Source organism: Hippoglossus hippoglossus, chromosome 8 (assembly GCF_009819705.1).
Source record: "Hippoglossus hippoglossus isolate fHipHip1 chromosome 8, fHipHip1.pri, whole genome shotgun sequence".
Taxonomy (NCBI): domain Eukaryota; kingdom Metazoa; phylum Chordata; class Actinopteri; order Pleuronectiformes; family Pleuronectidae; genus Hippoglossus; species Hippoglossus hippoglossus.
This window is the reverse complement of record NC_047158.1, coordinates 82,427-154,515: the sequence shown is the minus strand read 5'-3', so window position 1 is coordinate 154,515 and position 72,089 is coordinate 82,427. Positions and strand designations below refer to the sequence as shown.

The 72,089-nt window shown below is 41.7% G+C and overlaps 2 protein-coding genes across 2 annotated transcripts; one reads left to right on the top strand and one right to left on the bottom strand.

The window, feature by feature from the left end:
• Positions 1-33,566: 33,566 nt before the first annotated feature.
• On the top strand, positions 33,567-40,060 carry LOC117767025 (acidic repeat-containing protein). Its single transcript, XM_034594552.1, has 6 exons — positions 33,567-34,592; positions 37,010-37,104; positions 37,384-37,452; positions 39,143-39,194; positions 39,533-39,569; positions 39,658-40,060. The coding sequence occupies exons 1-6, from the start codon at positions 34,046-34,048 to the stop codon at positions 39,692-39,694; spliced, it is 837 nt and encodes a 278-aa protein (XP_034450443.1). The 5' UTR covers positions 33,567-34,045; the 3' UTR covers positions 39,695-40,060.
• Positions 40,061-61,275: 21,215 nt separating this feature from the next.
• On the bottom strand, positions 61,276-71,413 carry LOC117767021 (carbonic anhydrase-like). The gene is made up of 7 exons (XM_034594549.1): positions 71,249-71,413; positions 69,304-69,501; positions 68,489-68,607; positions 67,795-67,887; positions 67,600-67,662; positions 67,290-67,445; positions 61,276-62,701 (listed from the first exon to the last, which is right to left on the bottom strand). Exons 1-7 carry the CDS (start codon positions 71,280-71,282, stop codon positions 62,582-62,584), a joined length of 783 nt encoding a protein of 260 aa, XP_034450440.1. The 5' UTR covers positions 71,283-71,413; the 3' UTR covers positions 61,276-62,581.
• Between the last annotated feature and the right edge of the window lie 676 nt (positions 71,414-72,089).

The following is a 72,089-nucleotide window of genomic DNA, read 5'->3' as shown; positions in this document are numbered from 1 at the left end:
CGCCGTCTGGCTGACGGTACCGCAGCATCCGGGCCCACACCACCAGGCTCAGAGACAGTTTCATCCCCCAGGCCATAAGACTTTTAAACTCCTCCAATCTGTCATAACTCTGCACCTTAGCATATTTGCACTATTGCATATTTGCACTATTGCACACACTTGCACTATTGTTTTTCTTTTTGTCTAAACAAAAATATATGTGTATATATATATTTTAGATATGTATATTTTATTTTAATTTTAAATTTTGATTGAGCATTGTTATAAGAGAGCCTGTGACCCAAGCATTTCATTGCAAGCGACTGCTTAATGTTATCGTTGTGCATATGACAATAAACTCTTGAATCTTGAATCTTGAATTACTGCTGGTTTCTTGCCTGCAGGCTAGCGGAGCTAAACTAACAAGCCAGGTACAGAGACACCGATACCTGCTCATCACTACTAACACATAAATAACATACTATACTTTACTTACCACAGAAACGGGAGCGCAGACGTCTTTAACTTCTCTGTCAGGAGAACAAGCCGAACATCAAACCGTAATATTCATCCGATATGTGAGTTAAACCTCTCCACAGACTCAGGTCCTGTTCAGTGAGGGGGGTTAGCCTGTTAGCTCAGGTGACGCCGAGCAGGCAACAGGCTAGGAGCTGGAGTCGCGAGCTAACGGTGACGTCACCTGTCCATCAAGTGATAATTATTCATAATATCAAACCTCTATATAATTTAAATGAGTGAGTTAGAAAAAAATTCACCTTCCTCAGAGTTGTCATGAAGGAAGAACTTAGTGATTGAGACTAAAACCGTTTTTTGAACCAGGCTGTAAACAGGTTTAATTCTGCTCTAAAGTCGGGCTTTTTAACATGGGAGTCAATGGGAATTGACTCCTTCTTGGAACCAGCCTCAAGTGGCCACCCAGTGAACTGCAGCTTTTTGCACTTCCGTATTGGCCTCATCGCTCAGCCCGGGATGTTGCCCCTTGGTGAAGACTCGTCGTATGAAGACTCAGAGGATAAAGACAAAGGAGTCTTTCTTTGGAGTCTTCGGGGAGGCTGAGTATAACACTGCTCTGTTTCCTTTTATTTGAATATGTGTATACTTTCCGTCCCTGTTCGCATATCTACTTGTAGATACTATAGGCCTTGCACTCGTTCACACCATTACCGTAACCTTTCCTCTCTTACCTATCCCACCCGTTCCACACATACCCAACACCTTGTCACAGGGGGCTTCTGGAACTGCCAGTCAGCTACCTGCAAGACGGACTTCATCTCTGGCTTTGCTACCAAGCAATCGCTTGACTTCCTTGCTCTCACTGAGACTTGGATCACACCGGCCAACACATCCACCCCAGCTGCTCTCTCCTCTGCCTTCTCTTTCACCCACACACCCAGACCCACTGGTAGGGGTGGTGGTACAGGTTTACTCATCTCCCCCAAATGGATTTTTTCTCTCTACCCGCTGCCACATTTACCCCACTGTCTTTTGAATTTCATGCTGTGACAGTTACTCATCGGGTACAATTAACCATTGTTGTTCTCTACCATCCACCAGGTACTTTGGGAGATTTCTTGGAAGAATTAGACGTCCTCCTATCAAACATCCCAGAAATGTTCCTTTGCTCTCTCACTCAGTCCTTCCCCTCCTACTCACAAAGCTGGTAACCACCTGGACTATATTTTCTACATCTAACATCACTGTAACCCCACTTCATGTCTCTGACCACTTCTTTATCGCTTACTCTCTCCCACTCTCTCAAACTGACAACCCTACCACATCAACAGACTCTGTACCTGTCCATAGCAACCGTCCTCTCTGGCCTCCTCTGTTTTATCAGCCCTCCCTTCAACTGACTCTTTCTCACTCATGCATCCTAACTCTGCCACAGACACTCTCCTTTCTACTCTGTCCTCCTCTCTTGATTCTCTCTGTCCTCTTACGTTACGACAGGTCCGCAAGTCCTCCCCAGCTCCATGGTTGTCTGACTCGGTGCGCGCCGACAGAGCCACAAAACACACTTATCAATCTCTTCTCTCCTCTTTCTCTGCCTCTATTTCTGCAGCCAAAAGCTCTTTTAACCAAACTATTTATTCTTCTTTACTATACTTCATCCCACTCCTCACAAAAGTTGCGGTATTTTCATATATAAAACAATCCTATTGTGGCTTCAACCATGTCTCTTGTATGCATATTATATGTGGTTTGTCTGACAATTTTGACAAAAATTCCACTGCAAAATAATTGATACCATTAAGAACCACCAACCTGTGCGTTAGAGTAAGAGATTCCTCCACTTAACTTTCCTTCCACAGCTTCCCAACTTAGTCCTTTGATTCCAAAGTATTTCTCAGCTGCCTTTACAATGATCTTGAGTTTTCTTATCTGTTTGCGATAAGCAATTTATCACCTCTACCATAAACAGGGCAAAGTAATTTTTGCCCATTTCACATCCCCCACAGGTGGCGTTGCTGTTCCTTGCCCCATCTGTTTTAGAGACATCTCTCTGTGTGGACACTTTCTTCAATGCTTCAGCATATGAAATCCCCAGCGATATTTTAACTCTCTGCTGCATCCTTGCTGACTTCGCACCCTCAATAGGCTGAACTGTGTTCTCCTTCACAGTTACAACATTTTGTCTTCGCTCCTCTCTGACATTGACTAAGTGCAATTCTATGTCCCATCTTATGCAGCATCACTTTTCACAATGCCACAATGCCATCAGAAGGCAAAACTGTTAATGTGATGGCTGTGACTGAATATTGTCTGTGAGTGCTTTGTAGTTCGACTCATAGCTACAGACAGCCAGTCTGAGGCAGTCTGTGAGGTGTCTGTCAGTAAGCCGGCTCCTGTACTTAGATTTGATTATTTTCATTTGTGAAAACGCCATTTCACACAGGTAGGTGGATCCAAAGTAGGCACTCACTCTTAGTGCACATGCAGTGAGGAGTGGAAACTTCTCTCTGCTGACAAGTCCCCAAAAGTCACTGTCCCTTGATCTGGCTTTCAGCTCTATGTCATTTTGCAAATCAACCATTTCCATGTCAACTCCACATGGCAAAGAAAATACTTGCTGGAATTTGGTTGCTACTTGTTCTATTTCAAAGGACTGAAATGGATTTGACACAAATGCAGCAATATCTTCCATGACGTCTAACTCACCAAAACGCCGTCTGAACTCTGTTGCCACTTTGTCCAGGTGCGCACAGTACAGTCCAGGTTGAAAAGCATCCTCGTCTACGATGGCCTGTGACATTTTTGCTGTCATGCAGATGCTAAATTAAGTTTAGAAATTTATTTAGCTTAGAAATTTACACATTAGTGTCGCGCTGTACAAAATACGTACCGCTCTCGGCCAGCTCCAGTGCATTCTGGCGAGAGCCGGGAAAATAAACAATGTCCGCCCACGACCAATAGAGGGCGCCAAACCCATGTAAAACACCCAATACAATAAACAGCAATAATTAACAAAAACTGAGGGATTTTTGGTGGAATGCAATATTAGTTTTAATACCTGCTACACATAGTTATTTTTATTTTATTTGATAGGGACAATGCACAGCTCCTTAGAAGTACCAGAGTTAGCTATAAGCTAATTTTCATTTGTAGTCCCTGGGTATTATATATTATTATATATATTATATATACTCAATGAACCAAATGTCAGATTTACAATCATATAAGGATACTTATACTTATATACTTCAAAACATTTGAAGTATATGCACAGGAATTTGATTTTCTACAATATTGCACCTAAATACAATATTATTAATTTGCAGCCATTACTGCCTAATGTAGCGAAAACGCGACAAACCGAAGTCTGCTAATTACATCATCAATTTTCGTCACATGTAGTCTATTCCGATATATATTAGCATTAGAAGCAACCAATAAGCTGGTATGTATTTTTTATCTTAGCACAACTTACCTCAAATTTGGACGATTTACCGAATTTAGCAGCCAAAATCCATGCGGTCTGCCGAGCCGCACTTCCAGGTCCATCAACCGGGTGTATTTTCCACTCCGACCACTAGATGACGGCAAAGTGCTTCCAATACGATCCTTGGTATGTGTAAACTATGCATCAACAGGTATTAGTGGGATACATACGCCACCTCGGCGGCATTAAGACTGGAAGTGGTTTGAAGCGAATTCGTGACAATCGTCTACAAGGGGTTTGATTTTCTCATCCTCCCAATTATCAATACTTGTTTATTTATTTATTTAATTATCATTAAAAATACAATAAATTCAGAACAGGATTAGAATTCTATTCTATTTGAAATATGACAAAAAAAAATTTCAACAACCGTAATATTTACAACAGCCCAATCACAATAAACACTATCTCACTGGGAAGAAATCTGAGTTTCAGTAAAATAAATAATATTCCTGATTAGGTGCAAAAGTAGACGATTATGGTTAATAAAAGTATGGTGCAATGGTAAATTGTGCCTTGTTCCCAGATGGACAGCAAGTGGAAAGTGATGCGACATTGTGCCACAGCCCAGATCAAGAGTGCAGGGATAGGGGTGGCGTATAGCTCACCTGGTAGAGCTGCCGCCCCAATGAGGTTAGGCCTCACCCGTAGCTGCCCGGGTTCCAGTCTGACCTGCGGCCCTGTGCTGCATGTCTTCCCCCACTCTCTGTCTGCCTCCCTTCACAGCTTACTTTCTGTCCTCTCCAAATAAAAAACAGTGTTTTAAAAAAGAGTGCAGGGATAACTTGTTTAATTAGCTAATATCTCTCCCATGTTTTATTTTTTTGTTTGTCTCTGATTAATACAGCCCTCCAGCAGCAACAACAGTGACAGCAGCAACCTCTCCAGCAACCCCCATTATATGGAGGGTTTTCTGGGCCAAAACTATACTTATAAATACATAAATAAAATTATAAATACATAAATAAAATTATAAATAAATACATAATTATATAATTAAATGCCTTAATAAATTACTAAATGTGTATTTATAATTTATTTATGTATATGTTTATACATTTATATATTACATTTTTATTTATATATTTCGAATTTTATCTATTTATTTATACATTTGTTTATATTTTTATGTTTGGAGGGTTTTCTTGGGCAAAACTATATATATAAATACATAAATAGTTCTATAAATACATAAATAAAAGGATAAATAAATACATACATAATTATATAATTAGATACCTTATTAAATGACTAAATGTGTATTCATATGTTTATTTATACATTTATTTATAAATTTAGAATTTTATTTATTTATACTTTTATTTATCCTTTGAGTAACCTGCTGGACAGAACAAAATAAAACTGTCAACTTCAGTCATCAAAAGTCAGGGGGCGGGTTATAGCTTCTGATTGGTGAGTGAACAGTGTTACAGACCCAGCAGGCTCAACCAGTCGTTTGAGCTCTCTTGGATCGAGCTATGAGTTTGGTTTGCAATGTGAAGCTACAATCCAGCAGATGGAGATGAGGCAGAAAGAAGTCATACAATTCAAAATATATATAATGTGGTCTTTTTTAAATGATTATTATTATTTGGGAATATTGTAAATTCTAGACATTCTAATCTACTCTCCATACCAGTTGGTGGCGATAATTAAGGCTGCACAATATTAGGAGAACATGCGATATGAGATAACGTCGTTTAATATCGCGATGAAGATATGAAACGTGATAAATAAACATGAACAGTCCCTGGCTACGGACGCAGAAACCACGACAGCTCTGTGGCCGGGAGAAGGCGCACAGTCCTGCATCAGCGCCACCAAGGCCGGTGGAGACACCAGGGAGCCATGCTTGTTAATTTGGGCCGCGTCGCTCCGTCAAATAACTGTTTAAAATTCTGTTTTCTTTCTATTCTCTTCTTATTCCCTTCTTCAGACAATGATTCACTGACAGAAAACACCGTCAATGATCTGAATGTCTTCCATGTATCATCTAGGGCAGCAGGGCTCCATCTGATCGGCCAAATATATTGACATGCAGAGCGTGAATGCGTGGCGTATAGATCAACATTTAAAGCAGATTTTGCTGTCTTTTGCGATATGTCTATCGCGCACATTGATTTCGCGATGACGTCGATTTTCGATATATATCGTGCAGGCCTAGCGGTAATGCACCAATTCGTTGTTTGCCAACCGCCAAGAAGGAGAAGCAAGAAGCAAGAAGCAAGAATGAAGAAAGAAGAAAGAAGAAAGAAGAAAGAAGAAAGAAGAAAGAAGAAAGCAGAAGACATGTCAACCCCAAAGTCTGTTGCTGTAATATGTCTTCGAGGATCGTGAATACAGCTTCATTTATTCCAGTGTCACTCAGGGCTGATAACATTCCTAGTTGCTCAGCAGTGCCCTCAATCACATGTAAAAATTCATATGAATTGGCATTTGCCTCCATTTGTTCAGCTACGGCAAACATTTCTACCATTGTAGCAAGCAGGATTTCATTCCGATCCACGGGCATGGGCGCTGCCATCTTCTTCTTCTTCTTCTTCTTCTTCTTCTTCTTCTTCTTGATTGCCGGTTAGCAACCAGATGCGTGCTGCCATCTTGAATTAGGCAGAAGCATCAGATTCATGTTCAACCACCAATCAGAAGCTTTAACCCGCTCCCTGACTTTGATAGTTTTATTTTGTTCTGTCCACCAGGTTACGCAAAGGATAAATAAAAGTATAAATAAGTAAATAAAATTCAAAATATATAAATAAATGTATAAATAAAATTATAAATACTGTATGTATGTATGTATGTATGTATGTATGTATGTATGTATGTATGTATGTATGTATATATATATATATGTATGTATGTATGTATGTATGTATGAATGTATGTATGTATGTATATGTGTATATATATGTATACGCCACATTGCGTGATCAGGAACTTGGTGCGCTCAGTAGTCGACTTGTGGCTGTTGTGATTGTACGTCATTTGTGATTTTCTTTTAATCTTTCAATCCCTTCATACTAACTATGTCGAGCAAAAAAAGAAAGTGGTTGGACGAATACGTACAATATGGATTCACATGTACAAAGGAACGTGATGGGAGTCAGCGTCCTCAATGCATGATTTGCAATGCCAAGTTGAGCAATTCTAGTCTAGCACCGGCAAAACTAAAGGAACACTTCCTAAAGCTGCATGGAGATTGGAAATACAAGAACACAACGCTCGCTGAATTCAAGGTGAAGAGAGCCAGATTCGATGAAAAGGCTACTCTGCCTGTTCTCGGCTTTGTACCCATCAACAAACCGATCCTCACAGCATCGTACGCAGTTGCGTACCTGATCGCAAAGCAGGGCAAACCACACACCATTGGTGAAACACTTGTAAAACCAGCTGCGTTGAAGATGGCGAATATCATGCTGGGAAAAGCTGCTGAAGATAAGTTATCCCAAATTCCTCTTTCAAATGACACTATCAGCAGCAGAATAGACGACATGAACGATGACATCTTGGCTCAAGTAGTTGCAATTCAGCCTCCAACTCGACGAGACCACCGACGTTTCCAATCTAAGCCAGCTTGTTGTATTCGTGCGCTATATGAAAGACGACGTGATAAAGGAAGATTTTTTATTTTGTAAGCCTCTTACAACAACAACCAAGGCAGTCGATGTGAAGAAACTCGTGGATGACTTCTTCAGAGACAACGATCTTTCGTGGAATATGGTTTCTGCAGTTTGTTCGGACGGAGCTCCAGCCATGCTGGGACGACACTCTGGTTTTGGAGCGCTGGTGAAATCCGATGCACCACACATCATTGTTACGCACTGTGTTCTGCACAGGCATGCGTTGGCAACAAAAACCTTGCCTCCAAAACTGGCAGAAGTATTAAAAATTGTAGTTGAATGTGTGAACTACGTGCGAAATAGTGCTATGAAGCACTGCATCTTCAAAGAGCTGTGTAAGGAAATGGGCTCTGAATTCGAGGTACTTCTGCACCATTCTAACGTTCGGTGGTTATCCCGGGGAAAGGTGCTGAATCGTGTTTTTGCCATGCGTGTGGAATTAGCCCTGTTTTTGCAAGAGTACCAACATTGTCACGCAGATTGCTTCGAAAATTCTGAGTTCATTCTCATTTTGGCGTACATGGCCGATATTTTCGATGCTCTCAATCATCTCAATCGACAGATGCAGGGCGGTGGAGTCAACATCATCGAAGCGGAAGAAAACCTGAAGGCGTTTAAAAAAAAGCTACCTTTATGGAAACGACGAACAGAGAATGATGAGAGAACTTCGCAAACTTTCCCCTGCTGGACGACTGTGTAAGTAAGATCGAAGACGTGTCTGGAATTGGAGACATTTCTGTACCTGGGGAGCTGAAGCAAGCAATTGCCATGCACTTAGATGAGCTCGCAAAGTCTCTCGACGGATACTTCCCCACCAGAGAGTCATATCCAGCATGGGTGAGACAGCCGTTCACGTTTAGTGTTGCGACAGCAGATGTCAACGATGAATACCTCGAGGAAATCATTGAACTTCAGCAGAGCCAGCTTCAACAGCAACTCTTCAGAACAACAACGCTCTCAACGTTTTGGTGTCACCAAATCGTACCATACCCTCTTATTGCTAAGAAAGCCCTTGAGATACTCACACCGTTTGTTACAACGTATCTTTGCAAGCAATCTTTTTCGAGGATGGTAGTGTTAAGACTAAAATCTATGTTTTCCTTTGAATATTGTTAAGACTAAAATCTATGTTTTTCTTTGAATATGTGTCTGTGAAGATGGCAATGAAACTGAACTCTAAACAAGTGCAGTATGTTGGACAGGGGTGGGGGCAGGGGCAGTTTGGGCTGAATCTGAATAGGTGGGAAAATGTGCGGCCTTCACATAGTGACTGATAGTAGCCGTTGCTGGCTGGTTTTAATCTTGAAGTTGATTGTTGTGTGTGTGTGTGTGCGTCACATCGCAGTTCAGTCTTGCACCTGTCTGATAATGCCTGTTTGAGAAGACTGTACATCTGTGGCAGACAATAAACTGTACTTTAACTTGTTCTCATACCTAACTTACTATATTACAGCATAAACTCCATTAGCTTTATTTCAAAAATCACACATAGATGAATGCACTGTTTTCTTAACAAACTGTGACATACCCTGAGGAAGAATTCAAGCAGCGGCCACTAGGGTCTGAAGGACAGATAGGAAAGACGTTGTTTTGTCTAGAAAATGCGCATGCCATACTGAAAGCTCACAAGCTGTCAGCCAATTCAAGGCTTGTTTTAAAACACCAAACCAAACACTGTCAGAATGTGAAGATTTGTCCCAGCTACTGTCAAAGGAGGGACGAAACTGGGAGCGGCTCCTCATCATTGGCGAATTCCAGTGCCTTGAGGCTGGGACCAGCCTGTGCACTAGCCACGTGACTCCCCCTCCTGCTGAAGTTCTACCTATTATTATAAATATTGCACCCACCGTCCGCTCGGGGCGACTCTTGACTTCCCCGTCGGTATTAGGCGGCTTGGGGTTGTACGTTGAGTGCCCATAGCTATGTAGTAGCTGTTCATTGCTTCTAAATAAATACTTTTTTGAACCAGACCGACTCTACCATCTCTACCTAAGGAAAAAAGAACGCGACAGTAGACATAAAAACTAAGAAAAGGAACAGACTTTGTTGCGAAAATGATATGAGAGTGGCACTTGCCAAGATGAAGCCGCGCAACGCTCACAGTGAGGACTCAGTGTTAAAATGAGCGGAGCGACACGCAGACATGATCTGACACCATCGATTCATAACCAAACACGACCGTACGTTTGTCACCTAAATCATCCCCAAAAAAAATTAGCTGTGAACTAGTTCATTTTCATCTGCATGAACTGAACTTGGAACTCGTTCTTTTTAAGTGTGAACTGGTGTAACAGATGTGGATTGGGCATAGGGACGAACGACTCAGGGGGTTGTTTTCCAGCTTTTTATTTGCTCCTGTAGAAAACAACACCCATTGTCTTGCTGTGATTAATCTCTCCTCTTGCTGCACCTCCGTTCCTCAGCAATGCAAAACAACACTGGCTTCATACTTTTCTCTTCACAACAGTATGTATTAGACACAGTCTACCACACAGACTTTTACAGGGAGCAATTACAATTGTCCGAAAAACATTTAACTTAAATTACAACAAATATCCTCAAAACTACAAAAGAATTACATACAGCAGAACAACAGTGACACATTGTTGGGTGAAATAAAAAAGTGCCTTGGGTTGGGTTATTAAACAGTTACATCGAAAATGAAGTTTCAAAAAGGAAAAACACATACCTGTAGAAAACAACACACATTGTCTTGCTGTGATTAATCTCTCCTCTTGCTGCACCTCCGTTCTTAAACATACAAAATAAAATAATTTAATCTCAAAGGGCTGCCGAAATCCCTGCGACGCTACTAAACAAAATGGCGCTCCACCATCGTGCAAAATGTATCGCCGTGAAAGTTAAATGATAAACTTTTACAAAACATATTAACACTCAAAACGGCAGCATAGTGTACTTGTATTTACAATATGCAACTTAAACCGCTAGTTTTTCAATGAAAATTATAAAATAGCGCGGCAGCATTTCCGCACATGACCTACCATCGGCAATGCAAAACAACACTGAGGGGGGAGGGGTCGACAGGAAGTATGAAATTTCGGAGAAACACAAAAGGGGATGCACAGCAAGGTCATTTCCGCAGGAAACGTTAATAAAGAAAATAACAATTAATAAAAATAACTAATAAAATTCACAAATACAAATTATAAATAAGAATAAATAAAGTGCATTTCTAACTCTGTTACACCGGCACAACACTGCTTCTACAGATGGGCTCAGATTCAGATTTCACATTCACATTTAATTGTGTATAGGTTTGGTTGTTAGTTTGATTTAAAAAAGAAAAAAGTTTTATTCAACAATCCTATATTTGCTAAAAAAAAAAGAAGAGCAAAGGCTAAGATGCCCCAATTGTTTAGGATAAAGGTTATCTTTGAGTTTGATTACAACAATATAAATAGAAAATGTGGATTTTTTGGGCATCTAGAAATGGTGATTAATCCTGATTAATCACAGCTACCCTCTGATTAATCTGATTAAAATTTTAATCATTTGACAGCCCTAATTATAAGTTATTATTTTGTTTTCAGCCCAAGCCGTATGGATGCCATATGGACCAGTTCTCCGCTCATCTCACCATGCTGACCTCTCCTGTCCATGCTCCGGCTCCTCCAGCTCCAGCTCTTTCAGCCACTTACTCCAGCCATTCTTGTGGTCTCTTTTCTCTTCGTCCCCACCCCTGTCAGGTATTCAGGAATGTTAGGGTCATACAGTCAGTTTCATCACCAATGTTCTCTTGTGTTTGACCAGCAGCCTTTAACTTACTCCACTGACAAATCTAAGATTGCTTTTATATTTTGATTCTGCGTTGTCTTTGTTTTTCGTTGTAGGTTTTAGGGTGCTCTCTCTCCCCCTCCCCTTTCTGTTCTTTCTCCTGCAGAGCATGTTTGTGGCAGGGGGCGTGGCTGGCTTCTTCTGCAGCAGACAAGGCACACCTGCTTCCATTCAACTCATCAGCCTGCCCATAAAAGCCTGGTCTTCACTCCACTGCTCTGCCAGATAATTCCGTCTCGTTCGGTAGTTGCTCTGCATTCTTGTTCTCAGTGAACTTTGTGTTTTTGTTTTTTTAAGTGCCATACACGTATTTTTCTACTTGCCTGTCAGTCTCTGCTTTGGGGACCAAACAAAACCTAAACCAAATGGATGCCATGTTTTATGTCTGGTTTCCAGTGTCCCTGATGGTGACACAGAGATTCACTCTCCACGTCACTTTGGTAGAGCTTGGCACGCTCTGTTGGAGGAGGGCGCTACTTTTCCCCTCGCTCTTGCTTGAGTCCAACACAGCTGTAGGTTATGGGCAACGTTCGGCGTACACCCCAGTTGTCTTCCTCAACGTCTTGTAGGTTTCTTTGTGTTATTTACTAGCTTACTGTTAAGCTGTGTCTTGTGCTGGTGTTTCAGATGTTTCTGGAACTCATCTGCCGTGGCTGGTGAGGATCCAAGTGGCTCTTTCAGCAACCTTTACTGCTTTCTGTGTGGTCAGTAGCAATTGAAACGGACCTGGCCACCATAGGTGGTCAAAATATTTGGTCAATTTGTTTTTTAAGGTGCTCTTTTCTCTCTCAACTGCACCACCACTGGCTGGGTAATAAGCACAGTGTTGTCTCATGTCAATACCAAAGTATTCACCAACTTGTTTCAAGACAGCACTGACAAATCGTGTGCCATTGTCACTGCTGATTTTGGTAGGAATTCCCCATCTTGGAATTATTTCACGAATGAGAACTTTGGCAACAGCAGTAGCATCTATTTTAGCTGTAGGGAAAACTTCAACCCACTTTGAGAACATGTCAACAATTACTAAACCAAACTTTTTCCATTCACTTGGTGTTAGTTCAATGAAGTCAATTTGTAAATGAGGAATAGGATGTGCAACTTGTGGTATGCGGTTGCCTCTTCCAGTGTTATTTGTCACACAGATTACACATGAATGGCAATATTTTTGTGAGTAATCTGTTAAACCATTGTTGTGAAATAGCATCCATCACCCCCCCACCCCTTTTGTCATCTACGACTGCATACTTTCACTTGCGTAACATCTAAAAAAATCAGACATGTCCTATCTCAAAAAGATGCAGAAAAAATAGTCCACGCCTTTGTTACATCCAGACTTGATTATTGTAATTCCTTATTACCAGGCTCCAGCAGTAAGTAGTTAAAGACTCTGCAGCTTGTCCAAAATGCTGCAGCACGTGTCCTGACAAGAACTGGGAAAAGAGAGCACATTTCTCCGATATTAGCTTCACTACACTGGCTTCCGGTTAAATCTAGAATAAAACTTAAAATTCTCCTCCTTACCTTCAAGGCCCTTAATAATATGGCACCATTATACCTCAAAGAGCTGATAGTACCATATCACCCAACTAGAGCACTGCGCTCCCAGAATTCAGGCTTACTTGTCGTCCCTAAAGTCTCTAAAAGTAGAGTAGGAGCCAGAGCTTTCATCTATCAAGCTCCTCTCCTGTGGAATCATCTCCCACTTTCAGTTCAGGAGGCAGACACCATCTGTATGTTTAAGAGTAGGCTTAAAACCTTCCTTTACGATAAAGCTTATTGTTAGAGCCGGTCCAGGCTTGTCTTGGACCTGCTCTTAGTTATTCTGCTATAGGTCTAGAATGTCGGGGGACACATGACACATTGAGCTTCTCTTTCATCTTCTCCCTCCTTATCACATCAAAGAAATGTGTCATCCATACATGTTACTGACTTGACTTCTTCCCTGGAGTCCCTATGCCTTATCATTCACAGATCCAGGGTGGATCCTGATGGTGGATCATGAATCAGAGATTGTGATCGTAATGGCTGATCCTGTATCGTGCTGGCTGATCGTGATCATATTGGCGGATCCTGTATCGTGTTGGCATCTGATAGTGGTGGTAGATCCTGATCGTGGTGGCTGCTGACCGTGGACTATGATTACAACAAGACTGCTTGATATACAATATGTCTAATCAGATACTCTACCATTACTATCAATAATTCATCCATTCATTTACCTTCCATTATGCGACAAACTGTTTATTCTAAACCCAATGCTGTAAATACTCTTATTTTCTGATGTTCTCCATTACACGTGACATCTATTGCACTTCTGTCCGTCCTGGGAGAGGGATCCCTCACATGTGGTTTCTACGTTCTTTTTCCCATTAAAAGTTTTTTTTTGTAGTTTTTCCTTACTCTTGTTGAGGGTTAAGGGCAGAGGATGTCACACCTTGTTAAAACCTATGAGACAAATTGTTATTTGTGAATATGGGCTATACAAATCAAATTTGATTGATCTAGCCATCCAATCTTATTCACATTAATGGTAAATGGTTTTGTATTTATATAGTGCTTTTCTAGTCTTGATGACCACTCAAAGCTCTTTACAGTACAGTTTTACATTCACCCACACATTCATACAGTGCATCTATTAGATCTATTAGATACTGATAGATACAGTGCATCTATCAGTATCTTGCCCAAGGACACTTCGGCATGTAGATGGGGAAGTTTGGGGATCGAACTGCCGACCTTCAGGTTGGAGGACGACCGCTCTATCCCTCAGCCACAGCTGCCCTTACATTACCGGCCATCCTCCTCCAGTATCCCACGCCAAAATTCCAAACAATTTCACAAGACAGGTCTACTAAATGTAAGATCTCTGTCAAATAAGTCTTTCGTGTGTAATGATTTTATTCTGCCACAGAATTTGGACATTTTTATGATAACAGAATCGTGGTCCTGCCTGCAATTCCATTCTGGATCAAATTGGACCATTTAAGAGCAGAAAAATTAAGCACCTATCTCAGCCCTGGCTAAATGAGAACATTTACACTCTAAAGCGTAAACGTTGCAAAGCAGTGCATCACTGGAAGGCCTCTAAGCTATCTGACCACCTTGAGCACCTTAAAATTATCATGAAGCTGTTTAATACAGAGGTAAAAAAATCTAGGCATGCCTATTTTACTAATCTTATTGAATCAAATGCTTCGAACCCCAAGCTGCTTTTTAACATTGTAAGCCGTGCCACTGATGCTCCCCGATCCCCTCTATAGAGGCTACTTCTCAAGCCTGCAATGAGTTTTTACACTTTTTTAACCAAAAAATCTCCATCATCCGTCAGAGCATTATCGTACCTGTCGATCCTCTGTCAGTTTCTGTACCAACTAGGCCCAATTTTTGCTTCACTGTGTTTATTCCAGTCTCCCAGCCTACAATGCTCAATACAATCATAAAAATGAACCCCTCATCCAGCCCCCTTGACACTCTTCCCCCTCGATTTTTTAGTTTTTAATACAATCTGTCCTTTTATACTGAACATTTTAAATAGCTCCCTCTCCTCTGGGACTGTGCCAAATTGTTTACAAAATGCTATTATCCAACCCCTTTTAAAGAAACCCAGACTTAACTCCAATGATTTTAGACCCATCTCTAAACTTCCCTTTTTTGCAAAAGTCCTGGAGAAGATCGTTGCAAATCAACTTTTGGCTTTTATATCAGAAAACTCATTGGTTGAATCCCTTCAGTCTGGTTTTAGAGCCCACCACAGCAACGAAACTGCACTCCTGAAAGTAATGAACAACATGCTTTTAGCTGCTCATGCTGGATGCCCCTCCATTTTAATACTCCTGGATCTTGGTGCTGCATTCGATACAGTCGATCAGACCATCCTCTTGTCCCGTTTAGAGGAATGGGTGGGCATCAGTCGTACGGCCCTCAAATGGCTTAAATCCTACCTCACAGACAAGACTTTCTGTATCAGCATTTGGGAAGGTAGGTCCTCCTCCTCTAGGCTGCATTGTGGGGTTGCTCAGGGCTTGGTGCTCAGTCAGATTCTGTTCATTATCTACATGTTACCACTCACCTCATAAGATCCCACAACATCAGTTTTTATTTTTATGCAGATGACACTCAAGTCTACTTCAGTTGTAACCCCAAAAACTTACATGAAATGTTTCACAAAACTGGATGACACATAATTTCCTTCAGCTTAACCCAAAAAAGACAGAACAACTTCTGATTGCTACCAACTCCTCACACACCGAACTCACAAACATGCTAGGTCCTTACTCACATCTCATTACTCCTCAGTGTAGAAACCTTGGTGTTATATTTGACCACAACCTCACTTTGAACAGCCACATCAAATCTATCACACAGTCATGCTTCTTTCAACTCCGGAAGATTTCTAAAATGAAGCCCTTTCTCTCTGCCAAAACCTAGAAACAGTCATTCATGCATTTATAGCAAAACGTTTAGATTATTGCAACTCCCTTTTCTCTGTCTGCAGCACAAAATCTCTCTCCTCACTTTAGCTCATCCAAAATGAAGCCGCTAGGATTTTACCCAAAAACGTGAACATATCACACCCATTCTTGCATCTTTGCACTGGCTCCCTGTTAGATTTAGAGTGGATTTTTTATTTATCACTTTTAAAGCCCTGAATGGTCTGGCTCCAAGCTACATAACTGACCCTTTAACAACATATATACCATCAAGAGCCCTGAGATCCTCAAATGCTGCCCTCCTGGTTGTTCCAAAGTCCAGGCTTATACATAAAGGTGACAGAGCATTTGCCATTCATGCCCCCAGACTTTGGAACAACCTGCCTGAGGAGATCACGATGGCGAAATGTATCACCTCGTTTAAGACTCTTTTTAAAACACACTTTTATAGACTAGCCTTCCTCTGATCCTTTCTTAATGTTTCATTTATGTATTTATTTTGCTTTCCTAATAAGTTTTGCCTGTTATACTCTTCTATTAATACTGTTCTTGTGATTACCCTTTTATGATTCATGTTGTTTTTATCATGTAAAGCACCTTGTAAACCTTGTTTTGGAAAGGTGCTATATAAATAAAGTTTATTAATATTATTATTAAAGTCAGTCGGAGGTTTTCCTTTTCAACAGTGACAAGGGAAGTGTAACGACATGTGGGCCAGATGATTGAGACAACCTGTCTGATTCGTCCCAAGCCGGAGGATTTGAGGGTGACTTCAATGATGCTCTAATGAACTGGGACCATCAAGGCAATTTCATGAGACTACCGAAGCAAGTGGGACCTGCAAAATCTCCTGTGGTGAGGGCCTTAAAACAGGACAGTACCACAAGGACTTTTTGGTCAACCTGTCAAAAGTAAAAAGATCAGCCAAGCACCAGGTGTGCGGAGAAACCTTGCAGAAGTAGGTACGCAGAGCAGCCACAGGATGCAGGACCTTCAACATCAGCTGTGAAAAGAGCTCCGGCAGGGGCAGTTGTGCAGCACAGGGTACAAGGTGCAGGGGCTTCAACATTGAAAGAAAGAAGATTCACTGGAGACCCCGCTAGGTGCCATGCCTGAAGAGACCATGAAGTTGTCACACCAGTCTGGGGTGAAAGCCTATCATCACAAGGGGAAGACAGCTTTCACCCACAAAGGCAAAGCATACGTGTGGCAGAGGCTGCCTCAGGGGTAAAATAACTCCCCTAAGGTGTTTCAATCGGCAGTAATGTACGTTCTGAGTGGTTTGGGAACAACCATCTACATTGATGATGTTTTCATCAGTGACGATACAAAAAAAGAGCACTTGGATTATATGCAACAGGTGATTGAGAGAATCACCACTGCAAGACTCAAGCTCAACCTCTAAAAGTGTCAGTTCGGGCAGTTCCAGTTAAACTATCTGGGGTTCCAGGTATCAACAGATCTGGGGCTCTCAGAGGGATATCGGTAGAAGTTAGAGCAGATCACTCCACCTGTGTGTCAGAGATCATGTTCCTCATTATCAGAAGTACGCCAAGAATCCAGATATGGACAGCCTCTGATCAGTGCAACTTGGAGATGCTGAAAAGGGTGATCCAAGAAGCTGTGAGACTGGAGCCAAGAAGCCACTCTGTCAGATTGGTCAGCAGAGACGATCCTGTGGTAAAGGTGAGCAACAAAGGAGGAGGAATGGTGACTTTGTGGAGCTAAACCTTATCATCAGTGGAGAAGTATCTGCCAGAAGAGAAGTGTTGGCAGTCCTGGCAGATACTGAGGTGCCCTGAAGGAACTAGCACAGGGCCAGGACATCAAAGTCATCACCCAGAGTCAAGTTCATCGGTTCCTGAGGATCAGCCTGGTGCACTTTCCCAGCAAGAAACAGCAGAAGCCGGACGACGCAGAAACGAGTCCATATGAATGGACCTTCTACACCAGGGGTCACTAACAGGCGGACCGCGGTCCGAGTCCGGACCCAGAAGCCGTCCCGTACGGACCCGGACCTACAGCCAAATCAGAAGGTTATGATTTAAAACCTGACGGGGCGCTTCTATTTGTAACCGGCGCAGCTTTTGTAGTCTTTACGGTAGTGGTTTAGCGGCTGAGGAAACGCACAGACCAATTGCATGCGAGTTAAGCCATCCCATGTGATACTACTCAGCCAATCAAGTCTGTGCATTCCAGGCGGTAAACATTGCGACTCTACAGTGCAGACAGATGAGAGTTAGAGGCAAGTTACACATGAAAAGACGGTAGAAAGAAAAAGAAAGATAGCGATACAGGGAGAGATACAGAGGAGTGAGACGGAGAAAGTTGAGAAACAGGAGTGAGACGGAGAAAGTTGAGAAACAGAGGAGTGAGACGGAGAAAGGGAGAGAAACAGACGAAAAAAGTGGGGGAGTGGGATATAAGAGGGGAAGAAAGTGATTCTAAAACTGTTCAATTGTTAAGATGTGTTGAGATTTATTATCTGTAAAATTGGTTGAGACTTTTGAGTCAAGATGTGAAACAGAAAAAGGGAAATTCAAGCTTTTGCTCCCTTTATTTTATTTTTCTGAAGTTAAGCCCTTTATTTGAACATGCACAATTTTCACATTTTATTTATTTTCTCTTATTTTGAAATGCAGCCCTACTTTTATTTAGTTAATGAGAGAACATTATACATATCCGCAATCATACATATATGTTCAGTTCTTTGTTACGTGACAATAAATATTGTCAAAAAGTTTTTGAATCGTACTGAATTCATTTGATTTGACAGTCAGGTATTTAGTACATGCAGATGTTGATACAACTACTAGGCTACTTAAATATATATCACACTAAATAGTTAGACATTATGATCTTCCGGACCTTTGCTTCAAGAAATTTTCTCTAACTGGACCTCTTTAAATTTTAGTTGATTACCCCTGTTCTACACTGACGGATCAAGAAAAGCACAGGATGACACAGCCTATTGGGGATTTGGGATGAGGAACATTTCTGGCAGAAAGGCAAAGCAGTTTTTGGCAGTTTTACTGGAGCTGGAAAAGCAAAGTATAAAGAGAGCCAAGATAATAACAGGGAGGTATTACTGTGCTCAGGCTCTCAAAGAGGATGTTGCCATTTGGGAAGAAAATAGATTTGAGGGGGACAAGGGCAAAGAAGTGGCCCATCAAGACGTGTGGAAGAAAATAGCCGAGCTGCGGCTGAACCTGGCTCTAGACGTGGTTCATCAGAAAGCCCACACTAAAGAAGGAGCTCACTGGCAAGGAGACAACGAAGTGGATCGCTATGTGCAGCAGAGGAAAATCGTCTTTATCAGGATTGAGAAGTGGGACATGACACCGAACACTAGACGTCACTGCAAACCTCTGCAAACTTGCCTAATTCCTGGCAGTCAGTGCCCGTTTACAGAAGGCGAGTTCCGCGTTCGCCCGTGACACAAACGAACAGGAACGGGCAGGAACATACCCCCGCTTTCGCAGTGGTGGGGGCTGGAGAAGGGGGCGTGCCGCCGCAGAGCGAAGGTGTTATCTAATTAGCATATGAATTGCAGTGAAATCACTTGTTAGAACTTATCTCACTTCACCATTGGATGAAACCACAGACCTTTGAAACGAAAAGTCACTTGTGATTGGCTGGTAGATCTGTTGCTATTGGTCACCCTGGGTCATTATAATACACACGTGGGTAAACCCCTCCCACACAATATTAATAATAATAATAATAATAATTAATATATAGTTATTATTACTAATAATTTATATATAAATATATATATATATATATATGTTATTAATGATTAGTAAGCCTTTACCAAAAGCACTGCAGTTACTGAAGACTATACATTCATTCATGTGATGCTTGATGTTATATGTTGAACATATTGTAGAGGGAAAAAAACATTAACAAGGTATATGTTGAGTCAAAGCTTTATTTACATACAGCACAAATATTGTACAAACAACTGGCCTAGCCAGTGAAAAACTAATCAGGTGAAGCTTGACATGTCTCTTTGCCGCCTCTGGGTCATAAGTTCTTTGTGGGACTCTGTCTGAATCTGCTCCAGTGTGTAGACGTCTGTGGTGTGTAGCTGTGAGATTCAGTGTAGCTTCCAGTCTTATTTGAAGTGTGGCACACAGGTCGGTGAGCTCCTGGGTGTGGAAGGATGGATTCATGTCATCTGTCCCACTTCAATCAGCTGTAAACACAATCAGTACAATTAGCACAGTTCAATGACAACATACACCTATACATGTAACTGAAAAATGATCTAATGAATCTAATCTTACCCTCTTTCTTCTCTGTCGACTCCTGAACTTCTCAATGCTGCTGCAAGAGCTGCAAGGTCCGGTTGGATGTACGGGAAGTTCCTTCATACTGGCTCATACTACGTCTTAGTACGTCATAGTACAGGCAGCTGGAAAACAACATGAGTAACATGAGTATATTATTAATAAACGGAAATAGCCTCGCTACATCACCGTTGGAAGATCCACAGTAAACAAACACAATTACTTACATACAATGGAGTCATTTTCCACACTGCAAATCCGGACTTGCAGCTAGAGTCTCGGCCAAATGTGCAGTGACTGCCTCGTTGTGTGTGGGGGGGAGCTCAGGCTGTGAAAACACAATGATGAAATAGATCAGATAAAGTAAACCTGGAGAATGTATTTTATACAGCACAGCGCGTCTCTTCTTTCATCTTTCCCTCGCTCCGGTTCGTGGCGCCGGCCATTTGCCTCAGAGGTGTAAAGAGACGGGCTGTTTCCTATTAAATACAACAGGACAAAAAGTCACGTTTATGAAAAAACTTAACGAGAACAAACTCTTGAGTTGAAGCAGTTCGTACACATTTAAACATGCACTCGTTCTGCTCAAGCACTCAATGCTCTCTTCTTCTTTTAGCAACTTTCTCGCTAATCCCACAGTTGTTAACACGCTATTCAGAGCTAAGAGTTAGCTTAGCAGTTAGCAATGGCTTCTCTCTATAGCTCTTACCGTAATTTGGGGATTGTGCGCCCGTCTTCTCCGCCTTGACTCGTCCACACTGGGCCCGCGGCTTTGCTTTCCACTCCTTTCCTCCTCTCCTCCAGGGAAACAGTGTCGTGTCGACTTCAGCAAGTTTTTTACACCGAAAACAGAGTCACTCGTCGGACCACGCAAAACACGAGCCAGTAGTTTATTGTCTGCGGGAGACAGACGCTTCCTTCATGAGGCTGGATTGGACCAGCCCTCTACCGCGTTGACGTTACCGAGTGATGTGGCATGAAGCTGAGTGTGACGTTTTCAGAGTAAAACTTCATAAATGACCTTTTCACTTTTGAAGCAGCGGTTATAACAGTTTTTAAATTGTACTTTACATTTATATGGGATGAGTATGTGACTGAGGACCAGTTTATTCTTTCTGGTGTTAAGTTAATGTAATTAAATGATTCTTGCTGTTCTGTGTTTGTACCCTCATAGTTGAATGCACTTATTGTAAGTCACTTTGGATAAAAGTGTTGAGTGTTTTAATGGAATACTGAAATAGTTTAATAACAACAATAGGATAATTGAAGTTCAAATTATGAGGCAATTTCAGCAGAGTCAACAGCTTAGTATGCCATGGACATGTGAATATGGTGCTGAGTTTGCCAGTATTTTGGGAGGACAAATGGTTGGAACTTTGACACGCGATGACACAACTGATTTATGTGAAGCACAGTGTTTTGATGTCAGCAGAAATACTTCTCTTAGAAAACTGTACAGTAGTGTGTTAAGACTAAAATCTATGTTTTCCTTTGAATATTGTTAAAGACTAAAATCTATGTTTTTCTTTGAATATGTGTCTGTGAAGATGGCAATGAAACTGAACTCTAAACAAGTGCAGTATGTTAGACAGGGGTGGGGGCAGGGGCAGTTTGGGCTGAATCTGAATATGTGGGAAAATGTGTGGCCTTCACATAGTGACTGATAGTAGCCGTTGCTGGCTGGTTTTAATCTTGAAGTTGATTGTTGTGTGTGTGTGTGTGCGTCACATCGCAGTTCAGTCTTGCACCTGTCTGATAATGCCTGTTTGAGAAGACTGTACATCTGTGGCAGACAATACACTGTACTTTAACTTGTTCTCATACCTAACTTACTATATTACAGCATAAACTCCATTAGCTTTATTTCAAACATCACACATACATGAATGCACTGTTTTCTTAAAAAACTGTGACATACCCTTAGAAAGAATTCAAGCAGCGGCCACTAGGGTCTGAAGGACAGATAGGAAAGACGTTGTTTTGTCTAGAAAATGCGCATGCCATACTGAAAGCTCACAAGCTGTCAGCCGATTCAAGGCTTGTTTTAAAACACCAAACCAAACACTGTCAGAATGTGAAGATTTTCCCAGCTACTGTCAAAGGAGGGACGAAACTGGGAGCGGCTCCTCATCATTGGCGAATTCCAGTGCCTTGAGGCTGGGACCAGCCTGTGCACTAGCCACGTGACTCCCCCTCCTGCTGAAGTTCTACCTATTATTATAAATATTGCACCCACCGTCCGCTCGGGGCGACTCTTGACTTCCCTGGCGGTATTAGGCGGCTTGCGGGTTGTACGTTGAGTGCCCATAGCTATGTAGTAGCTGTTCATTGCTTCTAAATAAATACTTTTTTGAACCAGACCGACTCTACCATCTCTACCTAAGGAAAAAACAACACGACAAGTGCCACTCTCTCCATTCCAATATATTATCTTGGATGAGCTTGACAGGCAAATGTTGAAATAAATTGCACTGTTTCAAAAAAAAATTTATAGCATTGACCTTTGCTCATGGTATACAATGTAATTCATAAGGGAAATCTATATAAGCTACAATTTCAGATTTTATATTTGTTTTAAGCCTGGTGTACTTACACCAGATATTTTAGTTGGTACCTTAGTTAGTACCTTTTAGAAAAAGGTGTTACCTCTGCACCACTGAGTGAAACTATCCTGATTTGCATTTGTAAAGCTCACAGCATTGTCATTTACATGTGAAAGCCTCCCCTAGGCTTAGGAGCAGGGGGGTCACCTCCCAACATTCTCAGGCTAGTAAAACTGCCAGAAACTGGAACCCCGCGTCAGTTACTGGCAGTTTTCTGTGCTGCCTGCAGATTCCTGTGAACAGCCGTTAACCTGAAATTCCACCGAAATTTGCAGCGACAGTATCTGACACAAATACTTCTTTTCATGCAGTGGAAGGGAAGGGAAGTCCCAAAAGAGTCCATGGAGGAAGTGGTGCAGGCCTTAAATGGAGTGCTAGGCCATGCTGGCACCCTCTCCACATGGAAGAAATTGGAAAAGCAGCAACTTTGGAATCCTGAGAGCCAGATTCTGCACTTTCTAAAGGACTGTGAAGTTTGTGGTCAATACAACGCAGGGAGACGGGGGCAGCAAGTGTCTGGTCTCACCATAGAGAGCACCGTACCCTGGGGATCAGTGTGTATGGATGTTGCTGTTCCTTTGGGGGTGACAGGAAAGAAAGGTGAGAAATACCTGTTTGTCATTTTGGATTCTATGTCAGGCTATGTGGTTGTTAAAACAGTGAGAAGAGCTAATGGCAGCAGTGTTGTTAGCATGCTTGACCAAGTCTACAGTGTTCTGGGAGTACCCAAGGAACTACGGACAGACAACGGGTGTCATTTTCGCGTATATGCCTGGGCTCTGGGCAGGCAGAGCTTTGAAGAAAGTGGAATTTGCTAAAGGAGGACTCTTGTCAGACAAGTTGGAAGTGATACGCTTAGCAGTGCAGTTGGAAGGGCCCGGTCATGGGAAGCCGACACAGCCTCTGAAGTCAAAGAGTGAGTACAAAGGGATGTACCATCGACCGGTCTACGTCTGGAGGCTCACATATGTGGAACAGGCCTGTTCCTCTGCTCCACCTCTGTATCAACCTTTGGAGCCTGGCCTGCCAGATGAAGGGGACATGGGACCAAGCACAGGACCAAGAGATCTGACCCTGCTGGAAGAGGCCATAAGAGCTGCATGGACATACGACTCTTGCATTGGTCAAATAGCAAGTCCTTCACTAGCCATGACCCAAGTCCAGCTGGTGTTCAGAGTTTATTGAGAACCGGCGGCACGGGCTAGACAGGCTGCCTGATGACATGCAAGAGACAGCGCGATCCAATGGGTTGACTGGCCCATGGGAGCTCACTCATTGGGCCCGACTGATAGAAGAAGTCATAAGGGATCCAGGGGTCAAGCTGGAGGAGCTACCAGAAGTCCCAATCTGCATTACTCTGTTACAAGTCTCATTGGGGCACCCTGGTGCATGACCCAGAGTGAAGAGGGCGGAGCTCCATGTGACACCAGAGGGACAGTACCGAAGAGGAGTCATGCAGATGCCAGGGTCAATGGCTGCCAGAGTGACCACACCCATCAGACCAGAGCAGACAGTGTTTTCCAGGGTTATCTTGCCCCTTGAAACAGAGTCACAAGGGGTAGTGGTTGAAATCTTCCCCTACGAATTGGGACAGCCCTTCAAGAAGCCATTACATCATCAGCAGTCGTTGCGAAAACCTGACACGTCATCAGTAGTCAATGCGAAAATACGGGATTATCATGCAAAAAAAGATCGCTAGCATGCTAACACTAGTATGCTAACACTAGCGCAATCTTTTGTTTTAAGGTTGTAGGTTGTATGTATTAAAGTGACCATAAAACATTGAAATGATATTAAACTAAGATATTGTAGAAGTCGATGGGATGAAGTAGTCAGGAGATTTCTTGTTTTTTGCACCGGTGTGCATTTTATTTACAAACATTTTATGGCTACAGAGAACTTCCAGGGTGTCACCAAAACATCTGCTTTTAACCCCTCCCAGTGCCCTTGTTACCATGGTAACCCCACAGCTCCTTACAGAGTGTGTCATCGTGCAAACCACGTAGTGCAAATCAAATAGTGTAAACCACATCAACAGTCTTTGGTGAATTCTGTCTATCACGTGTCCACTACAATATTACAATAATTATTAACGGTGATTCACAAGGCATTCCGGGTACCCCTCCATTTGAAGTGATGTTATGAAAATTCTCCGTTTGGAGGGGTATAGAGCCCTACCCCTCGGCCCTACCCCTCCGTCCCAACAGGTATTGGGACGACCTACCCCTACACGTTGTTGGGCCATGGTTTTGTGTGAAACCACACTTCGGCCTACATGTGCCATCAAAGCCTGAAGCCGCATGTTCCCCCAGGACTCAGTCTCCCAGGGGCCATCAAAAACCAGAGCAAGGAACTCAGTCTCCCAGAGGGCATCAACTTCACACAGAGGGGTGAAAACCCCCCCAGGGACACAGGTTTCAACTCCCATTGGTCACTCTGGACCCCATGACCTGTGAGGTCACCGGGCCAATATAAGCCTGTTTTCCCCCTCTGCTGCTCTCTTTCTACACCCCCTCCACAGAGGGAAGGCTGTCGAGCCTCTTCTCCAGTTCACATCTTCTCTTCCCATCCAACTCTTCGAGAGGAGCACAAAGGTGCAGCTTCCAGCTCATCTCACCAAGGAAACCTCCTCGCCCTCCAAGCTCTACCAACGTCCTAGCACCGACGCGATGTCCTGCTTGCAAACTTCAGCCAGCAACTGAGCTACACAGCTCAACAGAAACCAGCAAGACGACACAGAACTTCGAACTGCACAGCAACTTCCTTTTTCCCCTTTCCCCGGACGGGTAACACAACTGGGCTTAATAATTATACTAGGCTAAGCAAGACTGTTTATTCGATTCTGTGTGAGGTTTATAAGTTTGATTTGTGGTGTCTAGTAACTTTCTCTAATTTGGCACACACACAGACACACGCATAACTCTTCACCTCATTATCTCTACAGGTCGTAAACATTCCAATAGGTGGGGGAAGGGTGTTATCTCTTTGGCCAGCCACCATTTTGAAAGCACGCTGACTCACACAGACACACACACATGTATACACACATACCTATCTTTGTTTAGCAATTAGACCGTTAGTAATTTGCGTTTTTATACTTTATTATATTCATAATAAATGTTTTTCTTTCACAAATGTTTTTTCATTAATGTTGCATAAGTGAATTTTGCCAACCTCTACACTGTCAAGAACTCCATATCCTTCAACTTAGCTAACTATCTATATGGTAATTTTGGTTATAGTTATTAATTTAATTGTTAATCAGAGTTCCAAATTTGTAGTTAGAACCTTTATGAGACTTATTCAATAAATTGGCTATCTTTTCCCTTCCTTTGAAGGGTGGTGCCCCGAGGTAACTTAAATCAATTAAAGTTATTATTTAATATTAATAATAAAAATATTAATATTTAATATTTTATTTTGATAACCAAATTTATTGAATGCCGAAAGGCACACCATTTCATGGTATCACGTTTAATGCATTATGGCACAACAACGTGAACGCGCAAAACGAAGGGGTAGGGCCAAGGGGTGAAATGGGATTGGGCCTAAGTGTGCCTATAGGGATGTGAGGGTGGAGAACACTATCAGTAACACTCACATTAACCAGGGCAATGTAGGCTGTCCCTCCAGTAACTGTGACCATAGCAGGGGATGCTAGCACACCTGCTGGGAGAGAGAATCTTGCAATTACTGGCTCAAAGAGGCCTGACCCAGGGGGAAAAAAAACACCCTGGTGGTACATAGTGGGAATTACCTTGTTGGTACCTGCAGGAATGCACACTGGTCTCTGTCCCATCACCGTACCCTACCCATTTTGGGGAAACCTTTGGAAACATCTTTGATGACATTCATAAAGCCAGTGAAAATAATTAAGACTGTGTTTAAAGTGCTGAGCAAAGAAACTCTGTGTTATGGTTGTTACAAGGGTCATCAGCTGCAGAGTAAAACATCCAGGGCTGAGACCAGAGCTGGTGATCACTACCACTGCAACTCACACTGCAAGGACAAAACCACAAAACACTGTTCAAGTGACCACCACCCTCCAGGCCTACCACACTGCATGCAAAGTGGTGTGCATCCCACAACTACTCCCCGTAGGTCGTCCAGCTGCCTAAAACAAGGAAAAGAGTGAGAGACACAGCCGGCCAACTGCACAAACACAGCAGTCACCATGTGACATGGCATCAGACAAAGAGGCAGTAATTGCCCGCACCTGTCCTTATAAAGGTAGGGAGCTTTCCAATTCCACCTACCAGGGCGGTGCTCTAACTCCTAGTTGTCAACCCTCACATATAATCAAACGCTTACGTGAGTATTACCGAGTCACTATACCATAAGGATTTATGCAAAATATTGGAAATAGGGGATCATCAAATGGCCCCATCATCTAGCCCTTCTCCACCTCCTTAGACAGTAACTTGTCAACTATTTCAGGTTCTTTCAAAGCTGATAGGAGATTATTATAGACATGGGACATTTTTGGCAGAACACCTAAAACAGCCAGAAAACCTTGGACCAAATCATTGATTAAAGAATTAACAAAACAGCAATTTGGGTGCTTCTTTAGAACTCTGCCAAGCTCAGATACATTGACAGGTGTAGGTTTATTCATTTATTTTTCAAGAGACGTGTGCGGCGAGGTCACACAGATCTGGGGTGGCCATCTCCGCAACTGTGTTACAGTTAGAGAATCTACATACGTTCTCAATGAAATTTATACAAAGTTGGGTCTTAATATTTTAAGAGGGGTCACCTAGCCACTGCTGCATTCCTCAGTTTTACGAGGGAAATGGGAAGATTGTCCAGGCTTCAGAGTCACAGGTTTTGGACAGAGGCTTACGGTGTGTGAAAACGACCCACATACAACGCAGGAAAGGGCCTTTCAAGTGTCTATAAATAAGAATCAGATCAACAATGGACCAGTCCAGTCTTTGATAAAAAAAAATGTATGTAGAGTGCTGCTTTTGCTGAGGATAATTTGTGGTACTCATAAAACAGAGTTCCTCCGTAAGACATGGTAAGATATTATGGCTAATTAGGTATCCAGTTCTTTAGATCCTGGGAGATTGTGGATCCCAGAAACCTGAAGGTTTCCACAGCAGACAAAGTGCTGTTGAGTATGGTGAGGGGGGGCAGTGTTGGGAGGCTCCTCCGGAAGTCCACTGTCATCTCCACAGTTTCCCAGCCTTACCTGCTGCCTCCTGTCTGTCAGGAAGTTGGTGATCCACTGACAGGTGGAGGCTGGCACAGAAAGCTGGGAGACTTTGGGTTGTAGTATGATGGTGTTGAACGCTGAGTTAAAGTCCACAAACAGAACCCTTGCGTATGTCCCTGGGGAGTCGAGGTGGTGCAGGATCTAGTGCAGTCCCATGTTGACTGCATCATCCACCGACCTGTTTGCCCGGTAAGCAAACTGTGGGGGGTCCAACAGGGGGCCTGTGATGTCCTTCAGGTGGGTCGACACCAGTCTCTTGAATGATTTCATGACCCCAGACGTCAGGGCGATGGGCCTGTAGTTATTTAATCCCGTGATGGAGGATTTCTTGGGGACTGGGATGATGGTGGAGCGTTTTAAGCAGGAGGGGACTTCACACAGCTCCAGTTACAGTTATAGTAATAGTTGTTTATTCTAATTTAGTTTTTGTCTTTATTTTAGTGTAGGCTAATTCTTGTTTGGGATAATTATTCAGTTTTCTCAGTAGGCAATTTAGAAAACTTTTCAGTGAAGTATTTCTTTGTTATATGTCCAGGTAAACAGTAATTTGGTAATCCATGGATTTATTCCACCAAGAGTTATTTTGTTATCGTTGTGTATCTTTTAAACCATTCTTGTACCTTTTGTCTTGACCTGTTGTCTTGTTTTAAGTGTTACAGGTCAAGGCAAGACTTGCCATCCTTGCAGTGGGTTCAGAAGTGATAGGTCTTCACCAGCACCTCACCTCCCCTTAATAATGTGTGTGTGTCATTTTCTTTCTCTCGTTTCAATGTGTGGCTCGAAGCACATGTGTGTGTGGTTAGTAGTGCACAGCGCCCCTTTTTCCCCACTATAGACAACAAAGCTAAATATTAGTAGCTCTTTCTCTATATATTTCAACTTTAGCATCCATATTTTATATCCAGTATCTGTTTTTTAAGAATATTGCACTTTTTCTAAAAGAGACAATTTATTGTTTGTATTTCCCTGTTAAATTTGAATAAGTTTGTGCTGTTGGGGGACGTCTTAGTCAGGCAATTCTTTCACATGCGTCCTTCTTTTGTATCAGTGGGATTTGGCTGGCTTGTAGTGTCATTAAGACTGTAGCTAAATTTTGGGACTTACCTCTGCTTGGTGACATTAGCATAAATGGCCACATCCAACTAAAACAAAGCCAACTTTTACAGGCATTTCATAAGACCCTGACCCTGTCAATATCTCTGGTCATCTACTTAAACACTGTGCAGGTAAATTATCTTTTATCTTCCACAACATAGTAAAGTGTTCCCTAGAGCAGCAAAAGGTACCTACACTGTGGAAAAGGTGAACAATTGTGCCTGTAGCTAAGATCAGGTCCCCTAAGGACCTTAGTGATTTTAATCCTGTGGTCCTGACTTCACTAGTTATGAAGGCATTCAAAAAGGCTCTGTGTCTGACATGCTGTTCTCCTCCACTGGTTTGCCACAGTGTTTTTACCTTTCACAGATTTGGACATCTTTTAAACTGACGACTGCAGAAGTTCCCAAACAGGAAGGCATATTCTAAAGTTCGCAGATGACACAGTCATAGTTACAGGGGAAGGACACAGCGCCTGGCCTAGTGATGGATGATTTTATAGAATAAAAAGAAAAAAAATTTTATCAGTAAAACCAAAGACATGGTTAGATAGTGCATAGATTTTAGGATGAAGTCATATCCAGCAATTCAAACTGCTATCAATGGAGAGGTTGCTGAACGATTCCGGAGTTACAAGTACCTGGGTATTGTTATCGATAACAATTCATGACATTCCATGAAAATACAGAAGTACTAAGTAGTAAAAATAATAATAATAAGTCAAATTTATATAGCGCCTTTCAAGAGACCCAAGGACGCTTTACATGTGTCAGTAGGGACAAAAAGAAAAAAGAAAAGAAAGTAATTTGCACAAAACAAGACAGAAATAAACTGAGCATTAATGGCAGGGTGGAATGTTAACTGAGTCCACCTTTGGTAAGAGAGAAACAGGCTTGAGAAATCTTAAGTGTCTTCAACATCCTCTCTTTGCGGAATTTGAGCTGCTGCCCTCAGGCAAAAGATACAGATACCAAAGTCGAAGTCTAACTCTAAATTGCGAGGTTGAAAATTGATTTTACAAATCATGCCATCAAACTATTAAATTGTAATCATCAATCATCAATCATTAGACATTTCCTCTTTACTCCTGATGACTGATGAGGGTCTTATATTTGGTTTTTATGATGGTTTTATTGAGGATTTTACAAGCTCTTAGTTTTCTGTTGTTATCTGATGTATTCATGTATGTACAGTATGTATTGTAATGTTTTTCTTTCTTGTGCCCGAGTCTGTGGCCATGTTTATTTTATTTTTTTGCCTGGCTGCAAAACAAATTTCCCGTCGTGGACAATAAAGTTGAAGTTGACACACACACACACACACACACACACACACACACACACACCAGTCCCCCTGTGTAATTTTATCATGTAAGGTGATTTCCCACTTTAGACGGCCCTTAAATGGAAAGAGCTTGAGTTAGATGTGGCACTGTATCAGATTCAGGGAGGCAAAGGCTGAGGAATGTTAGATCTGGTTCATGAATGGGTTGATGCAGTATCATCCCTTCACCTCACAACACCCTGCCTGAAACCTTAAATAACATCCATTCTTTAGGTTTTTTAACTATGCATTTTGGAATTAAATAAAGTTGTGTGTTGGGGTCTCTACTCAGATGTCAATATCTAACCCAAGCTAAACCAAATTAAGTGTCAGATATGGACCAAATATTATTCCAAACTGATGATACCTGGCATGTTTTCTTTAAGACTAAATTGGGAGAAAGAATCAAACAGTAGTGGCAGTTAACTAAATGGGTCAAGTGGGTCAATGCAGACAGAGTCAGTGTTCCAAACTAAGAGAGAAGAAATGTCTTTGGCATGTCTGAGCTCATCTCCACTTTCAGCCACTTTGCAGTCTGCATCTTGATCTGACCTTCTTCTTTCTGTCCTTTGCTCTTTCCAACTCTGCTTTTTCGCAATGCAACTAATCTATCACCAATAGAAACTAAATTATGATCTTATTTACTATCTAAAGCACTGAATAGCAACTGATACAAGTGATTATGTAAAATATAATAGCTTAATACAAGGCTAAGTCTTCACTTGGTTAAATACACTGGGACTGCATTTATTGGCCGTGTAGTCTTCTATAGTAACTGTTTCACTTAACTTAGGTATTATATGAGAATCTAGAACAGGTCTAGACCAGATCATACGCCTTCATGTTCTCCCTAGTTTGTGTCCTGGCTGACTAATAATGAAATGCAAACCTGTGACAAGGTCCAGAAATAATAATGTAATTAATTGACTCATATTCAGTTCAGAGAAATGTTTGTACAGTACATTAAACTTCAATACTTACATACTGAGCTCTCAGTTCAACCAATGGATGTATAGTAAGGAGACAAGAAGAGGTACAGGAAGCAACAGTTTCCAACTTATTTAAAGTAAATGTATTTTAACTGACTAAATCGTAAACCATCAAGATCAGCGTAAAGTTTTAAATCAATAGGCATATCATAATTTTTGTTTTGATTCTGCTATTTAAAAACCTTTTAAGTCGCAATGTGAGTTTCCTTAAGTAGCACACAAAATGGAGCAAGTAGAGTGGGTATCTCTGGCATCTGAAAAAGTACTTATTTTTATTGATTTTTAATGGAAGTTTGGTTAAGGAGCTGTTTTAGATGCGTCTGTCATTGTCTTCTTTCTTCATGCACGTGTCGATGAGAATTGACAGAGGGTGTACTGGATCCCCATGGACAGAGCCAGGGAGGCTCACATTACACTGACTCTGACAGTGTATGGTTTTAAATAGAGTGGTTGTCAACTCCTCCCCGCAGAAATCCATCTATTTTGGGGGCAACATGTAAAAGGAGGGACAGACAAGTAGATGGGGTAGAGATCACAGTCTAGGCTTGAAATATGTGCTTGGTTGTGCATATACACTGGCTACATCAGCATGATGGCAATAGTGAAGCTTTAAGATACAGCTCCTGTAGCTGTGACCCACAATTTGAGGCCTCACTGGCAGCCCTTACAAACTGTAATGCTGCACACCTGACAATATTATGTTGGGGTTAGTGCTAACCCTAACCCTAAACTCAATAAAAAATGACTGAACAAAAAATATGTTGTGCTGAGGACAGGGAAAAAGCCTAGATTTGTCAATTTAGGCCCATGAATTGGTCCAGGAAATTATATGGCAAACTGTCCACTAGATGGGATATTAAAAAGGTTATACCAGGTTAATGTCTCTAGGAATTCAGTTCCATTTGGATCAATATTAAGTGTCAATGCAGTAAGCAGGGTAACTGATAGATATTAATCCAGTCATTTTTGCATTAAACAAAGTCCTTTTAAATGTCTTACCTACACCAAAAAGGTTTTGCTTTCACTAGCATTTGTTTGTCTGTCTGATAGTTAGCACCATTACGCAAAAACAACTGGATGGATTACCTCAAAATCTGTTGGAAGGATGCGTTATGGATCAGAGATTAAAAAAAAAAAAAAGTATGCCTTTTATTAACATTTTGTTGATTTCTCAGAGAATTCTCTGTGATGCAGATCCACATAAAAAGTTGATGTAAACTAGTTGATTTAAATGTGTAGGCTTTAGCTTTAGTAAAATTTGGTAATATGGCCTAGGCTATACGGCTTGTTTTAATTGAAAGGGACAGTTTGGGAAACAAAAGAGTGCCATGGAGCTGTCTTTCATTATTTACTCAACCTCTTACCATGTGTACACATAACACCATCAATGTCTGTTTGTCTGAAAGTTAAACGTTATTCTTTTTCAAACAAATAATTAAACAATAATGATATTGTGCCCCTTACTCTGAGAATAAGCTTTTCACCCAGCTTTGGGGGAGATATTTTTCTTAAGACATGATTGAATGAGACAAAGTAGTTTGCGTCAGGCATAGCCCATAGCCCTGGGTGGGCATATCCAACTTCCATTCTGAAGCCTGGGATTAGAATCCCAGCACAGATAAGTGATCAATGCTTTTTTAATTTTTTACTTCCATTGGTGTTCTAGTTGTCTAACCTTAAACATTGTAAAAATGCATGTAAAGGCATCCCCATTCACTTGATGATAGAACAAGAATGATTTCAAATTGGAAAAGGTTCTTTGAGAAGCCCCAAGTGCACATGAAATTACCAAGTGATTAGGATTCTCCCTGAATTCATTCTTTAAGGCAGTCAGTAAAAACATTACTAACATCCTCTAAGAGGATAAATATCTACCAAATGACCAGTATTTATTTATATATATATATCCATTGGGTGGAAAGACAAGTTAAACCCGAAAACGATTTAACCTTTTCATCCCCTAGTGGGGAATCTGTCTGTACATCGAATAACTACATGTTATTCTAGCTCCAAACCAACTGATCCCTCTCCTTTTTCTCACATTATATGGTCATCACTGCATGGCCTGCATCTGTGGTCCTCTTTAGTGTTACGCTTGAACATTTTCTTCTAAAGTTAAACTTGAAGATTTGATGATGATGGAAAAGCTAGTATGCTCCACACGTTCCTTATACCCCTCTCCAATCACTCCCAACTTCTCTGAGTAACTTAACCTATGGACAGTGCAGGCCTGGCCAAGAACATTTGCCCCTGTCAGTCAATCTGACTGCCACCCCCTCCAAGCTTACCCCATTGGAAGGTCTCACTCTCTTTCTGTCACTCTCACAGTAGTCCTCTTTATGTCTCCAGCATTGACCAGTTACTGACAGTGCTCCTCTCAGCGTCTTATTGCAAGCTGATCACACAAGTACTGCACTGGACTAAACAACACCCTGTCTTGTTGCTTTCCCAGATTCAAAGGGGGGACCCCTTTTTTTCTAAGGATCTTTTTTGCTAGGACTTGGGAACAAGTGTGTGGATCTCAGCTTGGAGTATCTTATCTGCCCTGGACCTTGTCTATTGGATACCATTATAATTGGTGTCCATTCCCAGCTGTAGCAAATATTTATTTGTGTGCTAGTGAGTTGGTTTTAATTTGTGAGGTTGTGTGTGAGACAAATAGGCAAAGAGCTGCGGTGCTGGACTCCAGCAATCATTCCAGGTTAATTCTTCAGTAATTGGCCCGGTTGTAGCTGTGAACATGGCATCAATGAGAAAATGTATTCTTGCACTGCTTCTGGCGCTGCTGTGCTCCTTCCATACTCCACTGGCTCCAACTGCCAAGGCGCAAGATCTACCATTCCGCTCTGAGCAAGGTCTGGTGGCAGACGACAACGATGATGAAGGCGATGACGATGACGACGATGACGACGATGACGACGATGACGACGATGACGACGATGATGACGATGATGACGACGATGATGACGACGATGACGACGATGACGACGATGATGACGATGATGACGATGATGACGATGATGACGACGACGATGATGACGACGACGACGATGATGATGACGACGATGATGACGATGACGATGACGATGACGATGACGATGACGATGACGACGACGATGACGACGATGATGACGACGACGACGACGACGACGACGACGACGACGACGACGACGACGACGACGACGACGACGACGACGACGACGACGACGACGACGACGACGACGACGATGATGACGATGACGATGATGATGATGACGACGATGATGATGATGATGACGATCATGGAGGTCAGTCACTTTAAAATGCAGCAGTTTCTGAGTTCTCATATGCTTTTGTCTATTTGTGTTGGCATATATCTAAACATTTACACCTGAAGCACACTGTAGACTGTATACTGTTAAAGCATCAGCTGTCACAGAATGTTTATTGGCAATATGCTATTTGTTAGGGCCACAGCTTTGATGCAGCAAAGATACACATACTGTATGCTATTTTAAAGTCCTGGTCTCACTGATGGCTGATGCTTTGATGTGCAGTTGGTGCATTTCAAGTACAAAAATGTGCATGTACATTACAAGAGTGTGTGAAGGATAGGGGGTAAACCAGATGTTAGCCACTGCCCTTTTTAAACATTCTTACAACCTCATCATCTCTTTTTTAGTTCTTATTTTAATGTCCCAGAGATCATTGGTAATCAAAGTCCCTCCTACACCCCTTTCCAGCTGTTCATTTTCCTTGCTGTCTCTGACACTGTGTTCTTTTCCCTGCTTAACTAGAGTTATGAGCACTCTGGGGAAATTGAACTGGCCCACCTGAAGTCCAACTGTCCGAGGTCCTTCGTACAGTACACTAGATATGAACTTGGGGACTACAGAAGCATTGATTTGAGAGAGAGAAAGAACAAAAAAACTATTTCACACAAACCAAGCCTGACTTGGGAATCAGTCATTGGAGTCACTAGTCCAAGATCTTTTGATTTGTGTTTTGTTTGAAAGAATGGTTCCTCCAGAATGATTCCTCCACCAGGATCTTCCTTTCTCGTTTGTTTTGGATCAGATTGACCTGCATTTGCGTCTTTTTGTGAAACTACAGAGAAAGAGAGAGAGACAGTGATATTGGAAGTAGCTTGGGGGGGCCTGGGTGTAGGAAAACAGACAGAGGGAGAATAAAGCGTGAGGGGAGGTGCAGGAGGGCCACTACCTAAATGTATTCATTTAAAAAGCTTAGAATACCAACAGATGTCAGGTTTCTCTCTTTCTCCATATCTCTCAATCTCTTTCTTTCTCTGTGGAACATGTATGCCGCTGTCTGTTGAAAAGGCATGTAATACAGAGAATTTAATCTTTTAAATCTGGTCTGTGCACTTGTAAAATTACTCAACACAGATAAGATAAAATAATAACCTTCAATGTATCTATGAATAATGTAATAATGTTACTTCTTTATATTTTCTAAAATGCTGATGTTCTGAATCATTAGATACAATTAGAACTTTGGATGACATTTCAGTTGCTTACATGATGGTATTTGTTTTGAGTTTTATGCAGTTTTCCCATTACCATTCTTTGTGTATTTGGCAATGATATAATGAATTAGAGATATTTGAGTCATTTGTAAACCAAGCTGAACATATGTTTAACTTCTCATTTGTTATGAAATGTTACCAAAGTTGATTTTTGGATGATTTTTTTAGACATCCAGGGAGAGAGCGTTTGGAAAAAGAGAGAAACATCTCTTTGTATAGAGGAAGTAGTAAAAGTTCTTTCAAATATCATATTGTCAAGAGATGAAATGGTTGTCAGCTTTTTTGTTTTGTATAGCTAAACTGTGATTTGTGACGACTGTGAACATTCAGATGTGCAAAATATGACAATCACCACTGTCCATATGCCTTTAACCCTACTTTCATTCATTAAATAAATCAAATGATCATGCGCTGCTCAAATGCATTTCTTTTATCAAAGACAGAGAATATTGTAAAGATAAATCACTACTTTAACTAGAAACATGTACAAATATGTTTGGTCGTGTTATCTGTACGGAGACAAGACCAATTAAATCTGTGCGTACGTATCTCTTCTGACTACTGTATGTTCTATATGGAGTGTGTCCTGTGTGTGTGTCTGTGGGTGTGTTGGGGCCGGGGCAGTCAATAGTAAGGGTTAGGGCACAAATGTTGCATGTCTGCAACCGCCTTAATAACAATGAGGACAACGATACTGATCTGGGCGAATTTTCTTGGTGATTTTAAAAAGATAAACCATTCTCAAAACTGATTCCCAAATCATCTCATGAATGATCATCATCATGGGAAAGTGTTATTGAGAATTTAGATTTAGGGTAGTAAGTGTGTAACAGACACTAAGAATTTAAAGAAAACATGGCTAATTAATGTAATTGTTAATTTGTCACAGTGGTGCAAATTTAAAGCTAAGTACATTTAAATTGGACAACATGGCTCAGGAGGTAGAGAATAGACTGTAGGGTAACCTAGTGATCAGTAAATCGTAAAGCGCTATGAGTGATGGATAGACTTTGTATTTGTGCTTCTATTTCATGAAAATAACTATAACTAGCATCGCTTAATATTTTATCAAAAGTGATTTGTGTGTTTTGTTGTAGCATTGAGTATTAGACCTGTTCAAGTATTTCAGTCTAGAAGTAATACATTTACTATCAATATTATGTGCAGATAATGATGAAGATGACGACGACGATGACGATGATGATGATGTCAACAATGGCGATGGTGGTGCTTATCACAAGGGCTCTGTGTGCTCATATTGTGAATTCTGTGAGGTATGTCTGTAATTAATATAAGTCACCAAAACTCAGAAACCTTGAGCCTCAAAGAACTGATGTCAGTGAAATTATAAAAAATAAAACAATAAATTTGCAGTGTAGAAAACAAATTTTGCTAAAGATGAAATAGCTGAGATTTGTTTCTTTATGTTAAAATTTAAGTAATATCCAGCACTCTACATGGTCCCACTCTATTATTTATAATCCTGCCTAATGCAACCCTCTCTGATGATCTGCTCCCTATACCTATTTTTGACTAAATGTGTCTTCTTCCAGCACTGTGACAGTTGTGAAAATTGTCCTTGTGAAGAGGGAGAAAAATCTGAACACTGTGATGACTGCAAGGTGAGAAAATACACTATATTGAATCATCTGGTTAAAAATTAAATTTGTATATTACTTAGGTTTATCACCAAACATCTGAACAATTATTGACATTCCCATGGTGTACACTGTGTTTACTGCCAATTAGTAACATATTAACAAGCTAACACAAAACCAAGATGGTAGAGATGGTAGAATTAATTTATTTCATATAAAAGAATATTTTATTTTATTTATAACAACAATAGAGTTATACATCAATTTATGTATGGGTATGTATAGTGATGTTGAAATATATGTTGTCATGTTCCAAATTGTTTGCCTTTATCGTAATTGCAAAATTGGAGAGACAGGAAAGTTAGTGGATGGCAAACAGCAAAGGCCAGGGCTAGATTTGACCTCTACTATTATGCTTGCAACATATTTTGCTGTAAGGTCTCAACCTTAATGGAACATACTGTATCAGGAAAGCAACTGGGGTGCTACCTATACTCTTAGTCTAGTAGAGGAAAAAATACCTGAGGCCCTTTGAACTGAAGAACCTTAAGATTCTGACACAAAAAGCAAACTAAAGAAAAAAACATGTAATTGTAGGCAAAAACTGATAACTGTCAAAAGTAAAAAGTCTAAATAATAAGTGAAAAACATGCTAAGTCATATTAATGACACAATCAGTCCAACTTTTGACATTTTATTTTACAAATTGTATTTAAGATTGGCGTTTGATTTTGATTTAGTAAGTAGTAAACTTTTCGCATATGTTTGAATTACTATTATGCTTGCAACATATTTTTTCCAGACATAAATGGGTTGTGCAGCAACATATTATGTTTGATAGTTAGGATATATATAGGTGACCTCTTGAGGTGGTAGTAATTATGATGGAAGCAAAGAAGGGAGACAGATGAGTATTAAAGCAACTCTAGGCAATTATTTAACCTTAAAATAGCAGTATAACAATAACAGTGTCTCATAATAGGGAAGATGGTGCTGCTTACATTACCAACTCTTACCCTGATCACCTGCTCTTGCACTATGTATTTTTGGGGATTGGGTAGGATCTCCTGCAAGAAATGTGTAACTTAATGATATTAAATTGCCAGAATCAGGCTCATCAACTTAAAGAATATTGCCTAATTGTAGATCAGTCAAAAAGACTGAGAAGTCATAAAAAAACAGCATTTATTTCCAATATTCAACAAGGAAAGTTTTAAACACTAAAGAGTTAAGTGTATTTGTTACAGCAGTAGTGCTTCCAGTTCAGGAGGCCAGGGATCATTAGGAATATTAACCATTCAGTTGGTTTTATTTTCAGTGAGTGGGAATACAGAGTTGGTCAAGAGATTGATTGGCTTTGTTTTTCTCTACATGAAAACCATTAATCATACAGATATGGAGCCCTACTAAATTAATCACCATGTGGCTGCAGAGGGCGCTTGTTCTCAGTAAAAGTTACATAATGTTCCTTTAAGATGAGATCAGGAAGAGGTTGATGTGGGTGGATTGTTGATCAAATATAGGACTTTCACACAGGAGACCAGTGATTCCTAAATGTGACCAGTTGTCATCATTGTTTCTTTTATTCATGACCATTCCATAACACTAACCACATATTAATTAGTTTAAGCAATGTCAAAAAAAGATACATTTAAGTCGAAGGACTTGTTTGTGATATTATGGAACTGTTTAACTGTGCATTTCTTGTTCACAGATGTGCAGTTTCTGTAATGCGTGTCCCATTTGCCAAACTCTTTGCCAGCCTGGTAAGTAAACAAAGATACATTTTTTACAGTATCACATTACAAAAAGAAAGCTTTCTTGTTGCCCAATTACTGCTGTTGTAAATAAAAAACTTGGTGCTTTGGGCTTGGCTCATAGTTAAAAGGGGATCAGTCCCACTGAAATACACTAATAGCTGAAGGTTAAGTTGAGGAGCCAAAGGTGACCCAACAGGAACTCCCACAGGAAAGTTCAATATCAACAGCAGAATGTTATAAGATGACAGTGCAAGCCAACAGTTGCCCCTCTAATGAGAAATGTAAGACTTTGTGGGTTTGATGACCAACGCTCCAGCTCACACTTACTTGTCTTCCTTTTTCAGGTGGTTTTCTTGATGAAGTGACTGGATCAATCTACAAGTAAGACAAATTTACTGAATTGAAGTCTGTTAATGTTAAAACATTAATAAAACTACATACTGTAACCACACTTTTTCTCAATCCACAGGACTGTGGCTGATGTGTTCGATGATGATGACAACTAAGCCCAACCACGTGCTGCCACCATGTGGCCAAAAATTTATGTTACACCTTCACCTCTGATTTTCAAAGTCTTCTTCCTTGAGATCATCATGCTTGCTTACAATGAATGAACAGAAATTGTTTAAGACGTAACTTAATATATTTGTGTTCTGTAAACTGCCAAATCAAAGTCATACTTTTAAGGAAAATTATATATTTGAGGTCATATTTGGGATATTTTAAATAAAAAAAGAGACATTTTACTGATTGTTTTATTGATATAAAAAAATCTCAATAGATTTCCGATGTAAAATGCTGTATTCAATGAAAGAAAATGAAACATTTCCTGCAGAATGGATCCTTGATGAAGCCAATATGTTCCCAGAAGTTAAAAAAACTGGCCATTTTGAGCAGCATGGTGAAAGAGTTTTGTACACAGTACATAGTATATTGACCAAGATGGGTAGAAAAGCATGACCGTCATCAACCAAAATAGATTTACAAAGGGTGAGACTTAATGGATTTGGCAATAACTCTTTGAGAATTTGCCCAATAATTATAAATCTTGATAGAAACCTTAGTTCTTAGTTGTAAATAGGCCTCCCAAAGCATTTTCAGCCCACACAAAATTGGGTGATTATGCTCTGGAGTCAAGTATTGCCATATTGATTGGTAAAAGTGGACGTGGCCTATCACATCTTTGCTCATAAATGGTAAATGGTCTGTATATATATAGCACTTTTCAAGTCTTGATGACCACTTAAAGTGCTTTACAGTACAGTTTATTGACATTCACACACACATTCATAAGCTGCATCTATGGGCAGCATTTTTTTCTATTAGGAGCCATTCGGGGTTCAGTATCTTGCCCAAGGACACGTCGGCATGCAGATGGGGAAGACTGGGATTGAACTGCTGACCTTCTGGTTGAATGACAACTGATCTACTCCTCAGCCACAGCCGCCCCTAAATCAATGTTCAATCTTGATTAAACTCACTGGTGACATTATTTAAGTGTGTGCGGTTTTCCGGTGTGTCCATGCGTATGTAAACGCAAGGAGGATACAGGAGGACATAAAAGCTTATGTCTGAAGTCTTTGTCATCAGTTACTTCAATTCTATTGGATTATGCTGCTACAAGCTTACTTCTGAGACTCCTAAAGTGTTTTGTGGACTCAAACACTTCACCCACCCCTCTATCGGCATAGTGGTGAGTAGATAATGAGTGAAGTAAAATTTTTGGGTGAACTATCCCTTTAAACGACATTTACTACGTTCTAAAAGAGGTCTTAAAAACCATTACATTTGACTTAAAAATAGTGCAAGAACCCTGAGTTTGTTATCTTGAAAAGCTGCTTCCTACATGTACACAGGTAATAAAAAAAACAGGAGAAGACAGATGTTCTGCTCCTTCATTTAATCACAGCGTAAAGACCCTGAGACAAGCAGCTGGCAGTGTGTGACTCTCCTTTATTTTACATGATGAATGATCTTCTTTTCTCTCCTCTCGTTGTTATAATAGAAGTGTTTTGTCTTTGACACTGTAGAACTGACTATTAACCACCTCTGTTCAGAGATCTCACTCTAGTCCGAAAACACTGAAGACATAAATAGAAGCTACTACGACTGGTTGGATCCCTCCCAGCAGCTGCAGGCCCAAGGCTCCTCCTAGGGTTATGGAGGGAGGGAGGGGGGGAGAGAGAGAGAGAGAGAGAGTGAGAGAGAGAGAGAGAGAGAGAGAGAGAGAGAGAGAGAGAGAGAGAATTTTTGAATTTTGAAACCAACTTTATTAGGAACTATTTTTTGACAACACACATTGAAACACCTAATAAATTATTTTAAATTACACATTTTGGCAATAAATAAATAAAAGAATCACACAAGATAATCAGCATAAACGAGTTCTCGAGTTGTCACAGAACATAAAACATCTTGGAAACACCACAGATCATTAAAAGAGTCCAGGTCACCTGCTGCTTTATAAAAACTAAAATCAACCAATAGTCTGGATCTAATCATGTTGACACAGACAGGGACCGACTCAATGTGGAGGTTCTCCTCTACCTTCCTCTTCCTGGTTATGTACACGGACATCTTAGCCTGCCCTAAAACAAAGTTTAAAAGCTGGCTTTGTCTTTTTGTTGGCGAGTGTATTTAAAACCATGAATAAAAACCTGCTTGTTAAAAACCTCTTTAAAACTGGTAAAAACAACTTGTAAAAACAGAAACGAATCAGAGAGACGGTGACACACAAAACAGTGAAAGATAGTTTCCTTTCTACCACAAAATGGGCATTTATCTTCCACTGTGTTCTTGATTATGGAGACAAAAGCGTTCACTGCCATGATGCCGTGGAGCAACCTCCACTGGAGGTCTCCATGTCTCTTACTCAGTGGAGGTTTATACAATGACCTCCACTGAGGTCCGGTTTCTTGGGCTACACCAAAATAGCTCCTCCAAGGAGTGTCAGTCCGTCCATTCAGTTTTTTAAGATTAAGTGTTTTTACCATTAGTCTATAGAGAGTTTTTCCCGAAGCTCCCTCCAGGGAGACCGGGCGAGCCAGCTGCACCAGAGGTCCAGAACAGTCTTTTACATCCAGTGCCAGGAAAGTGGTGGGGAAAGGGTCCTTCACATTTGGGGAAATCTTTAAAAGAGTTTAAAAGCAAGATGTCCTCATGGTGGCTCTGTGCAGCTCTTCCATTGTTATATCTGCGGCTAGCTCTGTGTTGTTACTCCTGCTTACCTGAGGGAGACCATTCAGAAAGCTGCCATGCACATCTGAATTACTTGACCACTCACTCTTAAAGAGGTCTCTATAGAAACCGGTAGCACACTTCCTGATCTCAGACGAGTCTGAGACTTCAGAGCCGCTACCCGTTCATAAACAGTGAATGGTCTTCCTTTGTCTATTTTTCTGCTCCAACCCAAAGAAGAACTGGGAGGGGGCATCCATCTGTGAGATGTTCATAAACCGGGACCTGACCAGAGCTCCCTGTGCTGAGACGCCCAGCAGGTTGGCTATAACCGACTGTTTGGACTTGAGGGAGTCTAAATGCCCTTGATTTCCTGTAGAAGCTACTAAAGACTGGAATTCTTCTACCTGTCTCTCCAGATCCCTCATAGTCCGGGTTAAATCTCTGCTGACATTGCGAGTGAACTGCTGGCAAAGTTGTTTGATTTGGGTTTTTCTAACGTCCCACCACTGCTGAATGCTACTGAAGGCAGGCCTGCTCTCTCTGTGGGAACCAAAACAACTTAAAAGCATTTCTAAAAGACTGGTTGTTTAAAAGGGCTGTGTTAAAATGCCAATAGGTGCTCTTTAAATGAACATTTTTGATAAAAACGGAGCAGGAGACTAAACAATGATCAGTAAAACCCACAGGCTGAATAAAACACCTTTTAAAAAATATTTAAATGGTGTTTAAAACAATACAGTCGATCCAGTCTGGCCAGGGATAAAACATTTTCTTTTGCATGGCTCCAGGTGTATTGTCTGTGATTACTGTTAAAAACCCTCCACACATCAGACAGCTCATGTCATTTGATTCAGTCTGAGACATGATGCGGGATGTGGCTCTAAGTGATTTCTGTCTAAAGTGGGATTTCCTGTGCAGTTAAAATCACCTCTTAAAAACATATAATCATCACCACTACAGGTTTTAACAGTATCATCTAAAATGTTTAAAAATGCCATCCTGTCCACCCCATTAGTGGGCGCATAGACATTTAAAAACACCAGCTTGACATTCTCATATTCAGTTTGAACCTTTAAAGGGGACATAGCATGCAAATTCCACTTTGTTAGTGCTTCTACAGGTTAATGTGGGTATCTGGCATGTCTACCAACCCAAAAACTCTGGGAAAAAAACACTCGCGCGTTTTGTTATGGTTCCTCTAAGTCAGAAATGTCATGCTTGAGTGACTCAATTGAGCTTCCTGGGTTTTGTGTCGTAACAAGGAACTGGAAGTCTCCCTACATGGTCTTGCCCCCCCCCCCCCCCCCCCCCCCCCCCCCCCCCCCCCCCCGGTTTAAAATCATGGGGGGAGGGGGGGGGGGAGCTGGCTCATTCGCATTTAAAGGAACAGGCACTCAAAACAGGTCACTCTGTGGAGGGCTGTTTTAGACAGGGTAAAAAGGGTGCTGTTTTAAATGATCCTTGTGGTATTTTGACCAAAGTATGTTACAGACATTTCATTAAGACCCCAAGGAACCATATCAACTTGTGGTAAAATGGGCATGCTATGTCCCCTTTAATAAAACACCTGGAATGATCTCTTCTACATTGAAGGAAAGTGGTAAAAAAACTCCTGGCAAAAACATCACATCTATTCTTTTAATATCCATGAGTTTAAAAACCGCAGCTCTTTTAAAATCAGCTCTGGCTCCGTTCACATTTAAAGTGCTGATTTTAAAGTCACACATGGATGAAAGAAAAAGAAAAACAGTAAGAAAACAGGTCAGTAAAAAAGAAGAGTAAACAGACTTTTTAAAACTCGTCTTCATCGTTCAACATTTGGCCTTTTACTCTCAGCACGAGTTTCCTGAGTCTGTAAATCTCTTGATACGTTAAACGCTCGTCGCTGCCTGTTTTTCTTGTGAGCGGTTTGGAGGACTTTAAAAACAGTTTGAGGTCAGAGAAGTGGTCCTCCACCGAGGGGAGCCTCTGGCCTTTAGTGTTTTCTAAAAAGGTTTTGATGTCAGAGGGGGAGTACAGACCGTGCGCGTCTTCCTGAGAGGAGAGATCGCTCCCCTGGCTGGGCTTCACCCCGCGGCTTGCCTTGCAGGCTTTGGCCTCGCTGTGCCCAGACCCTGAGTTCTTTCTCTTCTCTGTTATTTTTAACAGTTCATCATCACTCATGTCTTCGTCCAGCTCCTCACTCAACATCATTTCAACACTGCTTTTTAACTGATTCTCCTCAGTTTCATTCTTTTCGCTCACTTCATTCATGGTTATGTCTTTTTCAATTGACTCTGGCTACCTGCCTGTTCAGAGACATTGTTTACGGGGGGTCATCCCTCCTGGACACCCACCTCTGGGAGCGGAGTCTCCGGAGCTTCGGAGGCTCCTGAACTACCTCAGTCTCCGGAGCCCCCCCCCTCCACCAGAGGAGCGGGAGGCTCTGCAGGCGGAGCCCCGCCAGCAGCAGCCTCGGGCTGGGCTGCTCGCGGAAGCTCCCCGACAGTGGGAAGGGTGGAGCGCAGCGGCTGGCAGCGGCAGCTCCGGCTGCAGCAGCTGCCACAGCTCCCGCTGCCAGCCGCTGCGCTCCACCCTTCACCGGGCAGGTGCCCCTCCTCCCCGCACTCAAAACACTTCATCGTCTCTGATGAAACAAATACCATATAATTAAACCCCTCTATTTTAAAGGAGAAGGACAGGTTCAGATCCCTGGTGTTGTCTTTGAGGACGATAAACACCTGCCTTCGATGACTAACAACATGTTTTAGTTTGGGGGATTTACTCCCAAGAGACACCATCTTGATCTGGGACAAAATCTGACCATATTGGGACAGTTCCTTCACCAGAGTCTCATTCTTAATAAAAGGGGGTACGTTGGAGATCATCACCCTCGTGGCTGGGTTTACGAGTGGGAGAACAGGATTAAAAGTGTCCTGGATCACCACTCCTTTCTCCACCACCTCGCTCACCTTCGCCGTATTGTCTAAGAACATTACGATAGCTCCGTTCATCCGAGAGGCCGACTTGACCGAGTCACACCCGACCACCTCTCCCACAGCCAGCGCGGCCTCTGCCACACTACATGCCACTGAGGGGATCACCTTGATGGCATGCTGGCGAGTCAGCCTTTCAAACTCGGCTGCTGCTGCCACCATCACAGGCATGCTGCCTGTTAGCACACACGCACACACACTCACTCAGCAAACTAATCTAAACAGAAAAACAACAACTAGACAACTAAAGACAAACAAATAAACATAAACCTAAATGATAAAGCTCAGTAAAGTTTGCCTTAAACCCACTATCACTTCCACACAGCTCTCAGCTCCACGCTCACTCCGCCATGACAGAGAGAGAGAGAGAGAGAGAGAGAAAAAAACTAAATTCAAAATGTTATTGTATGTTCAGATTCACTACACAGCAGACCAGATATACTGTATGAAATAAACGAGACAGATTACATCAGAAACAAACAGAAATCAGGTTCATGTGGATCCCAGCTAACAGGAGCATCAACGGCAATGAAATGGCACATTCTCTTGCAAAACAATCGTTAAAACAGGAGAGAGTTATGGAGGAAGCTGAAGCAGTAGTTAAGAGCAACATCATGACTGACAATGGGATGAGGTACTGTAAGTAAAGGACACCATCTATATCAAATAAAGCAAAAAATGGGAGGAATGTTAAACCTAAAGAATTTGTTCATTGTCCTTAGCAGTGGAGGCAGCGAACCAGACGGTAATTGATGAGGTGAGGATGGACTCAATGATGGCCGTGTAGAACTCGACCATCACTTTCTGCGGCATGTTGAATTTCTTCAGTTGGTGGTGATGTTCTCAGCCCACCTCAGGTCCTGTGCAATTATAGTCCCCAGGAATCTGAAAGACTCCACTGTTTTAACTGGGGAGTCGCACATGGTGAGGGGGGCGGTTTGGGCTGGGCTCTTCCTGAAGTCTGCTACCATCTCTACAGTTTTCGAAGCGTTCAGCTCCAGGAAGTTCTGGCTGCACCAGGAAGCCAGGCTGTCAACTTCCTCTCTGTAGGCGGCCTCGTCCCCATTGGAGATTAATCCAATTAGGGTTGTGTCGTCTGCAAACTTCAGGAGTTTGACAGAGGGGTGGCTGGAGATGCAGTTGTTGGTGTAGAGGGAGAAGAGTAGAGGGGAGAGCACACAACCTTGTGGGGCTCCAGTGCTGATGGTCCGGGGCTCAGAGACAAGCTTGCCCACGCGCTGCTTCCTGTCTGTCAGGAAGTCAGTGATCCACCTGCAGGTGGGCTCAGGCACGCTCAGCTGTGTCAACTTGTCTCGGAGAAGAGCTGGGGCGATAGTGTTGAATGCGGAGCTGAAGTCCACAGTCTTTAGTTGGATCCTGGCGTAGGTGCCGGGGGAGTCAAGGTGCTGGAGGATGAAGTGGAGTCCCATGTTGACTGCGTCGTCTACAGACCTGTTGGCTCTGTAGGCAAATTGCAGTGGGTCGAGGAGGTGGTTGGTTATGGCCTTGAGGTGGGTCAGCACGAGGCGCTCAAAGGTCTTCATTACTACAGAGGTCAGGGCGACTGGTCTGTAGTCATTAAGGTCTGTGATCCTCTGCTTTTTGGGAACGGGGATGATGGTGGATGTTTTGGTGGATGTACCTTAGTGTGGAGGGGGAGACAGCGTCTGGTCCAGCTGCCTTGCGGGGGTTCAGTCTCTTCAGTAGTTTGTTGACATCGCTCTCCTGAATGGAGAGAGGTGTGATGGGGGGAGGGGGCAGCCTGGGACCATTTTGTGGGGGGTAGTGTCTTTGTCCAGGCTGGGAAGAAGAGGTGTGATAGCTGTGGGGGGGGGGGGGGGGGGTTCAGAATGTGGGGTAGGGTTAGAACTGGTCCATTGTCTGTCGAATCTGCAGTAGAAGTCATTCAGGTCGTTTGCAAGTTGAAGGTCTTCCACAGAGTGGGGGGATTTGGTTTTGCAGCTGGTGATCACCCGAAGGCCTTTCCAGACTGACGAGGAGTCGTTGGCTGCAAATTGTTGTTCCAGCTTCTTGGAATACTGTCGTTTGGCCTCCTTAACCTCCTTGCCAAACGAGTATTTAGCCAGTCTGAACCTATCCTTGTCCCCAGTCTTGAAGGCCACCTCTTTCTCCAAACGAAGCTGTTTGAGTTTTGCTGCGAACCAGGGCTTGTCGTTGTTGTAACTCACCCTGGTGCGTGTTGGAATACATCTGTCCTCACTGAAGCTGATGTATGACGTCACAGCATCTGTAAATTCGTCCAGGCTGTTGGAAGAAGTTCTAAAAATGTCCCAGTCTGTGTTGTCCAGGCAGTCACGCAGCTCCTCCACAGCTTCTCTGCTGCTCCAGTTCTTAGATCTCAGCACAGCAGGTTTAGAAAGTTTGAGTTTCTGTCTGTAAGCCGGGATCAGATGAATAAGAGCGTGGTCGGATAGACCCAGAGCAGCGCGGGAAACTGCATGATAAGCCCTGCTGATGGTACTGTAGCAGTGGTCCAGAGTATTCTCCCCCCTGGTCGGGCATTTAACTAACTGTTTGTATTTGGGGAGTTCGTGAGTTAAGTTGCCCTTATTAAAGTCCCCAATGACAATAACAGGGGAATACGTGTTCTCTCTCCTTCTCTCCACTCCTAGTATCTGATCAGCAAGTTGACGTTGAGCCTCGCGCACGTCAGCTTGCGGTGGGATGTAAACTCCGGCCAGGATAAAAGAAGTGAATTCACAGGGAGAGTAAAACGGTCTGCAGGTGATGAAAAAAGATTCCAGGTCAGCAGAACAGGATTGTAAAATCACTTTCACGTCGCTGCACCAGCCGTGGTTTATATAGAAACAAATCCCTCCGCCTTTTGCTTTGCGTGAGAGGATCGGGTCGCGGTCCACGCGTAACAGCTGAAAGCCGGTCAGCTGTGCGGCAGAGTCCGGTGTAGATTCGGTCAGCCACGACTCCGTAAAACACAGAACAGAAGAAAGGGAAAAGTCTCTATTTGTCCTGATGAGAAGGCGCAGTTCGTCCATCTTATTGCACAGTGAACGGACATTGGAGAGTAGTATACTCGGGAGAGGCGAGCGTAATCCTCTCTCCCTGAAGCGCACCAGGGCCCCAGCGCGCTTTCCCCTCCGTCTCCGCCTCAGTCTCGCTGCGTGACCGAGGACCACGGCACCTTTGATAAGTAAATCCACGGAAGAGGCGAGAAAGTTGGGAAATAAATCAGATGGTGTTGTGTCCCTGATGTTAAGTAGTTCGTCCATCGTGAAAATAATCCGAGTTGAGTCACAATTAACTGAATTAAAGACTAAAAACAAACACAAAAGTGCGCACTAACACACCAAGGCGGCCGTTCGAGGCGCCATCATGGTATTCAATTATTGAGGAAGGGAAATATAAGGCCTTGTTTTAGTTTTTTAAAGAAACTGGGTTAATGAAGAGGATTTAAGATTGTTTTTGTGTTGTATTCCTGCAGACCAATACCCTGACCCACACTCCAGCATAGTCAGTGGTGTTAATGCACCTTAAATGTTAGTTGCCACCCGCAATTAAACAAAAAGAAGAAGAAAAAGAAGGTGTAAGAACCAGATCGCAACCAACTGAGTGCTCCTCACTTGGCTCCCCTGCGTCAAACGCTGGACGACCGATATAATTACAAATGTTACTTGTGTATGTAAACAGTAGATGATAGTTTACGTGAAGAAAATATGTTACCGCGCTGTTGTAGTACTGACGTTAGGTAGCTGAATTAGCTGAATGCTAATGCAAGCTAACATTAGCAGACAGCGTTATGATAACAGGGAGATGGTGTTAACAGGAGACACGAGAGACTGAAACAGCTGAGAGCTGTACTGAGTTGAAGAGAGAAGAGGAAGAAGAGGCAGACGATCCGTGAGGGAGAGACGAGGGAGAGTTGTGCAGCAGTGAGGAGGAGGAGAGACTGAACCACTGGGACCAAAGGGACCAGACTGAGGTTACGCAGTTTTGTGTTTTTATTATATTTCTACGTGGTCTGCTTGATATAAACTAGAAAAATACAACACAAAGGGCCTGATCTACTACGATTCCAAATAAAGAGTGCTAGATATCATGTGCATTATAGTAGATTGCAAGCTTGGTTGGTGGCTGTTTTGCGGTACATCTACTAAAAATAATTGCGTAAATGATAACAAGTTTAAACATGGTAGAAGCAGTAGTATTAAAATGAGTGTTTTGCGTACATTAATGGTTTACACTAGGGGTCTTCAACGTTTTTCAGGCCAAGGACCCCCAAACTGATGGAGAGATGGAGCAGGGACCCCCTACTATATATATTGTATAAAATTGTGTTTTATATTAAACTGGGCCTAGTGCCATGTATAAACATAGCTACCCTGTTATTGTGCATTCAATACTAAGCTATTCAAATAATACACAGGTTCATATATTCATGTTTTTATTTTAAACATGTGCAAGGTACAGGGTGGTCATGCCACTGCCATTTATAAACATACATTTTATTATTATTTATTATATCGCTAGTTTAGATAATATAGAGGTTTGAAATTAAGCATAATTATCACTTGATGGACAGGTGACATCAACGTTAGCTCGTCACTCCCGGATCTGGTCTGTGGTCTGCTCGGCTTCATCTGAGCTAATAGGCTAATCCCCATCACTGAATACGACCCGAGTCTGTGGAGAAGTTTTTTCAGTCAGATATCAGATGGATAATATGATTTGTTGTTCAGCTGGTTGTCCTGAAGGAGAAGTCGAAGACGTCTGTGCTCCAGTTTCTTTGGTAAGTAAAATGTAGTATTTTATTTATGTGTTAGTAGTGATGAGCAGGTATCAGTGTCTCTCTACCTGGCTGATCAGCTTAGCTCCACTAGCCTTCAGGCAAGATACCAGCAGTAAAGACGATGCTAACAGGAGTGTATGATTGTTCACTACAGTTATTAAACCGACAGAACACTGAAATGAACAGGTCCACAGGGCAGAGAGAAACTTTTGAGTTTATGGTGATAAATCCTTTAAACTGAAGGCGACTGTGCGTGTTTGGAGAATAAGCTCCAGCATGTTAGATATCTGATGTTATGCAAAGTTGTTTAGCTTGCCAACCTAGTTGGCTTGACTGTACATTAATGTGAGTAAATGAAGCGAACCCTGCGAGCTAGTTCAGGCAGCCAACTCGAGCTGAGCTGCTCCAATCATGTGACATGTACATCATGTGACATACCTCACTCTCCACAACCATCTATAATACACACCCACCTTATTAGGCAGCCTATTTAAACAGAGAGAAATTTCCCACCACCCCCTTCGCTGGCACTGCTGCTGCAGTATTGCTACCAGTTGCTTCAGCTTCTCAGCTGTTGACCAAGTGATCGTTGTGCCTCCGTGGGTCGTTTGTCTCTCTCAATCTGAATGAGTCCGAGTCCTCCGGGGAAGAAGTTTACCTTATTCCCGAAACTTGGGCTCAATCCTTCGAGATTCACTTAGAGTGTGAATCGGATGTCCAGCGTCTGCACCATAGCTCCAACAAACCTCTCGGCTGTGCACCACATCTTGGAAGAGCTGTGCACCCGCAACGTTAATTCATAAGGTCTGAACCACGAGGAAGTTTTCAACTACTTCTTGACTCAAGACAAATCTGCTCCTTTCCCGGCTCCTTTCCCGTGCGGCAACAATTCCTGATTCCCATTGGAATCAAATTCTAGCAGGTAATCTGTTTATTATTGTTATTCTGGAAACATTCAATTATTTGATATAATGTCATATGTATGTTCTGTTTATTTAAAATAAATAAAGGACTTCATAGCTCAGTGGTTCTTAACCTTATTGGAGGTACTGAACCCTGCAAGCTTCATCAGTGCATTCACCGAAACCTTCGTAATTGGAAAAATAAAATATGATTTCTTCAAAACATAGGTATATATTTTATTAGTGTTTCACCAATGGTGTGTGGTTTGCCCTGCTTTGCGATCAGGTACGCAACTTCGTACGATGCTGTGAGGATCGGTTTGTCGATGGGTACAAAGCCGAGAACAGGCAGAGTAGCCTTTTCAACGAACCCCTGGGGTTCGATCGAACCCAGCTTAAGAACCACTGTCATAGCTGATAATCATGGAACATGCAGCCCCGGCACTGCAGAAGCATTACTGAGACAATGATTTACAAGAGCCATGAACACTTTTAAAAGAATATAAACAATAGACATTGAGGTTAAGGCTCTGTTTTATTTAGATTATGAATATAATACATATAAAAACTGTTGGTAGAGCAATAAGCACCGTAATGAAGGACTGATTTATGCAGTGTACCCCAAGCAAGAAAAATATACTTTATTTTACTGTATATATTTGGCTTTAACCTCTCGCGTACGTACTGTCTGGTGTTGTAGTCGTGATGTTGGTACATATAAATAAATGAAAATGAATCACAATACAAATAAATAAATAAAATCTTCAAGTTCAAACCACAGCCTTCACCCATGATGGAGATAAATAAATGAATAATCAGTCTTTAATATAAAAAGAAATATTAACAATGCAACATTTATCCTGATAATTATCAATATTGTCAAACAAGAATGTTAATGATGATAATAATATTAATAGTAAGGATACTGATATATCTATCTTGGTCCTTTCTTTCGGTCTTGTTTTCTAGCCCCGCAGCTATGAATATTCAGAAAATATATAAATATTTTTATAATATAGACTACATTCCGTAATCTAACTGCTCCTAATCAGACGGCAGTTTACAGTGCATAAAACCCTAACCCATTCCGTCCGTGGTTCTTTTCTCCCACTCTACCCCTCTCCGTCCAAGAACTGCACTGTAAGAACTTTCCACCTCAAAATCTCAGCCTTCTAAATCCAGCTTTTTCTTCTCTATATCATCCTTAAAGGGCCCATATTGTGAAAAAAAAATGTCTGGGCTTTTACTATCTGTAATTACTTGAAGGGGGTCAGTAGGGACCCTCAAAGTATGAAAACAGTCACTCAGCAGACTTTTTCACTCAGTCCATTCTAAGAAACATGTTATATCCACCGTATGAGTCATATTGGTTCGCACGCGTCAATCAGCCCAACCCAGCTGGTACCAGTACAGGCTCCGAACCCACAACCCCCGCTCCCCACCACCCGAACGAGACACAAAGCAGACATGTTGCTGACCTAGCAGCTTGTTAGCTACCAAAGGCTAACCACAACAAACAACCCTGAAGAAACACTGCAGCGTGGAGGGAAACACTGCAGCGTGGAGGGATGCAAGGAACAGAATGTGTGTTGAAATGTTCGATCTTTAAGGGGGGAGGTGTTACAACCCTGAGGTTGTGTTCTTTGAACGTGCTGTTATCTACTGTGCCTGTGGTGTGGATCTCTCCCTCCCTCCCTCTCTCTCTCTCTCTCCCTCTCTCTCTGCTGTGATGCTTGGGTGTGATGTGTTTCAGGTGTGTCTGGCTCCACGAGTGACTGAGAAGATGAGTGACTGAGTGTGTAGGTGTGTTTCCAGGGAGCTGATTGGTTCCAGCCTCCAAGCTTGAAGGATAAAAGGACGGCTCCCCCCAGCTCCTGCGGTCTCTCCTTTTGCCACTGCGAGCTAGACCTCCAGCCGGAATCACCTTGTGAAGCATTGTAAAAACTGTTCTTTGTGTACCAGCCTGGTTTTGGTAGGGGTGGGTAGCACTTTTGTTTAAGCCATGTTTTCTCCTGTTTCTGGTCCTATTTTTTCGAGGTACAAGTACCTTTAAATGCAAAAAAAGCCTTGACGCATAAGAATGTGTTTTCCTCATCTGTGTCCCGTGATGGGGCAGTTGTAGGGGAAAGACAAAAATCACCCCGGAGTCCCAGGCGCCAGTCGCCAATTTCCCGTGATAAGCGTGCTTGTTTCTACTGCCATGAAAGTGGACATTTTATCGCTGATTGTCCGGTGTTAAAAAAGAAGGAACAGATTAAGAGGTCAGAGAGTCCCTCCGCTATCGGGCTGATTCAAACAGTGCCTAGGGTAGCTCATATGGTAGCTCAGATAGAACAGGAGGACGAAATTGACGCTGACTTTAAACCGTTCGTCTCAGATGTGTTTATGCCCGAGAGGGGAGCTAGCCCTGTGCCCGTTAAAATATTACGAGATACCGGTGCGAAACATTCTCTCATTCGTGCTGGTGTGCTACCTTTTTCGAAGCAAACGTACTGTGGCTCAGATATACTGGTATGGGGTGTTAAAATGAGTGTTTTACGTGTGCCTCTTCATACTATGCAGCTGTCCTCTCCTATTGTGTCTGGCCTTGTGAGAGTTGGTTTGCGATCCCAGTTGCCAATACAGGGGGTTGACTTAATTCTCGGGAATGATGTTGCGGGAGTAAAAGTGTTCCCCTCCCCCGAAGTTGTTGAAAACCCCACCGTGGTTACATGTGACTAACCCTCCATTTTCCCTGCGTGCGCAGTTACGCGTGCCAGGGCTCGTAAACTAGGTGATGTGGTGTATCTTTCTGATACTTTCATGGGTAGATAGTTCTGTTTTGGGTGACACCCCAACAACAAGAACAACATTGGAAAACACGTATGACCACATGTTGACGGCTCCAGATTTGTCTTTGTCCGTGGACAAAGTAGAACTAATTAAGGCCCAACAGAGTGACTGTACCTTAGTAAGTAGTTTGTCTGCAGCTTCAGAAAACAGAAGGGAGAGGTCTGGCACTTACTTCTTTGAGGATGGTGTCCTCATGCGGAGGTGGTCTTCTGGGCCTGACAGTGACCACAATACAATCCGACAACTAGTTCTGCCAACTCCCTTTCGTGTTCAAGTGTTGAGTTTAGCCCATGATCATAGTCTGTCAGGACATTTGGGCATTTGCAAAACATATCGGCGCATCCTCAGGTATATTTTCTGGCTGGGATTAAAATCCGAAGTGGCAGCGTTTTGCTGATCATGTCATATTTGCCAGGTAGCGGGAAAACCTAACCAAAGGATCCCTCGTGCTCCCTTACACCCTATCCCTGTAATGGGAGAACCGTTTGAACACATCTTTATTGATTGTGTAGGACCACTTCCAAAAACCTAAATCTGGCAACCAGTATATTCTCACTATGATGTGTGCTGCCACTTGCTATCCTGAAGCTGTGCCCTTACGCACAATAAAGGCCAAGGCTATTATAAAAGCACTAGTGACATTTTGTACCACATTTGGCATACCTAAGCATATCCAAAGTGACCAAGGCTCCAACTTTATGTCAAAGATCTTTGCTCAGGTAATGTCCCAGTTGTCTGTTAAGCATCATACTTCCAGTGCTTATCACCCTGAGAGCCAAGGGGCGCTGGAGAGATTTCACCAAACATTAAAGTCCATGCTGCGCAAGTACTGTCTCGAGTCCAGTAGGGAATGGGATGAGGGCCTGCCACTGCTGCTGTTTGCTGTGCGTGAAACCACACAAGAATCCCTGGGTTTTAGTCCAGCTGATCTTGTTTTCGGACACACAGTGCGCGGTCCATTGCGTTTACTCAGGGAAAAGTGGCTGACTGACAAACCAAATGTGACTTACAACATTCTAGATTATGTCAGCTCTTTCAAAGAGAAGTTGTACCATGCTTGTGAAACAGCTCGACAGTCTCTTGCCTCTGTTCAGTCCAAGATGAAAAACAGATATGACCAGGAAACTGTGTTGAGAAAGTTCCAGCCTAGTGATAAGGTTCTGGTTTTGTTACCAGTTAGTGGTTCTGGCCTGCAGGCTAAATTTTACTATGTCGTGGACCACCATTTGAGTGACACTAATTATGTGATTAAAACCCTGATCGAATCAAGAAATCCAGAGTATGTCACATAAACATGTTAAAACATTATTTCTCACGCAACACCAATCTGTCCCCCATAGTCCCTGTTTCTGTGGTTGGGGTGCCACCCCCCAGCAGGGAAGAGGATAAAGTGATTGAGGGACGAGTTTCAGTTCCCTGTGCTCGCCTGAAGAATTCTGAAATTTTGTCCAAATTGGATGAGTTTCTGTCACATTTGGCTGAGCCAGCTTGTGACGATGTGGTAAGGCGTATTCATAGTTATTCTAACATTTTTGGTGATATCCCCACACAGACCCATGTCCTTTGTCATGATATTGATGTTGGTGAGCACCAACCCATAAAACAACATGCTTACAGAGTGAACCCTACCAAACGAGCGATAATGCAGCAGGAAGTTGAGTATCTCCTCCAGAATGGATTTGCTGTGCCTAGCTCCAGTGCGTGGAGTTCTCCATCCTTGTTGGTGCCAAAATCTGATCAAAGTTTCGGATTTTGTAATGACTTTAGAAGGCTTAATGCTATCACCAAACCAGATTCTTTTCCACTGCCTCGGATTGAGGACTGTATTGATCGTGTGGGATCTGCAAAATTTGTAACAAAACTTGACCTGCTTAAGGGGTATTGGCAGGTGCCCCTGACTCCTCGCGCCTCAGAAATATCTGCGTTTGTGACACCAGAAATGTTTTTGCAGTATACAGTAATGCCTTTTGGCCTCAGGAACGCCCCTGCAACATTTCAGCGACTTATGTCGCAGGTGCTCTCTAGGGTTTCAGATTGCGAGGTATACCTAGACGATGTTGTTGCCTACTCCTCTACTTGGGCTGAGCATGTGGCAATCCTGAGATTTTTAGCCATTTCAGTAATGCTTCCCTAACACTGAATCTAACAATGTGTGACTTTGGTAAAGCAGTGGTGACATATTTGGGTAAGAAAGTAGGACAAGGTCAGGTGTGTCCACTAAATGTAAAAGTACAGGCAATTGTAGATTTCCCAGTGCCCAAGACCCGGCGGGAACTTCGAAGTTTTTTAGGGATGTGTGGGTACTATCGTGGATTTTGCAGAAACTTTGCTGATATTGTTGCTCCCCTCACTACCCTGTCCAATCCCTTTAAACCCTATGTGTGGACTTCTTGTTGTCAGGAAGCTCTGGAATCTGCTAAGGCTCTTCTCTGTAGCGCACCTGTTCTTTCCTCCCCAGACTTTCTACGACCCTTCAAACTTGAGGTTGATGCCAGTGGTCACGGGGCTGGGGCGGTGCTGCTGCAAGAGGATGTTAATGATGTGGATCACCTGGTCTGTTTCTTCTCTAAGAAGTTCAACAAACATCAACTGAATTACAGTACAATTGAGAAGGAAGCGTTAGCTTTACTCCTAGCCCTTCAACACTTCGAGGTCTATGTCGGTTCCACTCCGCTGCCTGTGGTTGTGGCCACAACCCCTTAGTATTCCTGTCCCAAATGCGTAACAACAACCAGCGTTTAATGCGTTGGTCTCTGCTATTGCAGGACTTTAATATTGAAATTCGGCATAAGAAAGGGAAAGATAATGTTATAGCTGATGCCCTTTCGCGTTCCGGTGACCTGTGAAATCAAACATTTCTTTGGGGGAGAAATGTTCGATCTTTAAGGGGGGAGGTGTTACAACCCTGAGGTTGTGTTCTTTGGTGAACGTGCTGTTATCTACTGTGCTTGTGGTGTGGATCTCTCTCTCCCTCCCTCCCTCTCTCTCTCCCTCTCTCTCTGCTGTGATGCTTGGTTGTGATGTGTTTCAGGTGTGTCTGGCTCCACGAGTGACTGAGTGTGTAGGTGTGTTTCCAGGGAGCTGATTGGTTCCAGCCTCCAAGCTTGAAGGATAAGAGGACGGCTCCCCCCAGCTCCTGCGGTCTCTCCTTTTGCCACTGCGAGCTAGACCTCCAGCCGGAATCATCTTGTGAAGCATTGTAAAAACTGTTCTTTGTGTACCAGCCTGGTTTTGGTAGGGGTGGGTAGCACTTTTGTTTAAGCCATGTTTTCTCCTGTTTCTGGTTGAGGAGTTAGGTCAGTACCATGTCTTTTTGTTTCTTTAATTTGAGTAGGGAAGTTTAGGTTGTTCGCCTTAGAGTTGTTTTCGTTTATTGTTTTGCTGTTAGCCCACCCTGAAGCAATATGAAGCACCCTGAACCATATACTGTAAGTGCTACTAAATCGCAATTATTATTTTTTTATTCAAGGTATAGTTGGAAGAGATGTGTTTTTAGTTTTTTAGATGTGTAGACTTTCTGCTGTCCTGATGTCGTTGGGGAGCTCGCTCCACCATTTAGGAGCCAGGACAGCAAACAGTTGTGATTTTGTTGAGTGTTTAACTTGCAGTGAGGGAGCAACAAGCCGATTGGCAGATGCAGAGCGGAGTGAACGGGCTGGGGTGTAAGGTTTGATCATGTCCTGGATGTAGACTGGACCCGATCCGTTCACAGCACGGTACGCAAGTACCAATGTTTTGAAACGGATGCGGGCAGCCACTGGTAACCAGTGAAGGGAGCGGAGGAGCGGAGTAGTGTGAGTGAATTTAGGTAGGTTAAAGACCAGTCGAGCTGCTGCATTCTGGATGAGCTGCAGAGGTCGGATGGCACTAGCAGGTAGACCTGCCAGGAGGGAGTTACAATAGTCTAGGCGTGAGATGACCAGAGCCTGGACTAGAACCTGCGCTGCCTTCTGAGTGAAGAGGGGACGTATATATCATCTTAGGGGTACCAATACCTCAAATTAAATCCCAGAAAGGTGTAAAATATTGGGCCTTTAAAGTGGCAGGTATCATTTTCATATACATTTTCGTGTTAAACATTATATTTACAAGAAATAAATAAGAATTTGTATAAATAATGACTTTAATTCCTCAAAGCATTTTGTTCTATTCCTTTCGATGAAATTGCCGTGAGTTGTCGGGAAAGGCATGATATTACAGATGCCTTCTAAGTCATGTCACTTTCCCCTGAAAATGATGCTATTTTGGTATAAATATTGTTCACATATGTTGCCAGAGTAGCCCTTGCTTCTTCATCACCCTCTCAGATATGCTAAGCTAGTTTCTCTTGAACTCTTTGGATGACTTCCTATTTATTGACCTTGTTTCGTCCCCCTGCAGCATCTTCATAGTTAAAAGCCTTGTACCTCTTTGAGAGCAATCTCCATTCCCTTCCACAATTTGGAGTCTCGATAGTCAAGCATCTCTGTCAGACAAGTTGTCAAGCATCAGAGCAGATATTAAATCCCCGTTTGTTGCGGCTATTGTCACTACAAGAGAGTCTGCATATTCCCACAGTTTTCTGATCCAGCCCCTTCTTTTGGTTTTGGGGGATTCTTCATTAATGTCTGGCCAACCAAACACGATGGTCTTTACCCCATGGTCTTCATCCGATTCCTACAGTGCTGTAAATGGATCAAGAACAAATTACTTTGTCATGCGTCAATGCTGCTACAATAGAAATAATCTATAAAGCCATTGATACGATGATGGAAGCAGTCTTGCCAGAAATCTGCCAAGGACATTCTCATTTAATCCTCTACATGACCTTACCCTCTCTAATCTTAGAAGAACATTTCCAAGCACTTAAAGACTGATATATCTTGTCAAGACTTCTGAATTATCATTGCTAAGAATAATACTGCTTTCTGTTATTTCTCCCCTATGATGAAACACTTGCATCGTTCTCCAACCCTTGCTCACTAACAATGGTTGAAAACCCATGACGAGATCTCCTTAAAGCTTCGCCAGAGCTGCGGCCTAACACCTGAACACTATTCCACGCACTCCCTAAGAAGTGGCACAGCTAAGACTGTAGCTCTCCATTATCCATGCTAACCATGCTATGTCAGACACCACAAGAAGGAATATTGACTGTCAAACATCATCAGTTGCTGCACCCTTGATGCTTTAATTTTTACTCTCCGTTGCTTAATTCCATTGTTGCATGACAGAGCCCGGAGACCCCTGCGTCTCCGCGGCTGGGGCAGTCGCAGGCATGCTTCGGCGCGCCATCGTCCCCCCCCCCCCAAGTGCAGACGCTTTTGTGAAACCCGTCTTCTGGTGCTGATCTTCCTTCCCACCTCTTCCACTCCTTCCACCTGGAAGGGAAGCCTCTCGTCGGGCCTCACATGAGCCGAGCGTGGCTGCCGGTGGACAAACTCCTGTCTTCACGCTGCCCGCGTTACACATGCGTCAGGCTCCGGCGCAATGGGATGAGCGTTGTGTGAGGGCTGCGGGTGGTCGAGGGGGCTCCGTCGCCAGGGGTGACGACACAAGGCGAACGAAGCCAAGAGATTCGCTGCACCCTTGTCGCGGCATATATCGCACTCCTGTCCGTCCTGGGAGAGGGATCCCTCATATCCCGTATAAAACTAGTCCTACGTTTCATTTAGCTGACGCTTTTATCCAAAGCGACTTACAATAAGTTCATTCAACCATGAGGGTACAAACCCAGAACAACAAGAATCAAGAATGTACAACTTTCTTCAAGAAAGCAAAACTACAAAGTGCTATATGTAAGTGCTACTAAAGCGCTACTTTAAAAAAAAATATTATTCAAGGTATAGTCGGAAGATATGTGTTTTTAGTTTGTGGCGGAAGATGTGTAGACTTTCTGCTGTCCGGATGTCGTTGGGGAGCTCGTTCCACCATTTAGGAGCCAGGACAGCAAACAGTCGGGATTTTGTTGATCGGGTAGCTCGCAGTGAGGGAGCAACAAGCCGAGTGGCAGATGCAAATCGGAGTGGACGGGCTGGGGTGTAAGGTTTGACCATGTTCTGGATGTAGACTGGACGGTCTAGTCTACATCCAGAACATGGTCAAACCTTGTCCAGTCTGGTCTATAATTAACTAAAACATCTGCGTCAGGAATGGGCTTTTTAAGCAGAGATTTAATTACTGTTACCTTAAAAGTCTGCTGTATGTAGCTGGCTGATACTATATATTTATCTGATTTCATATGGAACTGTTAATTAAAGGAAACACTTCCTTAAAAAGTCTAGTTGGGATAGTGTCTAACAGACATGTTGAATTTGTTGATCATGCTAAATGATGTATTTGTTGTTGAAGTCAGGTCGGAAAGTCCTGACAGGAACTAGAAGAAGAGATCATATTGTAATGTCCCCACTTTAGAGACGACACAAGACTTCCTCTCCTTATTTCCAGCTTTATTCAAGAACACTCTCCTTATCTATCGCTCCAACACTCATCACATGTAACACTTGTCTCTCCACACTCTGGTTCCTCCTTCACCCCTGACCCGACAACAAACCCTGTCTCCCAGCCAATGAGAGCCTGCCATCTCACACAACGTCTCCACAGCCATTGGTCTAGAACTGTCACGTGCCCCACCCTGACCTGTTCACTGACAGGACAATTCAGTACTTCATTAACAAACATTGTAACTCAGCTGAACATACCGTAAGTCATAAACAACAACCACATAGCAGTCAACCAGAGCATGAACTACCTGTCCGTTACAATATTATTCTGTCTTTGCTTAACTCACATACAAAGCCCTTAATGACATTCCCTATCATAACACACTCATAGCACCCTATTATCCCAATAGCTCACTTTGCTCACTAAATGCAGGCTCATTTGTAGTTCTTAGAGTTCGTAAGAATGGTTGCACAAGTTTTCGTATTTTAACCTCTCTGTTATTGTTTGTAAGTTTACTCAAAAACTTTTAGTTATTGTGTACTCTGCTAACATATTTCTGATGCGTGACTTATGTAGGGACTCCACTTATGTACACAATTGACCAGAGCATTTTGTTGTTGTCTCTTTTTGTGACTAAAGAGGAAAACAAAAAAGTCACCTCACTGTTGAGCTCGTGGAAACGTCAATGCAAATCATAAATATTGGGGCAAAATTCCAATGAGTTGTGAAAAAAGGAAACATAAAGACAACTGTAAATTTAAAGAGTTTTAATTGATACATTCTTCACCATTAATACCATGACAGATTAACACAAAATAATTTTCCATTCGTATTGTGACAGCTGTCAAGTGACTTACTATAGCAGTTTTAAGTTAGCCTAATTAAAATCAGATTTTTTTTCACAACATTTGAAATAATATTGATATAATGCTAAAAAAGTATAATTGCGCTCACCTGTAATGAATACATACTGTTGATTCCAGCTCAGTTAGATGGAGTAGTGACTATAGATATTGTTGACAATGTATAACATTTTAATGACATATGCTGATACTTTAGCTTGTGTAAACAAATTAAGTAATAAATTAATAATTTTTATCTTTCCACCATTACAGGTCTGTTGTATATGAGTTTTAAAACACTTGCATAAGCATCAGTTGATTGGCAGTGCCCCCCTGAATAATATCTTTTCTTTAATTCTGCCATTGCGGGTGTTATCAATTTGTCTCAAACTGTCAAAATGAACCATCAATAAAAACATTTGCTTGAACAATCTCAGCAACTGAAAGAGCAGAAAGAGCGGAAAGAGCTTCAGGAAACTCATTGAAGCTTTTAGTTTCAAACAAAGCAAAGCATATTATTTATGTTTTAAGGTGAAGGGGAATTTGTTGTTATCATTATTATTATTATTATTTGATAAATATCCCTGCATGTTTAGAACATTCAAAATAATATTTTAGATATATATATTGCCTTTTTGATTGAGGCCCAATCCCATTTCACCCCTTCTCCTTACCCCTACCCCTTGTTTTCAAGGGTTATCTTGCCCCTTGAAACGGAGTCACAAGGGGTAGTGGTTGAAATCTTCCCCTACGAATTGGGACAGCCCTTCAAGAAGCCGTTACATCATCAGTAGTCGTCCAGAAAACCTGACATGTCATCAGTAGTCGATGCGAAAATACGGGATTATCATGCAAAAAAAGATCACTATGCTAACGCTAGTATGGTAACGCTAGCGCGATCGCAATAATTTTTTTAAGGTTGTTGTGAAAAAAGTGACCATAATACATTGAAATGATATAAAACTAAGATATTACAATCATTATCGTAATTTTTTTTTAAATGTGAAATGGGTGAAATGGGATTGGGGCTAAGAGTGTCTTGCCGCACATACATGGGCACTATAGATTGTTACTTAGAGCCTGGCCAGAAAATATAAGATTTACAACATGACAACAGGAGGAGATCAAGGGTCAGAATTCCTGTCCCATTGTTGGTAGTCCCTTGCTACCCATGTTAGACTGGAAAATGTAAATGTAATTTTTATATGTTGGACATTTTGTGTGTTCTCTATATTGTCAAAGATTAAGAATCACATTTAATTTAATTTTATATACATTATTTACATCTATGTAATCTATGTTGTCTATGTATATGTAGGTAGATTGTTCCTCTACTTTTCAAGTTGATATTGAAAGACTACTAAGAGTTGAATAAAGACTGCATGTGAAAAACAATAAAATGGGAGTAAGAAGGTTAAGGAAAGGATTGACCAATAAGCAAAGGGGCAAGGGAACTGTGTTGATGAAGCAGGGTTTATTTGAAGGAAGCGCGGACCCGACGCCCCTTCAGAGGCTGAGTGGGTCTGTAATTGTCCTCCATGCAGCATGGAGCTTCACCTTCCCCAGTGAAGAGAAGGCTGCGGAACTTGGCCATCTGATGAGAAAGGAGAGAAAAGGAAAAAAGACAGAAAGATTGTTAAAGGTTTCACTAAAAGATTTTAATGACCAAAATGATTCACAAAGATTTTATAGTTACATCAAAATTGTTAAATAATAATAATAATCAGTCAAATCCATCTTTCACATTATTGTGAGTTATTTTATGGCAAATAATATTCACAAAAAAATACAACTAAATTAGCCCTGAAAATCCATGTGATAAAATAGTCAGGCCCTGGAATATTTACACAAAATTATAATATGTGTATTATTAATGTGGGCAACCATGGAGAGCAGGTCATCCACTAACCAGAAGCTCAGCGATTCACTCCCAGTCTTCCCCAGTCCGCGTGGTGAAGTGTCCTTGGGCAAGATACTGAACCCAAACTGATGTTTTATTGTGCGAGTGATATGTAATATAGAAACTGCTGCACATAGATGTACTGTATGAATGGGTCTGTGAATGGGTGAATGACAAAACTGTAGTGCAAAGTGTTTTGAGTGGTCATCAAAACTAGAAAAGGGGGGCGGCGTATAGCTCACCTGGTAGAGCTGCCGCCCCATTGATGCTAGGCCTCACCCATAGCGGGCCGGGTTCGAGTCCGACCTGCGGCCCTGTGTTGCATGTCTTCCCCCACTCTCAGTCTGCCCTCCTTCACAGCCTACTCTCTCTGTCCTCTCCAAATAAAATAATAAAAAATGTAAAAATAGATAATAAAAAATAAAAAAAGGAACTAGAAAAGCACTGTACAAATACAGACTATTTCAATATAAAGTTTTTAAAATAGTCAGTACCGGTAAATTCTGATATAACTTATTAGGAGTAGCTGAAATATAATGCAGAAAAGTGGTATAGATATGGATGTATGAATTACAAAACATTTATCTTTTTACTTTTGCATTTCAAATTCTGCCTACAATTGAAAGGCAAAGTTCATACCAATATATAAATAAATTGGTTAAATCACCACTAATATTCAAAAGAAGGTTGCTGTTAGGTGGCTTTGCCCCCCCCCCCCGCCCTTTCAGTCTTTTCAGGAGCTTCGTGCCCTCTGTCGTTGCAGCACTACATAAATCACCCCGGTGAATTGTGACTTATCTGAACATGTTTTATATTTCATTCTGATGTTCAGTAGGTTGCCTCTGTTTGGTGGGTTGCTAAAATGTGTCCTTTTGTGTTGACAGTACTGAAATGACTGTGAAAACAAATTTCCCCCAGGGGACAATAAAGTCTAAAGTATAAGATGATGTGCAGCACTTTCTCTCAATCATACATCAATCATACACTGCCGACACAGCTGTCAGGGATAATTTGGGGTTCAGTATCTTACCCAAGGACACTTCAGCAAGTGGAATGGGGAAGACAGGGATTGAATCGCTGAGCTTCTGGTTATTGGATAACCCGCTTTATCTCCTTAGACACAGCCGCCCACCCCTACTTCATCCCTCCTCTAATCTCTGACAGGCTGCAGACTATGGCTCCAAATGACAATGCATCATTGCAGCATTCATATGTGGGATATTTTGGCTTCATTTCTGGGTAGGGGAGGAGGTGCAGATGCATCAACCAGCTTTATATGCAGTCTATGGTCTGGATCTTCCATATTCATCTGCTTCAGTTCCACATAAAAAGTTTTTGAAATTGGAGATACATTAAGGTGCATATTGAAAAGATGATAGTAGTTTGACAATGTAGCTAATGATAAAACTAATAGGGTAATGTAAGTTTAGTTTTATATAGCCTTCAGCGATACATATATTTAGACTTGAAGCGGATTAGTGTGTGGCATACACTGTGTATGATTTACAAAGGGTAAACTGGCTACATCCACACTAATACATTTTCGTTTTTTTAAATTATCTCCATCCAGATGAACATTTTAGCCTATAAACATACAATGGGCATGGCATGGGTATGCACATGGCAGTGTACAGATTATATTTGTAGTTAGTTACTTAGTTACAGAAAATATATGAATGAGGAATAGCAGTGACGAAAAGTAAGACCAAGTGTTACTTTGCTGGGACAGACAACGAGGTGGAAGTTTTACTGATAGTAAGTGATGGTAAGGCTTTGCATTGACTGCAGGTAGGTGAGTCTTGACTGAGGACAACCAATCTGAAGTCAACATGTGTATCAATGTCATAATTCTCAAAAGTCTTCTTTTGCCCATCCAGACTTATTAATTTGTCCATTCAAACTTAATGCAACGCCAGAGTATTCAAACTAAACAGATCCATACTGTTTCAAAAAGTGGGGGCTTAAAAATGTCATAGTGTGACCGCAAGGCCTAAATGTAGCCACATTGATGAGGTTTAAAACACATTAATGTTGAAGTAGTTTCTGTCTGACACGTGGACATTTTTTCCATTGCTATAGAATAGTGTCTCAAGTGTAAATGGGGTACGAAGTGTGTGTTGATGAAACATTCCCATGAGCCCTTCTATTCTCAGTGGAAAACAGGTCGACAATACAACAGGTTTCACTCTACTGCTGCTGCAGAGTCTCTGGGACTGACGGAAGCCATGACGACTTGGATGATGTAATATAGCTAGTTGAGCTTCACTTTATCTTCAGAACAGTGCTATGCAGGGCAGCCATGTCACACCCTCTTGCTGTAGTGACTATCTCTCATGTGCACATGTTGGTACAAAACACAGCCCTCCGGACACTGAAACAAGTCTCATACTCTATATAGAAAAATTAAGCTCTAAAGTGTCCAACTACTAAAACAGATTACTGATTACAGACAGTAATCACAAGAGGTGTGTGTACATACTGTATGTGTTCCTGTACTTACACCTTGGTAAGGACCATTTTAAGCATAGACCCTACAAAGTGAGAACATTTTTGGGAAGTGAGGACATTTTGACCGCTTCTCACTTTTCCAAAGGGCTGTTTGAGGGTTAAGACTTGATTTTAGGGTTAGGGTTAGGCATCTAGTTTCGATGGTTATGGTGGGGGCTAGGGGGTCCATTATGCCAGTGAGTTTCCTCACTAAGAGAGAAGTACAAACGTGTGTGTCTGTGTGTAATATGACAAAACCAGCATTGTGGTGTAAATAACAGCTCATCTGGGAGCCATTTAGCCTTTAGCCAGCTAGTGAGCTTGGATTTGAATTCCCTCAGCAGGCTCAGTTAGTAATGCTGGCAGTTCTCTGTCACTCCTCTGTGACAGTCACATATAGTCACATTTTATTTTGGGAGGGTAAACTGAAGTAAAAGCTCATTACCCACCCATTTAGGGTGTGACCTTGGTAATTATGTAAATAAAATCTGCCCCTGGAGATAAAGGGTGTAATCTAAGTGAAACACAAGATACTCAAGGATCAGACCCACCCAGGACAAAACCATGAAGTTGCATGTTAGACCTTCAGAATGTTCGAACCAACAGTCTTACTCCTTACACATGAAAACACTACATGGAATGCCTGAATTGTTGAAGTGCGACACTTCATGCCTCTTTTCATTTTAAGTGGAACCCTTACAGCTTCCACTGGAGAATTGAAAAGCTGTCTTACCAGACTTATCTAACTGAAGCAGCATGTCCAACCTGCATACAAGCAGGGTGCCAAGTTTATTTATTCAGTACTTCCAGAAACTGTGCACATATCTGTGCACAAACTGTACTATACCTGCGATGAAACATACAGTACATACCCATTTTCGTTCAGTCCAGCATGTTATTTTTCTAGCATTTGGTTTCACTCTATTTAAGGCATTGGTTGTCATGTTTTTTTAAATGCAAAAGCCAGAATGGACAGAACAGCTCAGAAGGTTATGACTCTCTATGCAATTTTTGTGTAATGCATTTCAACAATGTATTCCCATACAGTTTGATGCAATTTGCTACTACGGATGTTTACAGTTTAAAACTTGTGATAGTCCCCATTTTAAAAACTTTTGATAGTCCCCTCATTTACCTTCCATTATGCTACAAACTGCTTATTCTAACCAATGCTGTAAATACTCTTTTATCTTTCTGATGTTCTCCATTACACGGGGTATCTATTGCACTTCTGTCCTTTCTGGGAGAGGGATCCCTCACATGTGGCTCTCTCGGAGGTTTCTACCTTCTTTTTACCCTGTTAAAAGGTTGGTTTTTTTTGTAGTTTTTCCTTACTCTTGTTGAGGGTTAAGGGCAGAGGATGTCACACCTTGTTAAAGCCCTATGAGACAAATTGTGATTTGTGAATATCGGCTATACAAACAAAATTGTATTGATTGATTTTAAGAACGCATAATCATCATTTTTTTTAAATTAACCATTGTTCTTTTCTTTACTGTCACCATAGAAACTTATTTAAATGAACTGTTTGATGTTAAAGAAGAGCAAAATACAACCGCAGTTATGAATATCACCAGTAATCAGCAGTGACAACATATTTTTGATATTGACCGCTGCCACATTTATCTGTCTAACTCGCAGGAAGATACAGTTGCCCTACTTTCAGTTCAGTTATGTACTGGATATGAGTGTCTTAATTTTCTGTGCAGGACCTTTCTCTGACAATGTTTTTTTTTCTTTCTGATTTAGATTTTATGTCTGTGAAGGGAGAATGTGAAGCAAGTTAATTAATTACTTGTGCAGAGCTGACACTGATTGGCTCCCTGAGGACGTTCCAGGTGACACTCTCCAACAGGGGGGGTGTGGTCAGAGAGCCATCGTAGGTCCAATAATCCAGAGAAACTGGTAGAAGAGTCTTTGCGTCAAAGTTAGCAAACGTAGTCTGCTTTCCCTGTAAGTGTCGGGGAAGAGGGGCAGAAGAGAGGGAATGAGTGGGAGAAGAAAAAGGAATGACCAAGAGAATCAAGTTGATACCCTTCTTACCACCTGTGAACACATCGAAATTTAACAAATATGTTAATGGGATGGGGAAGTTTTGTTTTTACCTTTGTCTTAATGGCATCCAAAGCATCCAAAACTTTCTGAAGTCTGGGGTTGGCAGCTCCAATCTAAAGGAACGCACGCACGCACGCACGCACGCACGCACACACACACACACACACACACACACACACACGTCATTAAATTTCATTTCATTTGTAGTACTTTTTTGACAGACTGATGGTTTGTTGGTGAATCACCTTGAGAAAGACCCCTACTACAGCAAGTCCATCAGGCTGGCTGGCTGCCTCTCCAAAGCTTGGGTACTTTGTGTTCCAGTGCACCAGATGAAGCTGATTAGAAAAAGAAGCAAAGTTAGACTTAAATATTCAGACAGTGGTCTACAGAGACAGCTCATTTCTATTTAGGCAGATATGTTTACACACAATAACTATATTGTTTAAGCACCTGCACATTTGATTAATGTGTTATGTCCAATGGCACTTAGTGTTTAAAGGCTTTTCACAATGAAAGGAATTCAATTATATTGAGGGCATACTGACTCATTTACCATTTGCTCATTAGCCTTAAAGTCACATTTGAATAAATTGGAACTAAAAATACTACTGTCAACCAATTAATTACCCAATGCAATCTGTCAGTGTAAAAGGTAAACTCTCAAATTATCAGAAAAATCATTCATTATTTACTTGAGTGTCTGTAATGTCTTTAATGGTAGCTGTTTCCCTGCATCTCAGTCCTCTTTCAATCCCTGTGATGCTGTGACTTAATAACAGATTTGCTTATTTTTCCTTTTTACAAAGCCTCTTGACAATGACAAAACAGTGCCACCGTTAACCTCATTCCGTGGACAGAGGACCTCTGCATGAAGTTGTTGTAAGCATCATTATATTTTTGTTCAGGTAACTCAGGAAGCTCCAGTAGCTTCAGTACCTCACAGGGAAAGTTGATGCCATTGACAGTGTGCTCAGAGCCTCTGTCATCACTGGCTCCCCAGTGAAAATGAAACTGTCTCAGACGGTACGTTCCAGAAATGGGGCCTCCAGTCAAGGCTGGTCAGGAAGAAACAACAGACTCTTTAGAGATGCACAATAATATACAGATTTGATATAAATATCTAAGTAAGTCAATATTAACCTGCACATTATCAAAACCTTCAGTAATAATATGTCATGACTCTATGACTCTACTGATTATATTTGTTTATGATGTATTTAAGTGCAATACTAAACAGATGTTTAAGTCCATTCTTTGTATGTCCTACCATGATGGTTATTCAAAAACATGATTTTCTTCTGTTTATTACTAGAGAGCACCACTTGTTTTTCTATAGCTTTAATTTTAAGCTTGGACCAAAAACAATGCGACAGTGCACAATGTACATTTTCTTTCATAAATAATAATGAAAGTACTTTATGTAATTTAATAATTCACACCGATGAGCTTTTCATGACTTGTGCTGGTGAATGATTGTTAAATAAACAGTCTCAGTACAGCAGGGTGAGGCAGTGCAAATGTCCTGTTGACCTCCAGATAATGAAACAAGGGTGATTAGGGTCATGACATCCTCACTGACACTCTTATCTGCTACAGTTCATACAGCAAGCGTTGAGGCATAAAAAAGACCGCTAGATATAGTTAAATGGAAATATGTATATATACAACTATAAAAATGATTTAACTACAAGAAAACTAAGATTAATACAGTGGATGAGTACATGCATAAACATCTTCTGAGCTGTGCTTACTTGAGCTGTCTAAGTCATCCACAAAATCCACCTGGAAGGAGTGTCCGTTGTTGAGAATACCCTTGGCGTTCAAGGGGTCATAGTTGAGTTTCAGAGCCCTCAAAGAGGAGTCATATTGGGCCTCCTTGGGTACAATGTTGATAGGAGACTGTCTGGGCCCGTTGGCCACAGGAAAATCTTTTCCCCATTTGTCAGGTCCTACAAGTACATTTCCAAATCAAAAATGTGTGATACCACAGATTAAAAATAATAATCCTTTAATAGTAATGATTTATTTTTCTTGCAAAGGAGTTTAATATTTATATATTCAACTCAAAAGCAATACCATAATGCAAGAACACTCACTAAAATTATGTATAAAGTATTAATGGGCTAATCAAGTAAAGTACTTGGGAGTCCTTATTATGCTTTTGGCACAGATGTGGGTTGTCCTTAGTTTTGCTTTGGCCCTTATTTTATCACAACCAATTCTCAGATCCTTTACATGACACCTCAATCAGATAATTAGAATCCATAATCAATTAATTGTAAAGTTTCCACATGAACCATTTTGCAACCTCTACTTACTGTTAGTTTTGTGGGGTAAAACCATAGTCCACATTCAAAAAATGAGTGAGTGTGTTTGTGAAATATACAGGGTTAACACTACCTGAACTCCACCCAATGCCATTTCCCATTCCACATGCCGAAGTGTCCTTGGGCAAGATACTGAACCCCCGAAATTGCTCCTCATAGAGAAAGTGCTGCAAATAGATGCACTGTACAAATGTGTGTGAATGGGTGAATGGCAAAACTGTAGTGTAAAGCACTTTGAGTAGTCATCAAGACTACAAAAAGGGTGAATTTGGGTAATGTGGGACACCTAAACTCCAGTCTGTTTATTTCATGTTCTAACAAAATCTAGTCAACAGGACTTTTACTACAAGTTACAGCATGCTGACAGCATAATGAATCATTTAAGTAAATGGGATTTCCTGAAGTAAAAAAAAAGATCAACTAAAGAGTTGTAGCATATGGTCTGCAATTGTCAGAAAGGAGTTAATGGTAAAAAAGAGTCTGTCGCTGCCTGTTTAAACTGATAACTAGCACATATTCAGTTAGCTCTCGAGGACAGAGAAAAGGAAGCCTTGCCGAAACTATAAAATTAATTTAAAACTGTTATTGTTGCTTGCCGTTGATTGCATTTTAATTGATTTATTAAAAATGTGATATACCTTTAACAGAATGTTTTAAATTAATTGTGTAGTTTCCTTTATTTAGGCTAGGCTTATTTATGAAACAAAAAATACTTTTACATGTTATTATTAATTAATGACATTTCTATGAATAATATACATTTTCTTATTCATTTTCTTATTTATTTTTTCCTAATGCTTTAAAAAAATTGGTAATATTGATCTGGGCATGCATATAATAACGGGATTTAGGCATTTTTTAAAAGCCTAATACAAGTATCCCAGATTACCAAATGACTTGTCCCAGATTATCTAGATACTCAGGCAGAATTTTTGTTTTTGGCATGAAGAACACTAAAAGCTGTGCCATGTATCCTCTGAGTATGACATCTACATTCTTTCTTCTGGAGTGGTTAGAACACATCTAAAGTATTACAGAAATGTATAATTTGTTGATCTAATGTGTAAAACAGATCTCAGAATAAGTCGTAGAAGTCAAAATGGTAAAAGAAATTCCTGATTACCCAAAATCACCCTAAATACAGACCATTTACCATTTGCTGAAATGTTCAATGAACTGCTAACCCCACTGTGAAGTTTAAGTAAGCTAATTATATCTGGTTAATACCAGATTAGTGACTGCAGAATACACACATATGCAACTGGGAAACTGGGTTCAGAGTGTGGAACCATATTTTTTACATATTACACAGACACCTAAACATCCAGAAGGCTACATCAAAAACAGATGAATGCTGTGAGATTCTCACCATTAGTTGCACCGTATCCCCATACATGAGACATGGCTGCTCGTATTGTACTTTATCCTCACAATAAAACAGAATGATTAATAAAAGTCAGGCCGATGGAGGACTGTGGTGATCTGGTCAAGACAGAAACTGACAGAAACCCAATGAAATTCTGCTGCTGGCCTTTATATAGGCTCTCTTGGTCCTCATAGCAGTGGGCTTGGCTTTACAGTTTTTCATCTGTATCAGGAGAGCAGTGCAACCAGGGGCATCAGCTGCACAGTAAAACATCCGGGGCTGAGCCCAGAGCCTTGGGGTGTGGTGAGGGTGTGGGGGTTGTTATCCCAAAATGTAGATTACATTATTTTGGCCCTAGTTGTTTTGTTAATAAACGTATTTATACACTAAACAAGCCTATTTTGTTCTCCACCTAAGAGAAGAACATATGCACCCCAAAATATACATGATAACTCCTCTTCTGCAATGTCACAAATACTGTAAATCTCAAACATATTTGTTTTTATTTCACATGTAAGCACTTGTACTTTAGTATTTCCACTTCATGCTACTTTATACTTATACTCTGATTCATTGCAGAGAGTATTATTGTATTTTTAGTCCATTACATTTATGTGAGTTATTTTAGTTCCTTTAAAATGAAGATTATATAAATAGATAAATAGATAATATAACAGCTAATAATAATCCAAGCAAAAACAATAGGGTCCTTGCACTGTCAGTGCTTGGGCCCTAACTAGACTTGCAAGCAAGTGTGAGCGGGCCCATGCTTGGCGACACCAGAGAAGTGTCGCGACCGCGCCAAGGCTCCTGTGTCCCGGCCAACACACCCACTAAGAGGCAC

Excerpts from the sequence above, each read along its gene's own strand:
- LOC117767025 (XM_034594552.1), top strand. The coding sequence starts at position 34,046 with ATGGCATCAATGAGAAAATGTATTCTTGCACTGCTTCTGGCGCTGCTG. Across the intron at positions 37,453-39,142 it reads AACACTGTGATGACTGCAAG|ATGTGCAGTTTCTGTAATGC; the intron begins GTGAGAAAATAC and ends TCTTGTTCACAG. Across the intron at positions 39,570-39,657 it reads GTGACTGGATCAATCTACAA|GACTGTGGCTGATGTGTTCG; the intron begins GTAAGACAAATT and ends CTCAATCCACAG.
- LOC117767021 (XM_034594549.1), bottom strand. The coding sequence starts at position 71,282 with ATGTCTCATGTATGGGGATACGGTGCAACTAATG. Across the intron at positions 67,446-67,599 it reads TGGATGCCATTAAGACAAAG|GGAAAGCAGACTACGTTTGC; the intron begins GTAAAAACAAAA and ends CGACACTTACAG. Across the intron at positions 62,702-67,289 it reads TCAGTGTCAGCTCTGCACAA|ATGGCCAAGTTCCGCAGCCT; the intron begins GTAATTAATTAA and ends CTTTCTCATCAG.